General features: G+C 35.6%; 2 protein-coding genes and 1 long non-coding RNA gene across 22 annotated transcripts; 1 reads left to right on the top strand and 2 right to left on the bottom strand.

Moving 5' to 3' along the window:
* The first annotated feature begins 16490 nt into the window (after positions 1-16490).
* LOC109135004 (uncharacterized) lies at positions 16491-22299 on the top strand. Its single transcript, XR_007274441.2, has 3 exons — positions 16491-16787; positions 16944-17112; positions 21485-22299. It is a non-coding gene; the product is annotated as an uncharacterized LOC109135004 (long non-coding RNA).
* A 33404-nt stretch (positions 22300-55703) lies between these two features.
* LOC109134877 (uncharacterized) lies at positions 55704-58222 on the bottom strand. The gene is made up of 5 exons (XM_019249269.3): positions 58186-58222; positions 57809-57927; positions 56834-57209; positions 56506-56714; positions 55704-56409 (listed from the first exon to the last, which is right to left on the bottom strand). The coding sequence occupies exons 1-5, from the start codon at positions 58220-58222 to the stop codon at positions 55801-55803; spliced, it is 1350 nt and encodes a 449-aa protein (XP_019104814.3). The 3' UTR covers positions 55704-55800.
* Positions 58223-59259: 1037 nt separating this feature from the next.
* LOC104893064 (protein FIZZY-RELATED 3) lies at positions 59260-67505 on the bottom strand. 20 transcript variants are annotated; one of them, XR_007274443.2, is made up of 8 exons: positions 67192-67489; positions 66937-66969; positions 65702-65747; positions 64222-64278; positions 63927-64121; positions 62414-62506; positions 62085-62131; positions 59260-59452 (listed from the first exon to the last, which is right to left on the bottom strand). XR_007274443.2 is itself a non-coding variant. In XM_048644734.2 (7 exons), exons 1-6 carry the CDS (start codon positions 67197-67199, stop codon positions 62426-62428), a joined length of 420 nt encoding a protein of 139 aa, XP_048500691.1. In that variant the 5' UTR covers positions 67200-67488; the 3' UTR covers positions 59260-59452; positions 62414-62425. The 20 variants fall into 20 exon arrangements, 6 of the variants coding, with proteins under 6 accessions (XP_048500691.1, XP_048500694.1, XP_048500692.1 ...); XR_008969390.1 differs by having other exon boundaries at positions 60211-62506; XR_007274442.2 differs by having other exon boundaries at positions 62085-62506.
* Positions 67506-72089: the final 4584 nt, after the last annotated feature.

Genomic DNA, 72089 nt, shown 5'->3' with positions numbered 1-72089 from the left:
ATAATACAAGTTATCAGGGAATTTACAAGCAATTTGTAGAGATCATGACGAGTTTGCAGGTGGCTGCCGTAGAAACAGGAACCTTTTGATCCATCGGTAAGTGTTACCTTGTGAGCTTATCAATGTATCACCTACTATTTTCTATAATTATGCTTTCGTGTTGACTTGGTGATGCGCTTTTTGTGTCATTTAGAGATTTTAAACATTTCATTTAAATTTGTGAACATGAAAATCCACTTTGAAGATATGGTGACATTTAAATATTTGATTTAACTTTTCCAAGGTATCGCCGGTTAAAAGATCCTTTCGTTTTGACATCTCCTACTATATTAAAGAGGCTCTCAAAAGTATACAAGCATTTGGTTGGATACTTACTGGCAAAAATTCATGATTCACCTCCTCACCAGTCTGGTATCAATGGCTGAAAAGCATTTGGGCAGGTAGAAAACTTAAGGGATTGGAGAACTTAATATTTTTTTTTTCAAATCTTGATATGCAGTAATCAAAAGCCTCAATGGCTGATATGCGTTTCTAGGTCAATTATGTGTTTTTAGGTAGAATTGTAAGATACTCCACTGCCCTTGGTGCTCTGTGTAATACCCCATATTTTCATGTATTTATTTATTAATTAAAATATTTATTTTCTAAAATAAATATTTTAAGCAAAGGGTATTTTAGCAATTTCACTCGTTTTAAATTATTTTGGCGGAAGATGGCGCCAAAATTGGATTTGTTAAACTTTTGGTTTTAAATCCTAGTCAAAATTATTCAAAAAACCAAAAAAAAAAAAAATTTTTTTTTTAGGTCATTATTTTTGACGGGATTGTGAAGTAAATGGGGGAGTTTTGTTTTCCAAATTTATGATGAAGGTTACAAATCTTGGTATAATCTCCTAATTTATGGTGAAGGTTACAAACTCTTTAATTTTCAAAATTAAGTACTCTACCTATTCTACTCCTATAAATACCCCACACCTTTAACCATCTTTTCCACACAAAAACTTTGGAGAATCCATACTTCAAGGTTCTTCTTTCTCTTCTTATCTATTCTAGTTTTATATTTCTTATTCAAGTTCTAATTCTCTTTGGGTTAAGAAAAGAAAAAGATTTTCCATGTTTCTTACTCAAAAATATTATGCTCATGATAGGTTATTCATGTTTACATACATTCATGATTAAGTTCATGTGATAAGTTACTTATTAGATTTTATTATTGGTTTGTTAGGAGATCGTTCAAGATTAAGACTAAGTGGAGATACTAGTATACTTTTTGTGCAAGATCAAGGTACGTTATGTAGCTAGATCTTTTAAAATGTGGTTTATATGATAAAGTTGTTTATTGAATTTATTGGTTGGATTGGTTTAGAAATTTGGTTTAAAATGGTTACAATGTTTTATTATTCACTCTTGAAAGTGAAAAGAAGGAATGATATTATCAATCATTTTATATAGAAGTTTTGTTATCCTTTTTGGAAAATTAAATTATTTTTACAAGGAAAGGTTGATTGGTTTTTATGAACTTTGAATGTTCAAAAAGTTGTTTATGAGGAAAGGAGGTTTATTCATGACTTACAAGTCATATTATTATTATTTCCGCTTGATTAATATCAAGAGATTCAAAGTCCACTTGTTGGCAATTATAGTTACCCCTTGATATAGCTCCGTGATGGGATGACTAGCTTGGGGGGTGTGCACACTTAGCAAAATAGAAGGGGAGATAAGAAGAGGAATTGTTTTCAGGATTATTTTTAATCCAAGTTGTTTGGAAAGAGTTTATTCTTAAAAAGGTTATTCTTGAATTACTATTCAAGTGTTTGGAAATAGTTTGTTCTGATTGTTCTTGAATTATTATTCAAGTGTTTGGTAAGAGTTTGTTCTTAAAATGTTATTCTTGAATTATTATTAAGTGTTTGAAAATAGTTTATTCTTAAAGAGTTTTCTTGAATTTTGGTTATGGAGTTTTCGAAATGAAAAATTATGACGAACTAACAAATGTGTTACTTATCTAGTACATTTCGTACTCAGTTTTATACTGACGCGTATTTTCTTTTTCCTATTTGGCTTTGCCTGTTTACCTTTTTGGTAAGCAGATTTGCAGGTGAATTTTGGATGTGCATGGGAGCATACTAGGAAGGGGATCTTCACCTAGATTAGAATGTTTCATTTATTTTGAGTTTTGAGACAATATTTACTTTTATTAATAAAGAAGTATTATTATTTTTGGTTAAAGTCTTCCGCTGCAAGTTATTTTGGTTAGTTAGTAGTTGGTTGCCGAAAGCGTGGTAGTCACGTGGCGGTAATACTCCTAAATTACTCAAATATTTATTTATTAAATTATTTATTTAAAAGTGAGTAATTTGGGGGTGTTACAAAGTGGTATCAGTTTTTCAGGTCTTGAAAAGATAAAAGTTGAACATTAAAATTGATGGGTAGACATAAGATGGGCATATAGAGTTTCGCATTTGCATTCTAAATTGTTTTTGTTAAGTTTAGTTATTTTATTTTTGACGATTTGTATAGATGCATCTTGCTAGTGCCACAAAAGGTATATACATATTTATATTTATAATTTTATTTGGAAAGATGAAGGGTGTAGATATGTTGGGGTGACAAGCTCTGTCTAGGATTAGGAAGGCTCTCCCCGACGCTGTGGGTAACTTCCTTACCTGGGAGCTATAATCACCTTGGCAATTCTATATCTTGAAATCAAGTACACTTTTAAAAAAAAAATTATGATTTTTTTTTTAAATAAATATTTTAAGCCAAAGTGGCGCATCTAGTACAAATCTTGAACTATATTTAGTTATCATATATTAGTATTACTCTTATGATATTCTTGTAATATCTCAATTCTTTTTACTTTTATATGATTGTTCTTGGAAGTAGAGGAAAAAATTTATGTTATTCCCTATGTATGGGATAAACAAAGAGGTCATGCTGCATTGGCCAGCACATAGTAGTATTAATGTGTATTATATTTCTTTTAATGAGTAATTTTGTTAACAGATGATTAACCATATGAGGGACATGTATTACTCTGAAGAACTTCTTTTGGAAGGAAAAACGGTCCCTGATTTTATAGATGATATTGTTGAGGCCAGTGGTATTAATGCATTTGACTGGGGACCATGGGTCAGTGAGGAACCCTACCAAATTCTGTTAGCCTTAATTCACCTTCCTCAGACACCCAAATACCAAATCCTCCATGATAAGTACGCTAATGTAGTCCTGCCAACTGGGGAGTGGAACAGAGATAATCATGAGTTCCAGGGAGTTTGGTTAGCCACTATTCTTCGTTTTGGCACCGAGTTAATGTATATAGAAATAGATGGAGCCCAAAGGGGTGGGGATGCCATTGATATTGACCTACCTAGCCCAGTATCCACAATTTCTTCAGTTGATAGCATGGGATATGAAGGTTCATCTGAGCCTGATAGCCCAGAATATACCCCTCGAGAATACCCAGGCCAATATGATTATATGGCTATTGACGAGTTGGAGAATGTTATTGAGGCTGGCTACCCAGAGTTTGAAGTCTCCAGTAACCAGAGGAATATATAGTTTTGTTTCGGCCATGAAACGGCCTAGTTGTCTTAAGAATATTTTGATACACTCAAATGTTCTAGTAGTTGTTATGAATAAGGCCTCATATTTGGCCGTGATGTACGAAATATGTGATTGCTATATTTTGAAATAGTTATATTGACATGGTTATTTATTGAATTGTTTGGTAGATAGACAGTAATTCTCTGAATGTTTATATATGTATATTTACTCAAACACTTTTACTCCTAGCAGAATGGCAGAAAGAAGGAGAAGGAGTATGGGTTCTATGGTTAGAAGGCTAGCAAAGATCACTGAAAACATCACTCAAGTGATAGCTAATCAAGAAACCAAGCAGAGTGAGACTGATAGTTTTGGTGAGGTATTTAAGAGGGTAGCAGCTGTCAAACCTCCGACTTACCATGGGAAAGAGGACCCAGCACAACAAGAATGTCAACCTTTAGCGTCCGCAAAAATCAGACGCTAAAAAAGCGGAATCGGACGCTAAAAGAATTAGCGTCCGTCAACGGACGCTAAAAGTCGGATGCAAAACCCTTGGTCGCAAATACTTGGATTAGCGTCTGACAAGCGGACGCTAAAAATTTAGCGTCCGATTTTTCCATTTAGCGTCTGATTTTCAGACCCTAATTAGCGTCTGAAATGACGGATGCTAATTAGCGTCTGAAAATCAGACGCTAAATGGACAAAATCGGACGCTAAATGTCCAGTACAATCAGCGCTTAATGGCCAACACATCAATGCTAAACGCTAAATGTCCTTTTGAGTTACTAGTTTCATTTTCTCTTAATAATGTGAACACAAAATGAAAAGAAAAAACATTGAAATTGAAACATGAAATTGAAACATAAATGGAAGTACTTCTTATTAATTATTATGGTAAATGCAATATATTTTACATCCTTCAGTAATATCTAGAACAAAATTACTTGAACTAAAATGTTAAATAAAAAGATTACATCAACTAGAATATGAAACAAAACCAATCTCTTCTCATATGGAAGACAGTATTTCAAAAATACTTCTATTCACTTATTAAAAAAAAATACATCTATTCAACTAATATTTGGATTCAATCTCTTCAAATAATCCTTGAACACATCTGATCTGCAACCACCAAGATCTGCAACCATAGAATTAAAACAACAAAACATTAACACCAAAATTTAACCCAAGCATAATTAAATGAGATTAACCAAAATTAACCAAATTAACAAGAAAAATAACCAAAGATTAACTGAAAAATTAATAAAATCCGAACCCCATAACCCACAAACCCGAAACTCATAGTAAAAAATCAGAATGACAAAAAATAAGTACGAAAAATCAAAACAGAAAATATATTAAAAAAAAAAAAAGAAAACGAAATTAAAATTAAAAAACGAAATTAAAAAACGAAATTAAAAAACCACAAAACCGAATTTTTTTTTTTAAAAAAAACAAACTGAAATATATACAAATACTTTATAGCGGAAGATGGAATTTTTTTTTAGAAAAAAAAGGACAAAGATGTTCATAAAAAAACATAGATCTACCACAATACTAACCCCCGAAAAACAAAAAAAATATCGAAAAATATAAAAAAAAAACAATTTTAAATAAAAACCCAGAAACCCACCCACCCCACGAACCAAAAAACCAGAAAACCCACCGGATCTTCGATGCTGAGCAGAGTTCTTCGATGAACGCGACGAGCACTTTCGGCGGCGACAAATAGTTTCAATGACGCGACAAAAACGATGGATCGTGCGGAGTTGCTTGATGGTTTGTGGGCGGTTGAGGCTGTGTTCGCATGGTGGTTAGATCCGAAGAGGGGTTTTAGGGATTTAGGGTCGGAAGAGGAGAGAGAGGGGAGGGAGGGCCGCGTAAGTCAGAGAGAGAGAATGAGAGTTTGACAGGTGAAAGAGGAGGGAGTTAGGGTTTGAGGGAGTTAGGGTTTGAGCGGCTTATTATATGAGGAGAATGAAAGCAAAGGGCTGCCACCTACGTGTTTGAACGGGTATATGGTCGATTTTATTTTAATATGGATTATAATTAGCGTCCGCATTTTCAGACGCTAATTAATCAAACACGGACGCTAATTATCGTCCGGTTAAAAGTCGGACGCTAATTTTTGATAAACGGACGCTAATTTGCGTCCGCTCCATAGACGGACGCTAATTTTAGAAAAACAGACTCTAATTTGCGTCTGATTGTTATCCGACGGTAATGTTGAATTTGCCGTCCGCTTACGGTGCCGGACGGTAAATTCAGACGCTACAAGCGCGGATTCTTGTTGTGCAGCTAGCTTAGAAAACTGGATCCGAGAATTTGATAAGCTTTTTGATGCCATAGTGTGCCCTGAAAACCTTAGAGTTAATAATGCTGTTTATTATTTGAGAGATGAGGCAGACCTCTGGTGGAAACAACGAAAAGATGATCTTTTAGAGGATCCGAACTTTGGGTGGGACGAGTTTAAAGAAGCCCTGAGGAGTAAGTTTTATCCTGCGTACTTAAGGAAGCAAAAGGCTATGGAGTTCACCAATCTGAGATTGGGGACTATGTCTGTTAATGAGTATTATAGCAAATTTTTGGAGTTGATGAGGTTCGCACCTGAGATAGTACCATCTGAGACTTTAAAGGCCCAAAGGTTTGAGCAAGGGTTAACCTTAACTCTCCAAAGAAAGTTAGGAGGAGTAACTTTTGAGACTCTTGATGAAATTTATGGTAGAGCTGCTCACTTATATGGGATTAAAGGAAGAGAGATTGAAGGGACTTCCTCTGGGGAAAAGAGGAAGTATAACAACAATGGGAACCAACAAATTGGAGATAAGAAGCCTAAGCTCAATGGTGGATTTAACCAAACTGAGAAAGATAATAGGTACCTTAGTCGGAAGCCTAATGGGAACCAAGGGAATGGGAAGAAAGTTGAGAGAACCTTTTTCTGCAAAAGGTGTGATAAGAACCACCCTGGAAAAGACTGTCAAGCACTAGTAGAATAAATGCTATTTGCTGCGGTTAAAAAGTGCCCTATTGCTGCGTTTTTGGGCGCGCAGCAATTAAGGGCGTAGCAATATGTATTAATTATATTGCTGCGGTTTTAAACCGCAGCAATATTGACAAATATTGCTGCGGTTTTTATGCCAAACCGCAGCAATATATTTATTTTAAATCAGATTTAGAAAGCATATTGCTGCGGTTTTTAGGTAAAACCGCAGCAATATGCTATATTTAATAATAAAAAATAGACATATTGCTGCGGTTTTTTAAGTAAAACCGCAGCAACAGGGTCTGTACAGGTAAAAAAAAAAAATTTTTTTTTTTTGTATTTTGCCATCAAATTTGAAAGACTAAAAGGTTAAAAGCAAATAAAACAACACTTATTGAAACTAATAACAAAAAATTATTATACAAAATTCAAAGACATAAAAAATTCAAATTGAAATATATTATTACAGTATATTTAAGACAGAATATAAAAAACCAAAATTATAGTAACTAAAAAAACAGCAAAAATATTTAAGGCAAATTATAGAAAACCAAAATCATACAACTCATCAAAAGTAGTATTCTGATACACAAATAATTACTAAACTATTGCTGTAAAATAACAACACAAAACTAATCGAACCTAAACAGCTATATATTCAATAAAAATAATATTTTACAAACCCACCACATAAAAACAGCATTACAGAGTTAACAAAAAATTAAAAATTAAATATGAAAGAAAAAATGGAAAATATGAGGAGAGTGGCTTCTTATTCGCTCACAGAGAATTACAGAGAATGGAAAATGAAAAAACAGCATTACAGAGAATTAACACAAAACTAATCAATATTAGCTTGGCGGCTTCGTCGGCATCTCGCTTCGTTCACTTCGAAGATCTGGCGAACGAAAATCAACGCCGGTGGGAGATCTGGAGAACGAAACCAAAACCAAAACGAAAATCAAAAACATAAACGAAAAAATAGATCTGGATAACGAAAATCAAAAACAAAAAACGAATAAATAGATTTGAGATATGGAGAACGAAAATCAAGATCAAAAGCGAAAATAAAACACGAAAATAAAAAATGATAAAACAGATCTGAGAACGAAAATCAAAAAGGAAAACGAAAAATAAAAACTAAAAAAACGAAAAAATAGATTGGAGATCCGGAGAACGAAAATCAAAAAATAAAAACGAAAAAAAAGAAAATAAACAGATTTGGAGAACGACGGAAAAAACCTTGTTCCTCGTGGCGAAGATTGAGACCGACGAAAATGGACGGTGGAAAGAATTAACGAACGGTGGATAAATGGCGCTGGTGAGAGGTAAGAGGAGAGAGGGTGAGAGAGGAGAGAGGGTGAGAGAGGAGAGAGGAGAGAGGAGATGGATAAATGGCGTGTGAGAGAGTGGTGAGGAGAGAGAGTATATGGGATAAAAGTCTAAAGCGGCTCAGAGAGAGAGATAAGTAAAGGGTGAAAAAACCCTAAATGGCTGAAAAAGTGAGATGGGTAGGAGTGAGAGAAGCGGTTTATTTAATTTTAAAGGTATTGCTGCGGTTTTTTAAAAGAACCGCAGCAATATATTAAAATAATATTTTTTTAATATATTGCTGCGGTTTTTGCCGGAAACCGCAGCAATATATCCTGGTCAAAAAGTCAACATTTTTCATAAAATATTTGTTGATACCATATTGCTGCGGTTTTTGGCCGAAACCGCAGCAATATCTTTATTTTATATTTTTCTTTTTCTTTTTACGTGATATATTGCTGCGTATGGGCAAAATCGCAGCAATATCACCGCAGCAAATAGCATTTATTCTACTAGTGAAGGCAACTTGGTGACATGCCATTATTGTCAGAAATTGGGGCACCGTGAATATGAGTGCTTTAGAAAAGCTAGTAAAGAACCTGCAGTTAAACCTGACCCGAGTAGTAAGGCACCTCAGAATGATCAACAAAGTTAGCTTCTTCCAATGCTGGTGTTAAACCAGGGATGGGAAATCAGTCTAAAGGCAGAGTTTTCGTCATGAACCGCCGTGAGGCTCAGAATGTTTCTGAGGTAGTAGTTGGAACCTTTTTCATTAATTCCTTGTCTGTCAAAGTGTATTTGATTAGAGCATCTCATTCATTTATTTCTAGCACTTTAGTAGACAAGCTCCAGTTAAGCAGTCCAATGTCTATTTCATTAGAAATTGCATTGCCATCAGGGAAAATGTTTAATTGTACTAGGTTGCATAGTCAAGTACCTTTAGTGATAGTTGGGGTGAACCTTCCATCCGACTTAGTTGAGTTTGATTTGTCAGACCTCGATGTGGTTTTGGGGATGGATTGGTTGGGAAGATTCAAGGCTCATATTGATTGTGAGGCCCAGAAGGTGTCCTTAGTCGGTCCTAAGAAAGAAAGGGTGACTTATAGGAAGCTTGGGAAGGAGAAGGGAATGAAGATAGTGTCTGCGATGAGAATTCAATCTTAGTGAAAAGGGGTGTCCGTTATTCTTATGTGGAGTTTAGAGGATTAAAAAGGAAGATGAGAATAGGGAGGTTCTGGTTGTATCTGAGTTTCCTGAAGTGTTTCCTGAAAAGATACCGAGTATGCCACCGATTAGGGATCTTGAGTTCACGTAGACTTGATGCAGGAACCGGACCTATTTCAAAGGCTCCGTATAGAATGGCTCCAGCTGAGATGAAAGTTAAAAGTTCAGTTGGAGGAGTTTTGGAAAAAGGGTATATAAGACCAGTTCTTCTCCTTGGGGTGCACCTGTATTGTTCGTGAAAAAGAAGGATGGTAGTTTGAGGTTGTGCATTGATTATCGGGAGTTGAACAATGTGACGATCAAGAATAAGTATCCGCTTCCGAGAATTGATGATTTATTTGACCAGTTGAAAGGAGCGGGAATTTTCTCGAAGATAGATTTAAGGTCAGGTTATCACCAATTGAGGATTGCTGAGGGTGATATTCCTAAGACTGCGTTTAGGACGCGTTAAGGTCATTATGAGTTTACAGTGTGCCGTTTGGTCTGACCAATGCACCTGTAGTGTTCATGGATTTGATGCATAGGGTTTCAGGCCATACTTGGATAAATATGTGGTTGTGTTTATAGATGATATTTTGATATATTCAAAGGATAGGAGTTGTCATGAGCTGCATTTGAGGGAAGTTTTGTCCACCCTAAGAGAGCATAAGTTGTACGCCAAGCTCTCTAAGTGTGAGTTTTGGTTGGATGAGGTTGCATTTTTGGACATGTTATCTCAAAGGAAGGAGTTTCGGTGGATCCTACTAAGATTCAAGCGGTGCGCGAATGGCCAACACCGAAGACGGTGTCTGATATAAGGAGTTTCCTTGGGTTAGCTGGTTACTATCGAAGATTTGTAAAGGATTTCTCAAAGATATCGAGACCAATGACTAGCCTGATGAAGAAAGAATGTAAGTTTGTTTGGACTCCAGAGTGTGAGGAAGTGTTTTCGGCGTTGAAGGAATGGTTGACTACAACACCGTTTTGGCTCTACCTGATGAAAGCCAGCAGTATGATGTTTATAGTGATGCTTCGAAATTTGGGTTAGGGTGTGTATTGATGCAGAACCGGAAGGTCATCGCTTATGCTTCTAGGCAGTTAAAACCATATGAGGTGAATTATCCAACCCATGATCTGGAATTAGCTGCAATAGTGTTTGCTTTGAAGATATGGGACACTACTTGTATGGGGCAACGTGTAAGTTGTACACGGATCATAAGAGCTTAAAGTATATTTTCACTCAGAAGGAGTTGAACATGAGGCAGAGGAGGTGGTTGGAGTTGATCAAGGATTATGATCTAGGATCCAGTATCATGAAGGGAAAGCTAATGTTGTTCTGATGCATTGAGTCGAAAGTCGAGTCATTCAGTTAATGCAATGGTGCTGCCAAGTCAGTTATGTGTCGAGTTTCAGAAAATGTCATTGGAGGTACTAGAAGAAGGCGGTGTGAAGAATTATTGGGTTCTTTGTCGATTCAACCCTCAATCTATGATGAGATTAGGGAGGGTCAATCAAAGGATGAAAATTAGAAAAGATTCGAGAGAAGATCCAGGATGGTCAGGTGTCGGATTTCCAGATAGCCGATGATGGAAGTATTCGGTTCAAGGGGAGGTGGTGTATACCAAGTAATAGAGAAGAGTTGAAGCGGAAATTAATGGAAGAAGCTCATAGCTCACCTTATTCAGTACACCCAGGTGGTGATAAGTTGTATAAGGACATGAAGAAAATGTTCTGGTGGCCAAACATGAAGCGAGAGGTAGCAGAGTTCGTGGCTAAGTGTCTCACATGTCAAAAGGTCAAGTTTGAGCACAAGAGGCCGCAAGGGAAGGTTCAACTCTGGATATTCCGAGTTGGAAATGGGATTCTATATCAATGGATTTTGTGTCTGCATTACCAAGAACTAAGGCTGGAAATGATACAATTTGGGTAGTGGTAGATCGTCTAACTAAATCTGCAACTTTCATACCTATGAAGAATACTTGGTCGATGGATCAATTGGCTAAAGCATATGTGAAGTGGGTGGTGAAATATCATGGTGTGCCTAAGGACATTGTTTCCGATCGTGATTCACGATTCTTGTCCAACTTTTGGCAGAGTTTGCAGAAGGCTTTGGGTACTAATTTGTTAATGAGTACAAGCTTTTCATCCGGCTACAGATGGCAAACGAACGAACAATTCAGACTTTAGAAGATATGTTGCGATCTTGTGTTATGGAGTATCAGGGTTCGTGGGAAGATTTCCTCGATTTAATAGAATTTTTCTACAACAACAGTCATCATGCAAGTATTGGTATGGCTGAGGCTTTGTATGGTCGGAAGTGTAGAAGTCCAGTCTGCTGGAATGATATTAGTGAAACTGTGGTGCTTGGACCGAGTTCCTCGAAGAGACGGTGAAGCAGGTGAAAGTGATTCAAGAAAAGATCAAAGCAGCTCAAGATCGGCAGAGAGTTATGCTGATTTGAAGCGAAGGGATGAAGAGTTTCAGGTTGGGAGAAGGTATTGTTGAAAATATCTCCAATGAAAGGGGTGATGGTTTGGGAAGAAGGGAAAGTTAAGGCCAAAGTATATCGGGCCATATGAGGTGTTAAAGAAGATCGGGAAAGTGGCATATAAGTTGAATTTGCCAAATGATTTAAGTCGAGTCCATGATGTTTTCCATATATCTCAGTTAAGGAAGTATATTCCGGATGTGTCTCATGTGCTGCAACCTGAGACCATTGAATTAGATGATAGTTTGACTTACGAGGAAAGACCTGTAAGAATCCTTGATAGTAAAGTTAGAAGTACTCGACTAAGGATGTAAGATTAGTCAAAGTATTATGGTCAAACCATCAGATGAGGAAGCAACATGGGAAGCAGAAGCGGATATGCGCAAGAAATATCCGGCGTTGTTTTCCAGGTTAGTTGTCGAGTTACGGGGTCGTAACTCCTTTTAAGGGGGTAGAATGCGATAGAGTTTCGCGCTTTTACTATAGTTATTATTTTAGCATATTTTTGAGTCATATATGCATTTTAGACATGAGCATTTGAGTTAGAAACTACAATTTTAAATTTTAATCATTTTTGGAAAGTGATTATGACTTTTTGTCTTGAGTTTCGAGGTCGAAACTTCTTTTAAGGGGGTAGACTGTAATACCCCATATTTTCAGTATTTATTTATTAATTAAATATTTATTTTCTAAAATAAATATTTTAAGCAAAGGGTATTTTAGCAATTTCACTCGTTTTAAATTATTTTGGCGGAAGATGGCGCCAAAATTGGATTTGTTAAACTTTTGGTTTTAAATCCTAGTCAAAATTATTCAAAAAACCAAAAAAAAAAAAAAAAAAAAATTTTTTTTTAGGCCATTATTTTTGACGGGATTGTGAAGTAGGGGTTTTGTTTTCCAAATTTATGATGAAGGTTACAAATCTTGGTTTAATCTCCTAATTTATGGTGAAGGTTACAAACTCTTTAATTTTCAAATTTACCTATTCTACTCCTATAAATACCTCACACCTTTAGCCATCTTTTCCACACAAAAACTTTGGAGAATCCATACTTCAAGGTTCTTCTTTCTCTTCTTATCTATTCTAGTTTTATATTTCTTATTCAAGTTCTAATTCTCTTTGGGTTAAGAAAGAAAAAGATTTTCCATGTTTCTTACTCAAAAATATTATGCTCATGATAGGTTATTCATGTTTACATTCATGATTAAGTTCATGTGATAAGTTACTTATTAGATTTTTATTATTGGTTTGTTAGGAGATCGTTCAAGATTAAGACTAAGTGGAGATACTAGTATACTTTTGTGCAAGATCAAGGTACGTTATGTAGCTAGATCTTTTAAAATGTGGTTTATATGATAAAGTTGTTTATTGATTTTATTGGTTGGATTGGTTTAGAAATTTGGTTTAAAATGGTTACAATGTTTTATTATTCACTCTTGAAAGTGAAAAGAAGGAATGATATTATCAATCATTTTATATAGAAGTTTTGTTATCCTTTTTGGAAAATTAAATTATTTTTACAAGGAAAGGTTGATTGGTTTTTATGAACTTTGAATGTTCAAAAAGTTGTTTATGAGGAAAGGAGGTTTATTCATGACTTACAAGTCATATTATTTTATTTCCGCTTGATTAATATCAAGAGATTCAAAGTCCACTTGTTGGAATTATAGTTACCCCTTGATATAGCTCCGTGATGGGATGACTAGCTTGGGGGTGTGCACACTTAGCAAAATAGAAGGGAGATAAGAAGAGGACTGGTTTTCAGGATTATTTTTAATCAAAGTTGTTTGGAAAGAGTTTAGTTCTTAAAAAGGTTATTCTTGAATTACTATTAAGTGTTTGGAAAGAGTTTGTTCGGTTGTTCTTGAATTATTATTCAAGTGTTTGGTAAGAGTTTGTTCTTAAAATGTTATTCTTGAATTATTATTAAGTGTTTGAAAATAGTTTATTCTTAAAGAGTTATTCTTGAATTTTTGGTTATGGAGTTTTTGAAATGAAAAATTATGACGAACTAACAAATGTGTTACTTATCTAGTACATTTCGTACTCAGTTTTATACTGACGCATATTTTCTTTTTCCTATTTGGCTTGCCCTGTTTACCTTTTTGGTAAGCAGATTTGCAGGTGAATTTTGAATGTGCATGGGAGCATACTAGGAAGGGGATCTTCACCTAAATTAGAATGTTTCATTTATTTTAAGTTTTGAGACAATATTTACTTTTATTAATAAAGAAGTATTATTATTTTTGGTTAAAGTCTTCCGCTGCAAGTTATTTTGGTTAGTTAGTAGTTGGTTGCCGAAAGCGTGATAGTCACGTGGCGGTAATACTCCTAAATTACTCAAATATTTATTTATTAAATTATTTATTTAAAAGTGAGTAATTTGGGAGTGTTACACTCTGTCGGCAAAGGCATAATTTTGCAGTTGATTGCAACTTATGGAAGATTGAGACTTCAATTTCCACATCTACCAAGCACACAGATGTCTGTTTTCTTAGATATTAACAATAACTGTGCGGAAGTTTGTATTTTAGTCTGGACTGGTATCTGTTGGTTTTTATTGGTGCAACTTAACTTATATTTTATTTTCCTGCTGTAGTTGCATGAGGCCATTGCGAGAGAGGAGTTTGAGGAATTAAAGGAAGGCATTATATCTGAAGAATTCAGACGTGGTATTCTCCTTGGTGATCGCGCTTTTGAGACCAGCGATGGTTAAAGTTTCTTCTGGTCTTGGTAAGAAAGAATATGGTGTAGCTACTGAAATATCTTCAGACCAATCTACGGTTACAGAAGGATCTTCAGAGCAACCTGCTGCAACAGATGAATCCTCAGAGCGACCTGCTATAGCTGCTGCCATGGATGAGCATTGATACGGAATACATATCAAACATGAGGAAGTTTTACTTCTTTTTTAAGTGCTATACACAGTACTAATGATTAATGTTTCGATATTATTAATGCTTCTTGGCGTCCATTTTATTGGATTATGCTCCAAAATTAGTCAAATAGTTTTCCTAATAGTTAGAATTAGTTGCTAATAATTAGTTAGTGGGTTAACAAGTAGTGGTCTAGATAATGGTCTAGTTAGTGGGATAGCAAGTAGTGGGATAACAAGTAGTGGACTACATAGTGGACATGTGATTAATAGTGCTTTGTATGCCTATTTAAAGATTGTTTTGTTTATTCATTAAGTGTGTACATGAAAAATATATAAAAATGTAGTCTTTCTAATTCTCTCCAAGTTTCTCTTTTTTTTTTTTTTTTTTTTTTTTTTTTTTGGAAAGTATTAACTCAAGCAATATACTAATAATCTCCATTAAGAAGTTCGACATACACAATGCATTAAATAGCAAAAGAAATTAACCTAACTAATGGTCCTATAGTTTAGGAACACAACCCACTAACACTACTCCACTAACTCTTTGATACTTAACCACGTAATGATATATGCTCCAAGCTACTGACTTCCTAATTAATAGCAACTAACTTTGACTAAGTTAATCCACGTAATACATTATTTTGATTAAGGAACTAACTCTCTTTGAAGCACAACCAACACACCCCCTTGCTTCAAAGTCACAGAAACTGCTTAACTTCAACGATTAAATTGCAACAACCGTCCGACTTCGACTGGACCGAACACGCCTTGCTTTAATTCACGACACTAAAGGTACCAAACACCACGACTTTGATCACGTCACAACTGCAACACATACACGACTTTAGAAGAGCCTATCATCTTCTTCTTCTTCAACCTTTTGAGCAAAATTGGATTGCTCTTTCTCTTTCTCATCCCTTTGCTTATTCCAACACCTATCTTCCTTATGCCCATACCTCTTACAATATGTAGTCTTTCTAATTCTCTCCAAGTTTCTCTTTTTTCTCCTTTAAAAATTCTACATGGTATCAAGAGCTTCAGGTTAGATCCGAAAAAGGGAAAGAGATGACGCAAAAAAAAGAAAAAGAAGAGAGAGAGAGAGATAGAGAGAGAAAGAGAGTATTAAAAACAAAATTAAGTAAAAAGAAACAAGCAATGCAGCTTGATTTCATTGTTTGTAAGCAAAATTTTTGTTTGAGTGAAATTTTTTGTGTTTAACCATGAAAGTAATGGTTGGGTGTGGTGTGTTGTTGGGTTCCCTTTTAGCCCATGAAAATGGATTTTAATCCTGTGAAAAAGAGGGCATAAAAAATTGCTTGAGTTGAAGATTGAGTAATCTTTACGAGTGTGTGGAAGTCGCAGTCAACGCTGTAAAAGCATCTGATCAAAAAAGAAGCAAGAATTGAACAGCATGCTATAAAGTCGTATGAAAATGAAACAGCTACTCGCATAACTACATCCCTTGAAGTCAATCTCATAAGCCAACATAACGCAATCAATAAGTGATATAAGAGTTTGAGTGTCGTGTCCTATTTTAAAGGCCAAACAAACAAAGTTACAAGCTACAACATTTGCTTCAGTTCCCTCATTATATTAGTGAATTAAACCAATTTGTTCTTCTCTTACAAACGTCTTTGACTAGGATCCCAACTTCCACATTCATAAATGTTTGGGTGACTTGTACGGTTGAAAATCTTTAATATATATAGTAAATTGTCACATTCATAGCATGAACAGAGAGAAAGTTGTATAAATTTAATGATTTAATATATTATTGACCAATTAAGATTTGAGACAAAAGAATTCATAAGCTTTGATGGTCACCAAATCATTCCTCATTTATTAGTTAAACAACTGAAATTGACGAATTTTGAAAGTCAATAATATTTTGTATCTATAAAATCTATCGAAACTCCAATTTATATATGAATTTCAAATACGTTAAATGTAAGACGCTAAAGGCTATTTCGTCTAATTTTATTTTCTTTGATCTGATTTGGATAATTCTCATTTAATTTGATATGAGTATTTCTGATTTGACATGGGTTGTTACACTAAACGGACCCTTAGATGCTCCGTAGTCTTGAACTCTTGAATCAGGATCTGAAGTTCTGAACACTAAGTTTGTATTCAGTATAAAATAGTCCTTGTAACAATTACAATGCAAGAACTACAAGTACTAGAGTTTGATCACAGAAAACTCCAAATTGATCAATTATAAACTAGATTGAGTTTGAAACAGAAGGGAATCAAAAATCAAATCAAATCAAAATTGAAGTCAATGGAGTCTTCTTCTCTTTCGTCTTGGGATTACCTTCTACTCTTCCTCTTACGCCCTTTATGTGCCCTTCTTTTCGTCCTCTTCATCCTCCTTTTAGGTAAATCTTTTCTTCTTCAAACCTGAAATTATTTATGATTCAAATTTTCCAATTCATCATCTGGGTATAATCTCTTATACTTGTAAAGTTCCAAACTTTATCATCAAAATTTGACCTTTGATTGATTGATTGATTTGATGGGGTTGAATTTTGTAGGTTGGTTTTTAGCGTGGAAATTGGTATTAGTTCATGTTCCATTAGTGCAAGAAATCTTTGGTTTGCGCAAAAAACCTGCTAAAGCTGACCCTCCAAAGCGTCGTTTTTCTCAATTCTACAATTCTCTTGACGCTTCTACTAAACATGTTGCTTCTCCTAATTGATGATGGTAGTAATTCTTTCTTTGATTTTTTTATGTTCTTCTAAATTTGGTTGCTTTTTCCTTGCTCCATGAATATAACTTGTAATTAAACTTTTACTGTTTTTTTGTTTGGTGATTTATCAACTTGATCTTGTTTGGCAATTGTGTGAATTGCAAATTTTGGTTTGTTTGGAGTTTTGGATTAATGGAGGACATATATATTGCAATGAATATTGGAACCAAGAGAAAATTGAACACTATATTCTGAAACATTGTATTGGATCAATAGATATATTCTATTGCAATTATGCAACTATGTCTTTATGTTAGGGTGCGTTCTGTTCAACTTAAAAAATTAAGTTTCAGGTCCAATAAGTTCAGATAAGTTCAGATAAGTTGCAATAAGGTCTAATAAGTGCAATAAGTTCCAATAAGGTCTAATAAGGTCCAATAAGTTCCAATCAGGTGCAATAAGTTCCAATCAGGTGCAATAAGTTCCAATCAAGTGCAATAAGTTCCAATCAGGTCTAATAAGGTCCAATAAGTTCCAATCAGGTCTAATAAGGTCCAATAAGATCCAAATAGTCAATGTTTAATAAACATTTGTATTATTGTCCACTATTTTGTTATTCATAATTTCATATCACTATTAGCGGATTATGTTATTATTAGAATTTTAATTAAAGTACCACAATGATTATATAGTATTATACTTGTATTAGTGTATATTATTTTATTATTTATTTGTATTATGTCTATTATTTTATTATTTATTTGTATTATGTCTATTATTTTATTATTTATATTACTATTAGCTGATTATGTTATTATTAGAATTTTTTTTATTAAAGTACCACAATGTATAGTATTATACTTGTATTATTGTCTATTATTTGATTATTCATATTGCTATTGAATAATATTATAATCATGGTCAAATAGTATTATACTTGTATTATTGTCTATTATTTGATTATTCATATTGCTATTGAATAATATTATAATCATGGTCAAATAATTAAGGTTAACAATAATAATAATAATAATAATAATAATAATAATAATAATATTAGTCTGTATCTTTTCAGCCTTATTTTAGAATTTTGTGATTGAAGAGTGTGGAGGTTGGTTTAAGGGTTAGGCTTCGTTTTGTTTGATGTAAAACATTTTCAGTGTAAATTTTTTTCTTTCATGGAAGACATTATACAATGGAAACACACTTACAAAATTAGATTTTTGTCGTTTGGATTTGTGTAACATAAGTTTGAAAAAGAAAAATCGAAAATGGATGGGAAAGGAGAGGATGGATGGGATGAGAAAAAAAAATAAAAAAAGAGCTAAAGGAGGAGGGAGGAAAATTGGGTTTTCCGTTCGAAAGGAAAATGAGTTACACTCCTTGAGAAAGCTATTTTTAACTATTGGGAAAACTATTTCCACCCCTTCACAAACCAAACAAAGGATGATAAGGAGAAATGGAAAGTTAAGTTGCATGAAAAAACAATTTGCACCATCCAAAGACTCCCTATAGTTTAACAATTGTAATAATAAATTCTTGAATTTATATTAAGTAGACAAGCAAAATGGAAAGATTATTGTGCTGCTTTGTGTGTGTATGTGTCATGTAAACCTGTTGATTCATGAGCAATGGTTATGTAGATCCAGTCTCTTTTTTATTTGATCGAGGCTTGTAAACTGGATATTGTTCACATGAGATTTGCATGCTTGTTGTCTCTTTTGTTTTGTAATTCTGACATTGCCACTTGATTGATTTTCCTTATTGCAACATATTTGGTTTTACGGAGTTTTTTCAGGAACTTATAGAAATGTTTATATCAGCTGTCGCATCCCTTTTTTTTGAAGGTTAGGAGTGGTAGCTCCTCTAGGAGGTTTAAGGTCCCCTGTTTTATGTTATCTTTTCCAGGGTGAAGTTGGAGGAGAGGGGTGCATTTAGGTATATTGGCTTATTATGACATATCATACCTTCACGCTCCTTCAATCTATCTGGCATGTCCATATTTCATCTGCCACCTTTATTCTGGTAGACTGTGGTATTGAAAGTTTCAAATGATTTGCTGCTCATCTTCTTTTTCACAAATCGCTATTCTCCTCTCCCAATAACGACTTACCGTGTCGAGAAAACTCCAGCCGTTGCTCCAGATCTTTTTCATTCCCTTGGAATACTTTGTATATTGAACCTGGTAGGATTTTGGGTTTTAAATCTGCTTCTTTAGATTATTACTTAGATCAGGAATTTTTAAATCTGCACCAGCTATTTCAACTCTTCATCCCCCTCAAGAAATTGCGTCAGACAATTGGACATGGGTAGAATATGTAGGCTCTTCATTTTGAACCTAAGTATGCATTTCCCCCCTGTATATTAGCCGTGTTTGGCAATTGGATGTGTACCAGGTATAAAACTTTTAAATGATTTAGGAGATCTGATTTTAATCTGGAAGGGATTATGAAGTATGATCATGGTGGGCCTTATTGGTTTCTTGATCCAGCAATTTGGTCTTCCTTGAAAATTTTCTACAGAATACTTGATATTGAGGCTTCAGTCTAGTAAATATTTCATCTATTCGTGTGAAAACTTAGTGCTTTTAGACATGTATTAAAAACTAAAAGCTTCATGCATGCCAAACAAGTTGTAAATGGAGTTGTTTTAGCAAGTGCATTGTGCATGATCTATTAATTTTGCTTGAAATTGAAGGTGAAGTACTTTTCCCTATTGGTATAGTTTGGGCAGGTTTAGAAGCTTGTATGTTTAATGATTCAAGACGCCCTTATGGTTGGATCAATTGGTTGATTATCCTTTGTGTCATGATGACTATGATGAGAGTACTGCACTGGTCCAACAATCTTGCATGGATGTTTGATGTCTAATCTTTGTGAGTATATATCATGTGGATTATAAGAGATGAGGAGACGAATTAAATGAATTTATGTGAGAACTTCTACGACATACTTGATTAGAGTACAATATAATGTGTAAACTTTGTCAGTTTGATTATTCTTTTTACTAATTCAACTTGGAAGTTAAGTGCTGTACTGCACTGCTCTGCTTAAAAAGTTCTTTCAATTATGTACATTACCTCATTCATATATATAAGTCGTCTAAAGGAATCTCAAATATTTTGCCAATGTGGTCTATCAAAGAAGGTTAAAGGTAGTATTATAAATTTACATCTGCCAATGTCATGATATGAAATAATCTAAATTTTGTGTTTTTCTAACAAAAATGGAAATTGGAAAATTGTTTGATGTGGAGTTCAACGGGCTTTCTGATGCCTTGGGATAGTATAGTACCTCATTCACCTGGTTCTTTACTCAGAAAATTAAAATGAGTTATGATTTTGTAACTCATGTATCTACTTAAAATATTGTATGATGTTTTAAGATGTGGTCATGCTATTGTCTTATCTTCTGTTTTGCGTCTTTTCTGTTGTTGTTTCTTTTTAGGTGCCTCAGATATCTTACATTGTGGTTTTCTATGGCTATCAATCAAAAACTGAAAATTGCAAAAATGTGTTTCATGCTGATTGTAGCAGTTTCAAAGGGGGAAAAAAAAAAACTAATATTTAAGTGATCTCATCAAATACAGGAGAGGGTTAACTTAATGAGGTATTATTCAAGAGCAATAATTGGTGCAATGAAATTTGTACTGGACCAAATAAAACTGAGAGTGAGTTGCGTGAGATTACTAGATTAATGGAGATATTTAGGGATTATTTTGTTGTATACTGTTCACTTGTTCAAAAGTTTCAGTGTTTTTTTTCATTGTTAGACGTCACTAAACCTTTTGAGCATATGATTAGTATTATTCAGACATAGAACTAGATTTGAGGGAATGATAAGCTGTGTAAACTGGGCTGGAATCAACATTAAATTAGGATAGAAGAGGGATAGGAATATAGGAAGGAAAGGTAGAAGAGGGAAAGAGATAGTAGGGGAGAGAGAGTATTTTTCATCCATAATCTGAATCCTAGGTTTCTATCTAAATTACTGGATGATATATCTGAATTCTGAAGGACTTTCTTCTTGTTTGATCATTGAAAGATGCCCTTAAACATGGGTGATTTATCTATGTTTTGGTGACTAATACTGCATGTTTCTGGTCTAACAATTTTGTATAGATGTTTAGTGTCTAATGTCATATTTGATTTGGGTTGTTAAAGATAGGGGGATGAGCTGCTTAATTTTCTGATAACTTCTATATCCTAGATTAGTGTACAAAATAAATCTTGTCTAGTTCATTTGAGTCATTGGCTATTTATATAAAAGATTGACAGTGGTGTCTTTAACATGTTGTCAATGCTTCATCTCCAGCATTTATTTGGTGCTTTGCTGAGTAGATGAAGCATGATTGTGAGATTTTAATATCTTGTGTTGCTTATGTCAGGTCGAACCAAGGAGGCACAAAAAAAATTCCAGATCTATAGAAACACGGGAAAAGGGGGAAGAAACGGGAATGCTTCTACTTGGTGTTGGACTTGAACTGAGGGCAGAGCCCTTACTTCAGCGCGAAATCCAGTGCCTTTTTTCTGCAATTTTATTGCAGTGATCTGTGACGTTATGCAAAGTGTTTCACTACTATAAAGCAAATTGTTTATCTTCAATTTTGTTTTTCTTTTTGTATCTGTATATTTTTTTTTCCTGGTTTGGGGTGTCTAAAATGTTTTCTCTGGTGAAAGGATTATTGCAAGAGTGGAGTCTAAAGAGTTCGATGAAGGCAATAAATCATCTTTTGAGACCAGCTATGATGAACTTTTTCTGGTCTTGGTAGGGAAAGGAGATGCAACAGCTACTTATAATTCTATATTGCAGCCTGGCTCCTACTGCAAAGTATTTTTACAAGCCACAAATGATACTTCCCTATCCTCTGATTGATGCGGTTGGTGCTCAATTAGCTCGAGATAGTTTTCATGGATGGTTATAGAAATTTGTGTGTTGATGTGCAGGGTTGGGTGGGAGGGGTTCTGAAAGCTAGACGTTCGTGAAAACAGCATTACAATGTACGATGTTGATTGTATATATAACAAAGAAAGAAAAAGAGAAGAACAATGTATGATTTTGGTGAAAATCATTATTGTATACACTATAGAAATTCTATATGTAAGTCTATATGTAATCACATGTCAACAACTGTGCAAATATTGCAGGGTTTGTGTCGATTTCTTTTTAGTTTTGCCACACAGCTTTACATAAATTTCTATATGATTATGGTGTGAAAAAGTCTGCGGCTTTGAAGGATACGTTGGACAGACCAGTGTTAAGGATTGTCTCCCTTCTGTTTATCCTCATGTAAACTTTTCCTTTGGAGGAATCGCAATCAAGCCTACTGGGATAATACTATGAATATGCTAGAGCACACAGTACAGAAGATAAAATATAGTGTAAAGCATAGAAGTTTACAGGTTCTTAGCACTAAAGTTAGTGACAGAGATAGAAACTGGGTAGAAGGATTGTAAAAGTCTGGGCCTGTCCATACTGTGGTGTGGTCGCTTAGGCAATCTTAGGTTGTTTGTTTGTTGAGCTTTTAATATTACTTAACTTTCAAAAAAAAAAAAACAACAATGGCGGATCACTATTGGTGGTCAATCCTACCAAACCTTAATGTGAGTGACAACTTCATTTTCTACGCCTGTATGCTTCTTGCCGCCTTCATTTTCTCGAGCTATCTCTTTACCATTGTACTTTGGTACAATGGCAGATGACCATTGTGTAGAATTTTTAGAAGAGAAAAAAGAGAAGTTTGAGAGAATTAGAAAGACTACATTTTTATATATTTTTCATACTCACATAATGAATAAACAAAACAACCTTTAAATAGGCATACAAAGCACTACTAATAGCATGTCCACTATGTAGCCCACTACTTGCTATCCCACTAACTAGACCTTTATCTAGACCACTACTTGTTAACCCACTAACTAATTATTAGCAACTAATCCTAACTATTAGGAAAATTATTTGACTAATTTTGGAGCATAATCCAACACATTGACCGGTGGTGGTCGATTCTACCCAACTTCAATGTGAGTGATAATTTTCTCGCACTCTCTCGTTACGCTTGTCTTCTCTTCAGCTTCATTTTCTTGAGCTTTGTGTGTGTGTGTTTTTTTTTTTGACAACTGAAAATCGTACAAAGGATGAAACAACAGAGCATGAAAGAAAGAACTTAAGAAAAATAAAGTTAACCAAAAGGCCTACGTTGCTTCCTACACCATTGAGCCAGTTGATTTGCTGTCGTAACCTGTGTCCGTGAGACTTGTTGCACTTGAGCTTTGTGTTTGCACTTGTACTTTGGCACAATGTGGATATTTAAATTTAATATTATGTTACTCATACAATATGACACAGTAATTTGTAGTATATTTATTAAATTTGACTACAAATTTTTTTCTTGAGTCCCCTCTGAATCTATGGTTCTACCAAGTGCTTCATTACTCCTAATTCCTCTTACTAATTGTTACCGTTTACTGATTATTGTATAATAATTATACTAATAATAATTTAAACAATTTTTGTTTCTATTATTCTAATCACTGATTTTGAAGAAAATTTACCCAAGGACGAGATATTTTAACTCTGTTCAGGCCTACGTTGTAATATTATGAAATTTTAGCATTCTAACACAAGTATTATTAGTTTTACTAAAAAATTTCATAAAGTTCGATATTAATTATTTTATAAATACATGTATTTTGAAATGATTTGAAATTAGTATCTATAAATCTCTTTTTATTATATTTATGTATGCCTTACAAAAAAAATGAATGATATTCTTTATTTAGAGCTTTTGCTTTTTTGGTGCTTTGTTTTAATTATATCTTGAATATTGCCTAAGCCAGTTTTCTTTTGTGCATACAACATAATTAGCTTTAAGTAACACCCAAAATGTGTTACTTAAAGTGCTTAAAGTGTAACATTTGATAATAGGTAACACTTTTTGGGGTGTTACATCTGCCCATGTTACCTACACTATTAAGTAAAACTTTTGATCGCCTACAGTAACACTTAAATAAATGTTACTTTAGATTTGTTTATGTAACACATTTAATACCTATTGTAACACTTTTAATGTGTTACCCCAAATTTATTATGTAACACTTTTCATGTTATTAGTAACATATTGTATTGTTACCATAACCTATAGTAACACTTCATTAAACATTACGTATCACTTGTTACCGTTTTAAGTAGCATCTCTTGTGTTATTAGGTAACACTTTCTTGTCATATATATTCTATAGCACATTCTAGGTGATATAGTAACACTTTTCTTTATTAGGGAATATGTGTATACACATATATATAAATTAAAATTAATATATGAATTGATAATTATATTATAATAATTATAGAATTTTGTACACTCATTAATGCTACTTTCATAAATAATAAACTAATAAAATATAATATATGTTCAATCTAAAATCAAAATCATCCAACAAGAATGTATTCATATGGTAATCTAAAACTAGATCTAATAGTCATACATCTGATTTGTACTCCAATTGTTATCATCTCGCCATATGCATCCATTTTCCGAGCGGCCTCGATTTCATGTGTTACTACTCCAATTCATCATTTTGTTCTCTTCATCCTGTAGTAAAAAAAATATTCAAATGAAATCTTCAACAATAATATTATAGAGATGTTTTTTAATTATGTTTGAGAAGTAGAAAAGCCTACCAATTATCTTATCCTTCTCTTAATCAGTAGTGTCTTCATGAAGATGCTTTGTAATATCATGAATAGTGGACATAGTTTCAAGTGAATGAGACAAATCAGCAAACATCCCTGGTTCAAGTTGTTGCTCGAACGTTTTCATTACTTCTCTAAGAGTGTCCTTCACAATTTGGTCTTTATATGATTGCAAAAACTCATATGGCATGGAATGACTACAACACCCACATAATCTCCCTTACACTTTCCTTTGATAGAACATTTCTTCAGCTTTTCTGATTATTCATAACTTTATAATATGCAACATCTTCATTAATTTGACTTTCCTTTCGAAACTTAATACTACTTCCTCAGATCTTCATTAATTGCAACATATTACTACTTTAGGTAATTTCATATTAATTGCAACATATTACTACTTTAGGGAGTTTCATATTAATTGCAACAATTCCCTTTTTGGTAATAGAAACTAGTTAGATGGACTGAATTACCCCTTCCTAAATCTAACTAAAACATTCATCAATTACCTACCCACATGGGTATTTTTGTCCTTACCCACCATCTTTTTCATTTCATATTAATTGCTGCTAGACGTTTTGGATTGATGTCACGTTATACTTCTTAGAGTTAAGAGGTGATCTCACTGTTATTATTGTAGATTAGTTTTACCGATATCAGGATTTAGGCTTAGGCTTGATGTTGTTGTGATCTTAATTTCATGGGTATCTTATATTATTTTGGACGGAGTTGGGTAATTGAAATAATAAGATCAACTAACCTTCCATTACATTCCAAATCTATCGTGTAATGTTTCTGTTTCAGTTGCGAAACGATGGTGGGCCTAAGAGAAGTCTGTCAATAATCGAGGGTTGTCCGGGAATGATGAACTGCAAGAGAACAAAGGCAAGCTAACCTCGGGCGGGATGCGAGGAAACCCCCTCCGACGCTCAAGTCAGCAAATGTCTGATAAAGATTAGAAAGAGAAAGCTAGAGAGAGATAAGCTATTTTTAGTATGAGAGAATGTACCTGCAGAAATAGTATCATTGGGCTATTTATAGTAGTACTGTTCATCTGACAGGATGAGTAATCCTTTGACACGTGTATGACTGTGATAAGTCTACCTGGAGGGAAGATTCCCTTATTTTGTCCTTTTCGGTGGCCGCGAAGGCCATCTCCGTCCATTGCCAAGGAGGACTTGTTCCATTATGATAAGTTCACATCTTGAAGCGTTTCTTGTCGGACTACAACTAGCTCCCCTAGCATCCTTGGGGGTCGTGACCGTCATTGTTGTTGACTTTGAGGACGCGAATGAATTTTGCATGCTCTTTTGGGTAGTTCTTCCAATGTTGACACGTGTTGACGTGGGATGAATTATGGATTTCAAAAAGTGCACTCATTACTGCTTTTGGAATCCCGCTCGTTTTTTTCCCTTTTTATTTATTAGAGTGTGCTGCGGAGGTGATACTTGGCGTTGATCCAGGATAGCAGTTGATGTGTTTTTAAATCATCACCGTTTATTTTGGTATTTAAAAGCAAAATTTTCTTTTCATTATTTTTCATTCGACTCCTTCGTCTTTCTTCAACCTTTTTCTCTAGTTTTCTCATTTTTCTCAAGATTTTGAAGTTTCTTTTTTGTCACCAAGACAACATCTTTCTTGCTCAAATTTCTTAAAACGCCATTTTATCACATTTTTCGTTCACTGTTTTTGAGGAATTTCCCCAAATTTCGGTTCTTTTTCTAGGAATTGTTCAAGGGTTTGGTTTTTTCTGCTTCGACCTTTTCCCCGGCGAGTTCTTGGTTCTCCGGCGTCGTTGAGATGACATTTTTTTCCTGCTGCACCTTGAGAAACTTTTTTCGTACTTTGGAAGGCTTGCTTCATCTTCTCCGGTCGATTTTCCGTGTGATTTCCTTCGGTACCAATTTCAATACTCTTTTGGTTTTTCGCTATATTTTCGTTTCTTATAACTATATCGGACCATTTTAGATAGTCAAAAAACCTTAAGTAGTGAATTTATGTCCGAAAGTGAACCGTCTTCTCCTTCTTCCCCTGATGGCGGACAAAGTTTGTCAGTTTCTAGCCCCAGGGAAGGAAGGACTTGCCTTCTAGCTGACTTGTCCCTTACGACCGATATGGCGAAAGAGCTTAATTAGGTCTAAGTTTCTTAACGACCGCTCTCTCCTTGAACAAGAAAACCTGACTACTCAATTTAGGGAGTTGAGACATCAAATTTTAGCTCGTAGGACTGTTAGGAATCCCCCACCTTACGCTATTCCCGGTCTTGATGTTCAACCCTTGAGGGAACATGATTGGTTTGATAGCTTAGCGGATGTCGGTGTCACAACGGACACTAGCTTTTACGACTACCTTGCTCATGATGCCGGCTCAACTCATCCTCATGTTGTTGATTTAGGTTCAGACAACGATTCTATTGCCAGCATGAATGAGGTTGGTAGTGGTCCTTCTACCTCCGGTCGAGAGCCGACCGTTCGCCGCACCGAGTTCTCCATTGGAGAGAGTTCTAGCATGGCTCCCACTTCTCGTCTCGAGCCTATTCCTGATCGGTACAACGTTCTACATTCTTGGATTTAGCTGCCCCTAGACTATAGCGATGGTTCGAAGAGCGTGACCATTTGTAGGATTGGCGAGAGTACGCCTTGCAATTGAACTACTGCCGGGTTGCTGAAGAGATGTATGGTTTCCCGACCGACTACAAATTGGTAATCCTTGTCGAAGGATCAACTGTAATTGATTGTCTGGTAGGGCACGTGGCCATTTATGCCAGGCCACCATCTCGAATTTGGGTTGTGCTTTCCCCAGGACCTTGTTCTAGTCAAAATTTTGAATGCCTTCAACGTCTATCTCGCCCAACTGACACCCTTGGCCGTTAAGACTCTTTTGAGGTTATTTGCAAGCTTATGTTGCTTCTCCATCATGGATTCAGAGGCGAAGCAATTATGTTCATTGCTGCTAGACGTTTTGGATTGATGTCACATTATACTTCTTAGAGTTAAGAGGAGATCTCACTGTTACTATTGTAGATTGGTTTTACCGGTATTAGGATTTAGGCTTAAGCTTGATGTTGTTGTGATCTTAATTAATTTCATGTGTATCTTGTATTATTTTGGACGGAGCTGGGTAATTGAAACTATAAGATCAAATAATAACCTTCCATTACATTGCAAATCTATCGTGTAATGTTTCTATTCTTGTGATGGATTAGGTAAATGAAACTTATGATTGTTGGTATACCTCTCGGAGATGCAAAGTTGATATATTTCAAGACAGTTACTTTGGTTACCAAGCAAAGGATCCATCTTTGTTAGAGATGATAAGAAGATACTCTATATTTTGAGTCTATTCCTTGATATTTTGTTTAGCTTTATTTTTAGGGTTTTTGTTTAAGAAAGTACCTAATAAAACATAAGTTTTATAGGGAAGGGCTTAATAAACTTTTTTTTTGTCTAAAAAGACCTATTAAAATACTTTTGGTTGGGAATAACAACCATTTTATGAATTTTAAGCCAAAACATTATCTTCCGGTGTTCACTGTAGATGGCCTTAGAGCAATGAGAGAGAGGTAAGACAGGAAGAAAGAATTGAAAAAATCCATTGGAGTTAAAAAAAGTTAACGTCAGAATTTGGTATTCTGGCTTGAAATTCATAAAATGGTTATTATTGATAACGAGAAGTATTTTGATAGATCTTTTTAGACAAAAAAATTTTATTAGGTCCTTCCCTACAAAACTTGTGTTCTAATAGTTACTTTCTCACATAGGCTCCGTTTGGTAGGGCGTAAAACGTTTTCTCGGAAAACTGTTTTCCTCTATTTTCAGTTTTACATTGTTTGGTTGGCAAAAGAGCGTAAAACCATTTTCCCTTGGGATAAAAGTACTCTCCCAATGATGGAAAACCATTTTCCTTTCAAAATGAAGGGAAAACTATTTTCCTTGTCTCTCTTGTACACTCCTCTCACTACCTCCTTACTTTCCCTTTCATTTCATCATTTTTCTTACATCGAACCAAACAACGGAAAACAAATTTTGGAATTGTGTTTTCCATTGTAAATTGTTTTCCATGAAAATTATTTTACACTGAAAATATTTTACGCCCTACCAAACAGAGCTATAGTTCTCGTGAGTTATCCCCTGCTGGTAATATTATGAATTTTTCTCCCACAATGTTTATCCTTCAGATTTCACCAATGATCTAAATATCTGATAGTGATATGAGGTTATGCTCTTTGATATATAATCACTTGGTCAAGAGGAATTAACATGTTAATTGTTCTCAATTCTAAAGTTAGGATTTACTTCTATTTCTACATATGCTTATATTGCTACTGAACTACCAGTTCTTGAGAACATGTCCATCAGTCCATTGATCTCCAACAACATTCATAGACTTTTAGGTGACACTATTTACATGCAACACCTTTCTTTTCCGGGATTACAGTTAAAATTGTCAACGTGAAGGTTATACCAGACCTTGGATTCGAATGTCAAGAACTGAAAATCTTCCCACAATAATGCTAACATATAACTTAGTTGTTTGCTTCTTTAAAACCAACAATTACAGAGATCAATTTATTAGTAATCAAATAACCTTTTTCATAATTAGCTTCTGACAGTGAGATGGAAGGCTGCCAATCTAATTTGCAAGGAGTGCAGTTTCGAACTTCAAGAGCAACATTTGCTGTTTAATTTTTCTTAAAATTAGAGCAAGGTGGCAAAATATTACACCAAATTTGCATTATTGTCTTAAATTGATTTCTGGAACCTGTTTTTTGTGCGGATGACTGGCTCATCTGCTATGTTCTTGTTACTGTGCAGGTTCACAAAGTTGATCCAAAATTGGTTATTTGATAAGCTGAAATCTATGCGCATGGGATTGTTCGTGATACTTGGTGTCATTGTTAGTTTTCTCACCGCCATTATTTCCTTAATCATGCATGTTTATACTTTTTAGTAGATTGTTATGTTGGTTCCCTAGAGCTGCAGCAGCAATGTTAGCCTCGCTAATTCATCGGATGATTTATTCTCGTATATTTTTCCTTGTGACATACTTATCAATTGTGGGTTGGTTAGCAATACAGTATGGTAAAAGGCTTGGCCTCTGAACTCTTTAACGTGCTTGATCGTGTGCAAGCTCAGGACTGCGATGTTAGCACTTCGTGACAGATGTAGAAATCAAAATATTTGTTATTTTGCAGAATGACATTCAGACAAGAGCATTGCACAAGACATGTAGAAATTAGTGTATACTCAGACGAGCATTTCTGCAGAGTACTTACTAGCTTGTACTGTAATTTACAACCAGCCATCTGATTCGGTGCTGTTTTCCTGTCTTCTATGCACCAAGCAAGAGTATGTTGGAATGAGTTTTGGCGATGCTTACTGGAAACACATTTGCTTAGTCTAGGCTCTATATATACACAGGCTCTGTATGACATGTATATACTAGAGATTGTTTATGGCATATTTAGAAATTGTTTCTGTGAAGTTTCATGAGTACTGGATTTGTTGTACCAACACAAAATAAATTTGACATATTGATAATATAATAAACACAAGATTAATCAAATAAAGTTGTAATTATTATTAACAATTGAAAAATATACTACAAATTCATCATGTAAAAATAAAAAACTAACACGATAATTATGGCTTAACGATGGCGAAACCATACATAATATTACCATACAGTGGTGGCGAAACTCGAAAAGTCCAAACTTGTACGTCATCTTTCTCCTTAATATGATCAATATTATTCCGAACAAATTCATTCCATTGACCTTTCAAAACATATGACTTAGTACTAGCCCACTTAGTGAATTTAAGCTCTATTACGTCCAAGTCAATATTAGGCCCTATCACAATTACAGGAACATCATTACCCAAGTGATCAAGTACTCCTCTAACACACTTGCTTTCGGTCATAGTAAAACGGGATTGTCCGACGTCCAAGTCACTATTGGTTACGTTCCTTCGGATCACAAACTTCTCGTCATACCCACCCAATCCTCTAATCTTCTCAACCACTCGTAGTGGAAGTTGAGGAGGTGGCGTTGGTGGACGGTATGGAACAATGGCGAGGTTTTGAGACGAACGTTGGCGTTTCCTCGAGTCGCGTTGGTGGTTGTGGTGGACGGTTGTAGGATCATTATTCAAAAGATCAAGAAGAGGTTGTTCTTCTTGCATGGAGATAGCTTCAATGCTCATGCAAGAAGAAGTACTACATTGACCAACTTCATAAGTAACAACAATGGAGTTTGCCTTCTCTTCGTCGGAAGGTAAAACTGTTATGTTTAACCCGTCCACACGACATAAATTCTTGAACTTGCTGAAATCAACAGTTGTTTCTTGAATTAACATAATTTCAGTATTCATACATTCTTCTTGATCATGAGTAATAATGGCTTTTCCGTTTGCTTTCTCGGAAGTTAAAGCTTTTATGTTCAACCAATGCGCATCCCAGACATAATTATCATTGAACTTGCTCAAACTAACAAATTTTTCTTTTTTGCTTTGAGTTTCCATCGTCATCAGAGTATTATTATTTTCTGTCTCTGATTTCAGAAGTTGAAAATAAATGAGAGATGATGATATTTGGAGTTGTATTTATAGATAATAATAGAACAAATTCTGATTAGAATCGGTTTAGGAAAACTTTCAGAGTTGTTGTAGGAAAAGGCTTCTTCGCCGCCTTCATCTGTAAGGGAGAATTTTTATCAATGTTTGTCTATGTGATTTTAGCTTAATTTGATATAATCATGTGCATAATTAAATTTGATATGTTTGTGTCATAAGTTAATAGTGTGTACTAGTACTTAAAAGAGTTTTAATTGCTAGTGTATTGCTGAAATAATTTCGGATTAGTGAATTGAAGATCATATGATTAGGTTGACTAGTTGGATTATTTTAGGGCCTGTTGTCTTCGGCATAAAACAACTGAACTGAAATGAACTGAACTGAATTAAATTATAACTAATAGTAGTGATAATAATATAATATTATTTAATTACTAATCAATTCATAATAATGATATATTATTAATAATAAGTTATTAAATAAAATAATAATTAATCGATTATGAAAACTAATTATTAATGTTCGATAGTAGTATTATTTTTCCTAGTATTCTATACAAATATATTAAAAGGCGTGCGAAAGTTTGTCTATATGCCACGTGGCGCTCTCTCTAGGGAGTTCTAGTTCATGTAATCCATGTACATTAAAAAAATTTAGAAATTGCATAGTATTGGATTTGATCCCAAGACCTCAAGTACATATATACTAAAGTCTTAACCACTAAACTAAGTTGTATTTAGTGTTATTATCATAAAGTGTTATATTAATAAATAAAATTTTTTCTTACCCGGTGCATAGCGCGGGCCTAATAACTAGTTCAACTATCAAAACATGTTTTTTTTTTTCATTTCAACAATGAGAAGTATTATGGTTGTTATTATTAATAGTATCATTGTTGTCATCTATTAAAAAGTTTGTACTTTGAACAATGACAAATATTATTGCAATGTGTACTTCTTAGGCTTAAATTATCATTTCAATATAATTAGCCGAATCATATAGAAAAAAAAGTATTAGCAAAATAATAATTAGAAATATTAAAATAATAATAATAATAATAATAACAATAATATTAAAAGCAATATATAGTAATAGAAGTAACAATAACAATAATAATATAATAATAATTGTAATCATGATATTAATATTCATAATACTAATAGTAATAATAGTAGTAGTAGTAGTAGTAATAATAATAATAATAATAATAATAATAATAATAATAATAATAATAATAATAATAATAATAATAATAATAATAATAATAATAATAATAATAATAATAATAATAATAATAATAATAATAATAATAATAATCATTATTTTATTATCAGAGAATTAAATGAGTGAACTGAACTAGATTGAACTGAACTAAACTGAACTGAACTGATTGCAACCGAACTGAACTGAAAATAAGTTGGGGAGAACATGCCTTTTGTTGGTGCGGAGATTCTAAAGAAGGCCCTTTTTTTATAACTTTTATAAAGTGGTCGAACCTAAATTTAACTACATACTCCCTCCGTTTCATTTTAATCTACACACTCACACTTTTCACGCATGTCAATGCAAACGTTTGAGGACATATATCTTTAGTTTTGTATTTGTAAAAATTATAAAAAGTACATATTAATAAAATACATGTTATGATGAATCTAACAAGATCGCACATGACTATATTTTCGTCCGCATATAAATCACAAATGATGGTCAAAGTGAAATTTGTGAATAGTGTAAAATGCCAAAGTGTAGATTAGAATGAAACGGAGGGAGTATGTAATATGTTTTGATAAGCTTAGTTCAAAGCTAGTAAGTTTGGGGTGGTAAATTATAGTTGAGGGAAAATTTTCGAATTATATTGCAGAATTAAAATAATCTATAAATGCGAAAGAGACAAACACACAAGACTTTTACAAGGAAAATTTCCTAGGCCCAATAGGAAGAAAAACCTTGACCACGAGGGATTTTGACTCAAACTCTCTTTACTATAATAGGCCAAAAGACTATCTTTTACAACCTATTAACGAACCTTCTCTGTTCCTCTAGGAACTTGTTCCTAGTCACCCAATTCCCTCCTTAACTGATGACACTCTCTTTGACTTCACTCAAAGTCTTCACTTTTCTCTATTTCTTTTTCTCTCTTGATTACAAGGATATTCTCTAATTTTTCTCGCACCCAAACACTATGAATATTACAATAATAAGTATGTTGAATATGAGAGGAACTTATAAGAAAAACTTTCTAAATAAATCTAAATTTGTTGCTCAAGAAAGTTGTTATGTTCTCAAATAAGCTTTTTTTTATATAGTTGTTGCTCTTGTTCATCTTCTTCTGCGATTATAAAGCTCCACATCCTCCATGATGTGCACTTGTAATGGGGTGAAGATCATGGCTCTATTTTTGCTGCACTTGCTCCACGTTTTTGCAACGGGAACAACCTAAGACCACGATCCTTCAGTGAGCACATTTTCAGTGAGTGTAGCGAGTTTGTTGGAGAACTCTACACTGTTAGCTCCACATTTTATGCCACATCCCTTCAATAGTTTTTTCAAACAAAACAACAGCAACGACTATCTAATAACTTGGAGAATCTTTAGTTCAAAGATTCTAAGTTACTAGATTATTAAACATACCATATTGTTACGTAGTGCTTTTCTCGTAAATATACTGCTATCCACAACAGGTTCTTCAAATAATGACTTGTGCAAAAATATCCTAGTCAAAATCCCGAACCTCATCTTCGTTCCCGAACTTGCAAAAAGGAACCAGAGGTTTGGGTAGTGGTTACCCCTCCAAAGCCTAAGTCAGGTATCAAGAGTAATAAGGGAAGTTTTAGAGAGAGAAAGTAGAGAGAGAGAGAATTATAAAAGAGTAACAGTACACTGCCCTGAAAAACGTACCTTTCTCCTGATTTCAAGGACTATTTATAGATTTTAGAGCAATTATTGTACCTTGAGCTCACCCTAATTTGAGAGAACCTTATTGGATAAGCAATGGAAACATGACACATGACAAGCAATGATTGGAAGGTACACATCATCTAATCATATGCAGGTGTCCTTTTCGGGCTCTAGGCCTAAGTACATGCCAGGCCAAATAGATGCGTTGTTGGTACTTCCATGAATTGAGATTTGTACTTCAACTATCTCCTTTTTGGGTTGTACTCTTATTTGCATGCACAGGACACATGGACGCTCCAGATGAACCCACGTGTTCCACTAAGTGCCGCTGATTTTTAGGCTCCAATGTTTGCCCCTAAAAGAGGTTTTTTTATTGTTTTGGCGCCAAGACGGTTAAAATTCTCTTTTATCTTAAGACAATTGCCTAGCTTTTCAAAAAGTGCTAAGGGCGCCATTTTTGTCGGTCTCAACTAGAGATTGCAATGGGTAGGATCTGGACAGGGTCCTCTAGGATCCAGATCCAGATCCGTTTTTTAGGTAAGGATACATATCCTACCCGGATCCACTGGGTAATAAGAATGAGGATCCAGATCCGTATGGATCCTACGGATCCGGGTCCTAAACGGATCCAAAACGGATCCTTGCCTATTGTCTTTAAAGTACCCTAATTTGCACAATAATTAAAGATTTTAAATAATAAAGTCATCTAATATCAACCAAAAAATACATTTAATTTTTGAAAAATAACCATTGCAACTACTTACAATTATTCAATGATCAAACGATAGATTAGTTATCAACCCAATTTTCAAACTTAATTATCCGGTAAATTCGCACAAAAATCACATATTAATTATAAAAATAATCCGATATTCAAGCGAAAATTCGTTTTACATGTAATAACTAATATTATAATATTATCAAAATATAATATTAAACTATAATAATATTCTAAAAACGGGTAAACGGATCTGGATCCGGGTAATTATTTAGGACCCGTTCCAGATCCGTTTTTTTCAAGGAGGATCCAGATCCTACCCGGATCCATAGTTTGAGGATCCAGATCCGTCAAAAATGAATATGGATCCACGGATCCGGGTAGGGTCCATTACCCACTGCCATCTCTAGTCTCAACCGGTCAACTTCCAATGATTTTTGAGTACAACAGTCATATTTTACTGGAAGAGCAGGTCGTTTTTACCCCTCTATAAATATGATCTTTCGTCCTTTCTTAGATCATTTTACACCTTGAGAGAATTTTCTTAGAGAGAGAAACTCTGCCTATTTCTGAATTTCTAGAGAGAGATTGTACTCGTCCAGAATTCCTTACTTTCACCGATCGTCCGAGTAGCTCGTCAGGTATCCCCCTTCTTCTTCTTTGTTCTTAATTCTTTACTTTTCTTTTTGAAATTCAAAAAATGGATTCCTCATCATATATTCTTTTTTTTTTATATACATTCAATTTGTGACAACGAAGTTTACTTGACATTTCCAGGTACTATATTGCACCATCTGGTAAGAGACTTCGGTCGATGGTTGAGGTTCAGAAGTATGTTTCTTTAACCTCTCTATTCTTTAAATCTTCATTTGCAAGGCCTGTCCATACTGATTTCTTGTATGCAAAGTTTCCATTTGATGCAATATCTGTAAATCAAATATTTTGTCTTTGTGCAGATACTTGTTGGAACATCCGGGATTCGCTAGGCAAGGAGTGACACTCTCCTAGTTTTCATTTCGAACTCCAAAGCCCCTGAAAGAAAACTGTGTCAGAAAGCGCACTACTCGTTTACCTATGCGAAATGAGACTAATTTTTGGATGCCAGGATCCAGACCTCTCCAGACCATCGCATGTATATTTTAGTTTGAAATTTTGGATGCTTATAGCAACTTGATTTTAGTTTTTGTTGTCATCTTCATCAATATCATATTTTCCTATCACATGAACTGAAAATCTGACAAAGTGGATTGGCTATGTTGATCTTTCAACACATTTGCTTTAATGTTTTGAAAAAAAATTAGAAAAAGCAAAGGTATACATGGGGAGAATCTAATCTGATACTGATGAGATGCTTGTAAACATTGTAGTGCAACATAATGCTTCTCATGGACATATTCGTCCATGATTTCATTGATTTGAATATCAAAATGAACATTGTACTTTCGTAGTGCATCTGTCTCTTAGAAGATTCTATCTAACAAGCAATCTCATTTTCAACTATAAGCTAAAAGACGATGCTCATATGTTAGGAAAATGTGAAGACTCTAAAATCTAAATGATAGAACTTCGGCAAGTTGGGATGTATTGCTTGTTATATGGCCTGGATAATTGATTTATGTACTGCATTGTGGAATTGTGAACTAGAAACTTTTAACATTTGCGCCTCCCTCCTCATTAAAGGATTATAAGTTATGGTTGTGTACACTAGGTTCTGATGAAAACTTAGTTTCTTGTGTCTAGCTTTCTTTGCTTCTGCAGATGCTCTGTGAGAGCACCGTATATGTATGATTAAAGCAAATTAAACCAATGTTAATGACTATTCCTAATTAAATCAGCACGAAAATTTTTTGCCTGTTGATGTTGTGAGATGTCTACCTTGTCTTTCAACTACTTTGTTATAAATAAGCTTTTATAGTTTAATGGGAAAATTTCTTATCAGGATTGTGTAAGTTTTGTCTTAATGGATTCAAGAGGCTAATTTGGAAATGAACCTAAAATGTATTGTGAAATACCCACATGGATACTAAAAGATTTGGCTCTTGTGCTATATTTACTGTATTTGTTTGAGTTACATCTTCATGCCTCTCTCATGCACACGTAGTGAACACTTCAGATGGACATGAATACCTAGATGTATTATGTAAAAAACTACTTTATCAACTTAGAGAAGCTTAACATATCTATGACCCACTCTTTAAACAATCAAACATATTAAGCTTAAGTAGAACAAGGTGCAGGTGATCTTGTCTTGTTTTTGTAGGATGTGTAACAAGGTCATGCATACTGAAAAGGAATGATGTGGAACTCTGATGCATCATAGATTCTGCAACTCTCTGTTTGAGTTGATGGATACTTTATTTCACTTATTGTGCATACTTCTCTTTGCGCCATGGTAATATTTACTGCTGAGGGATCAGTACTTATCTCAATAATGAAAAAGACTCCTTATTTAGAATGTGTATACACATTTTTGTATCTTAAACAAGGTAGCAAGCAATATGATTTTGTAGTTGCTTTATATTCTTCAAACATGAAAGGGAGTAGGTTTTACAGACATGTTATGCTAGAATTTGTTTCCTATAATCTACAACAAAATCAAAGTTTAGTTCAAGAGATATTTTTGCTATATTTACTGTTCTGTTTCATCATATACTATTTCTCATGTGCTTTATGATCTGCATGATAGAGGTCATAAATCATAATTTGGTAATCAACATTAACGAGCTGCTTCATGATATGCATGATATGTACTACACAAATGATGTGTTCCTTGTTGTTTTGCAGCGAGTCCTCTGTCATGGGCTGCCCCAGTTGACCCCACGCCCTTGTAGCTTAGTCTAGCTGGCAGTTCTGTTGATGTTACTCTGCCAGCAAAAAGAAGGGTCAACAATCCACCAAGCACACACACAACCATTCCCATTGCACACTACTTATATCGTTTGAATCGAGTTAGATGATGTCTAACTGATATTCTAATTTTCAGGATATTTCAAGCCATGCTCTCGCACACGATCTTCCGTCAACACGCAATTTCATTCTGGGTTGTGAGTTAATTTGAAGCAACAAGTTAATTTGAAGCAAGTTAATTTGAAGCAAGTTAGTTAAATTTGAAGCAGCAAGTTATTTTGAAGCAAGTTAATTTGAAGCAGCAAGTTAATTTGAAGCAAGTTAGTTAAATATTTCTAACTGATATAGGTTTATTAGTCTACTTAATTTTTTTCCCTGACTCAGAGATTGTTTTTTCTATTTAAGATTGATGTATAATGATGGTGATTAAACCATTTTTTATATTTTCTTGTATGGTACATCTCCTTGTATAGGAAAAACAAGAATGAAATGGTTACATGAGCTGTAAAGGGCCTTCCCCTACTAGTTGAATGACAGCCAACTAGTTTTTTTTTTCTAATTTCAAATTGATAGTAGCTGATCTGGTTTATCAAGGAAACTGGATCAATTTGCTGGCCATTTTTAAAAAAAATTAGATTTTCACTTCAACTGATCTGGTTTCGAAGGAAAACCAGATCAATTAATATAATTAACTAATCTGGTTTTCCTTCGAAACCGAATCAGTAAATAATTTACTGATCCAATTTTGGACCTTATTAGTAACTATTTTGGATATGATGCGATCCCACCCGATACGAATCATAATCAGATCAGTAACCTCGATTTTGACTGCATCGGATGGGCTTTTTTTCACTAGTGTAAGGAACCAGCCAATTGCTCTACATTAAATGTAGTGAAGTCTTTACTCTCCAATAAGGCTGTAACTTTAGCCATCCACTTCTCATCCTGGGGAAGACTCCTTAGAACTTTTTGAACTTGTTCCTCCGGAGTAATGATTGTTCCAAGAGACTCAAGTTCATTTATGATGTTCAAACACGAGTGAGCATGTCTAGAACAGGCTCGTTTTGTTTCATTTGAAACAATTATTCATACTTATGAATACGCATGTCTATCTTTGATCTTTTCACTTCGCTTGTTCCTTCATGAGTGACTTGAAGGAGTTCCCACATCCGTTTTGTGGTTTTGCATCCCATGACTCTGTTTTATTGATGAGGACCAAGACCACAGTGGAATAGCTTTCTAGCCAAATTGTTTACCTCCATTTTATCAAAATCATCTTTATCAAATTCTTCAAGGGGTTTTGGAATCAGCTCCCCTTTATCATTTTTCTTTATAATTTCGAAGTCGCCAAGCTCAATTACTCCCCATACTTGGTAGTTTTCTACTTTGATAAAAACGTCCCCTTAGTTCTTCTAGTATGGATAATGCTTCCCATTGAACATGTGCGGACGTTGAGTAGAATATCTTTCATCAAGTTTTTCTCCCGTAGTATTCATGGTGCTAGGTACTAGCTCCTCAGGGTTAACTGATTTTTGGAGGTACTAGGCTCTGATACCAATTGTTATTCTAGTATGAACATTATACCAACTACAAGAGGGGGGTGGATTATAGTTGAGGGGAAATTTTCGAATTATATTGCGGAATTAAAATAATCTATAAATGCGAAAGAGACAAATTAAACACACAAGATTTTTACAAGGAAAACTTCCTAGGCCCAATAGGAACAAAAAAAACTTGACCACAAGGAATTTTGACTCAAATTCTCTTTACTATAATAGGCCAAAAGACTCTATCTTTTACAACATATTAACAAACCTTCTCTGTTCCTCTAGGAACTTGTTCCCAATCACCGAGTTCCCCCTGAACCGACGACACTCTCTTTGACTTCACTCGAAGTCTTCTCTTTTCTCTCTTTCTTTCTCTCTCTTGATTACAAGGATATTCTCTATATTTTATCTCACTCAAACACTATGAATATTACAATAATAAGTATGTTGAATATGAGAGGAAATTATAATAAAAAATTTCTAAATAAATCTCAATTTGTCATTCAAGAAAGTTGTTATGTTTTCTCAAATAAACTTCCCCTTATATAGCTATTGCTCTTCTTCTTCTTCTTCTTCTCCTTCTTCTTCTGCGATTATAAAGCTCCACGACCTCCATGATGTGCGCTTTTAATGGAGTGAAGATCATGGCTCTATATTCGCTGTAGTTGCTCCACGATCTGATAGTGAGCACATTTTCAGTGAGTGTAGCGAGTTTGTAGGAGAACTCTACGCTGTTAGTTCTACGTTTTATGACACATCCCTTCAATTGTTTTTTCAAAAAAAACAACATCAACAACTATCTAATAACTTGGTGAATCTTTAGTTGTCAGATTCTAAGTTACTAGATTATTAAACATACCATATGATAAACATTCATAGTGCATAATAAATAATATCTTGACTTAGATTAAATAATCTTTCTCCACAAGATATATATAATAAATAAACATTACATTATTTTTTGGATTTTTATATTTTTTAAAAAAATAAAAACTATATTACTACCTAAGTATTTGATATCATCGAAACATGGAATACAACACAGACTACAAGACTTTTTTGGTCTCTATGGTTCAAGTGTTCTTGTACAGTACCTAGGAACAAGCTTGGTCTCATGGAGTTTAAAGAAGCAAAATATAGTTGCTTTGTCCACTGAGTATGTGGCACCTGTTGCATGTTGTTCCCAGGTCCTCTGGATCAAGCAACATGTAAGAGACTTTGGTATTAAGTTTAAGTGTGTTCCTATCTACTGTGATAATACAAGTGTCATTTGCATTTTCAAGGATCCAGTTCATCATTCAAGAGTCAAGCAAGTACACATTAGGCATCATTTTCTTAAGGACAATGTAGAAAAGGGTCTTGTGAAAGTTGAAATTTGTCCTACTGAAAATCAAATAGCTCAAATATCGACTAAACCACTTCCTAGAGAAACGTTTGAGAAAATTCGCTTAGAGCTATGAATGATTAGAATTCATCAAGTGTGCTAATTCAAATAAAACCCTTAGTAACAAAAATTACAATAAGTGGCCAGCAACATGTTGTGAATTTATTCATACATTACGCAGTCATGGTAAATGACTCGCATCTCGTCTTCATAATACTTCCCTTATTGTCCATGCATATACTTGAGCAAAAAATAGTAAGCGCTATGTATCTACAGCTTAAATTTGTAACATGCATGAGCTCACACCTTCCTAGGCTTTTTTATATACATATTCTTTCTAGTTTTTTTCTTTTTATTTTTATTCCATTCTCTTTGTCAATACATTTATTATCCTTCCTTATTCACCCCCGACAAATAATTTTTTGTACAACGCTTCACTAGCGTTCACATACAGACCTAAAAATAAAAATTCAACGGATTAAAAGAAGGAAAGGGAAAACCCGCATTTAATTTCTTTTTCTATCTCACAAAAATCTATCCAAATAAAACCCCATTACATCAAATCACATTTGCACGGTAAATTCACCTCTTTTACCACAAAACCATTAAATCTGCAAAACCACTTTTTTTTCTCTCTCCTCAAAACCTCTTAACTTCATCTTCTTCACCAAAACTCACAAATGGCTCCCAAAAGAAACACCTTCGATGATACCCAGAATTTTCCATCCGAAAAATCTTCACCCTTGGTGGATTATAATGGAAGTGAGACTAAATCTTCCAATTCAAATCCAAATTCTTTGAGCTCTCAAGACAATTCGGCAAAACATGAAGAAATTTCACCAAAGAAGGAAGATGGTTTGGATGAAGCCGACACAGAGCACGAAAAGGGAGTCTTGATTCCCACAAAACGGGGTAAGAAATCAAAGTCTTCAAAGTACATTATAGGGTTCTGTGTTGATTTTTTGTGGTGCAAGAAAGTTAAATGGAGTCAATTTCTTGATCTTGTCAAATTTCAAAAATGGGTTAAAGTGTTAAGTTTTGATGAGGGTCTTTTATGAGAGCGAAATGAGCGAGTTTGTTTTGAGTTTTGAAAACAATGAGGGCTTGTGCATCAGTGTTATGAATGGAAATTTAGTTAAATTCACCGAAAAATTATTGGGTGAGTGGTTGAGGTACCAACTGAAGGTTACAAAGACTATGTTAAGGGTAGGGCAAAATTGAATGTTAATGGTACTGAAGGACCTAGGTCAGTTAGAAAAACCCAAAGGATTGCTGATACTCATTATTATTACTATTATTATTAGGAGGAACATAGTTTTGGTCAAAGTACAAATAAACCCACTTTTTTTAGCCCATAAACCAATCAAATCGCGTTAAGACGGTCTATGATGTAATTTTCGCGGTCCAACCCAATCAATATTTTTATTACTAAATATTTATATATTATTAAATCTAATTATTAAAATAGTAATATTTATTTACTTCTTAGATATTATTGTTATTATATATCATCATCAAGTATTAATATATTAATACAAATAATACAAAATAATTATTATTAATTATCATTATTATCATTAATTATTATTATTATTATTATTATTATTATTATTATTATTATTAATTTATGATTATTAATATTATTTATTTATAACTATCATTTAAAAATTTCCAAAATACAATTATTATTATTGTTATTCATTATTATTACTTATCATTATATTTATTATTTAATATTCATATTATTATTGTTTAAAATATTATTTATATATTTATTACATTCAGTTTAATTCAATTTAATTTAATTCAATTCAATTCAGTTCAATTCAGTTCAGTTCAGTTCAGTTTAGTTCAGCTCCAATAAGTTAAGTTCAGTTCAGTTCGCTCTAATAAGTTCAGTTCAGTTCAGCTGTTGTATGCCGAAGAGAACAGACCCTAAGTGATCTCATCAAATACAGGAGAGGGTTAACTTAATGAGGTATTATTCAAGAGCAATAATTGGTGCAATGAAATTTGTACTAGACCAAATAAAACTGAGAGTGAGTTGCATGAGATTACTAGATTAATGGAGATATTTAGGGATTATTTTGTTGTATACTGTTCACTTGTTCAGAAGTTTCAGTGTTTTTTTTTAATTATTAGACGTCACTGAACCTTTTGAGCATATGAGTAGTATTATTCAGACATAGAACTAGATTTGAGGGAATGTAAGTTGTGTAAACTGGGCTGGAATCAACATTAAAATAGGATAGAAGAAGGATAGGAATATAGGAAGGAAAGGTAGAAGAGGGAAAGAGATAGTAGGGGAGAGAGAGTATTTTTAATCCATAATCTGAATCCTAGGTTTCTATCTAAATTGCTGGATGATATATCTGAATTCTGAAGGACTTTCTTCTTGTTTGATCATTGAAAGATGCCCTTAAGCATGGGTGATTTATCTATGTTTCGGTGACAATACTCTGCATGTTTCTGGTCTAACAATTTTGTATAGATATTTAGTGTCTAATGTCATATTTGATTTGGGTTGTTAAAGATAGGGGGATGAGCTGCTTAATTTTCTGATAACTTCTATATCCTAGATTAGTGTACAACATAAACTTTGTCTAGTTCATTTGAGTCATTGGCTATCTATGTAAAAGATTGACAGTGGTGTCTTTAACATGTTGTCAATGCTTCAATGATTCCCTACGAATCCCTATTTGTGCCATGGTTGATTTCAATGCGTATGGGATCGAGATTATGAAATCCTTTGAGGTTGGTTCATCTTATTTAGCATATGAAAGTTACAAATTAACTGTTCCAAGCTTGGAGTTTGTTGGACTCTCCGGCCATGACATACAAGAATGCAATATTTACATTAGTAAACTCACAGACATGTCTAGATTGAAAAATCAAACATTCAAAAAACATAGACCTAATTAGGGGCCACGATATGTAGGTTCGCCCTTGAGCCTCCAAAATATCAGAAACGGAGTTGTTCATGGCAATACACTTGTGACAGATTGCTCTGGATGCTCCTATATCGGTTACATTTGGATCATATCCACAATGTTATAGCTGCGAAGTCTTCCTCTGCTAATTTCATACTTAGGGTGTGTTATGTTCAACTTAAAAAATTAAGTGTCAGGTCCAATAAGTTCAGATAAGTTCAGATAAGTTACAATAAGGTCTAATAAGGGCAATAAGTTCCAATAAGGTCTAGTAAGGTCCAATAAGTTCCAATCAGGTCTAATAAGGTCCAATAAGGTCCAAATAGTCAATGTTTAATAAACATTTGTATTATTGTCCATTATTTTGTTATTCATAATTTCATATCACTATTATTGTTAGCTGATTATGCTATTATTAGAATTTTAATTAAAGTACAATGATTATATAGTATTATATTTGTATTAGTGTCTATTATTTTATTATTTATTTGTATTATGTCTATTATTTTATTATTTATTTGTATTATGTCTATTATTTTATTATTCATATTACTATTAGTTAATTATGTTATTATTAGAATTTTTATTAAAGTACCACAATGTATAGTATTATACCTGTATTATTGTCTATTATTTGATTATTCATATTACTATTAGGTGATTATATTATTATTAAATAATATTATAATCATGGTCAAATAATTAAGGTTAACAATAATAATAATAATTATAATTACAATATTTTGCAACTCGTCTTTAAATAACTAGAGATAACATGTTTTCGTTACTAATAACAATGAAAGAACTGAAGGACGAAGAATGGCTTTGTGTTATGCAGTGAAGAAGAACGACGAAGAAGTAAAAACGTGAAGAATGCCTTCATGTTATGCAGCGAGCCATAGAACGAAGAACAATAAAGACCAGTCGTGTTTGTGTCTCTAATGGAGCATTGGAGAAAAACAAAAAAAAACAAAAGGAAGAAAGGAGAAGAAATGAGAAGAAATCCGAAAGGTGTTGAAGCTACGGTGATTTTGAGCTTTTTTTCTCTTTCTTCTAGTACATCCACATAAATGAAAGGAGAAGAAAGGTGAAGAAATGAAGGAATTAGTTAATGCTATCTACTTACCTTCACATTAATGAAAGTGAAGTGAGAATTTTTTATATGTGCCATTTTAAACTTGTTAGCAATAATGTTAATCAATTTTTGATTTTCTACTAGTGTTTTATAAAATTAAAACAAGACTATTAGATATATTAGTGATGAAAGTTATGTATAGGCAAATATATAAATAGTAAAATTTTTTGTTAAATTAATTATCATAAGAGATACTTAATAATTATTATTTTTTAAAAGACGAATCATAATACTCTATAAAAAATTTTGAGGGGTAGAATTTACGTTAGTGGTAATATTTATGTTATTCATGGTCAATGTTTTTGTCTAATAAGGTCAAATAAGTTTCAATTAGGTCCAATAAGGTCTAATAGTTCATAATGTTCATCAGGTCCAATAAGTTTCAATCAGGACCAATAAGGTCTAATAAGTTTCAATAAGGTCAATAAGATCCAATAAGTTCCAATCAGGTCCAATAAGTTAAATAAGGTCCAATCAGGTTTAATAAGTTCAATAAGTTCAGTTCAGGTTCAATAAGTTCAGTTTAGATAAGGTCCAATAAGCTCAGGGCCAATAAGTTGAATAGAACACACTCTTATTGTTGAAAACCTGGCTGTTCTTGAAACTTTGATAGAAGAGAAGTTCTATCTAAACCATCCTTGTGTTTTTGTAATCCCCTATATTTTTAAGATATTTATTTAAATAGTTTTAATCATTTTTAATTATTAAAGCTATTAAATTTCAATATTTGATAGCAAAAGGGTATTTTGGTCATTTTACCAAAATAGTATTTGAGTATTTCCAAAGAAATATTTTATTATTTTCAAGAAAGTATTTTATTAATACTAGTAGGAAGATTATTTTGGAAATTGATCATCAAATGTATTTTGGCAATTTGATTGCCCAAAAATACTACCACTATAAAAAGGGAAACCCTAGTTTTCCCATCATTCTCCATCACTCTTCTAGCCACTTTCTTCAAAAGGAGTAAGGATGGGTTTCTTTTCTCTCTCAAACTCTAGTTTCCTTCAAGAAATTTCTTCAAAGTTCAAGCTTCTAATCTAGTCTTTGTTTTTGAAAATTGTAGGAAGATCTTGCAAATATCAAAGTGAAGTAAAAAGGTAATTATTTTTCTGAAATTTTTGGGGTTTTCTTCCCTTAGTTTCTCTCTCCTTCTCGCCCTCTTTGCTTGCGATTTCCGGCCACCACGGTGGTGGTTCGCCGGCGAGCTTCAACGGAAGTGCTGGCCACTGCCCGCCAGCAGTAGGTGGCAACCGACTGGGCACGAGCGTCACCCTGCCACCGTCGCGCCAGTGGTGGTGCAGGTGATGCTCGTGGTGGCGCCGGTTGGGTTAGTTTTTGAGATATGTGGTTTTCGAACTACTTGTAAAAAAAAAATTGTTATTATTATTATTAAATAATTTACAGCAGTAATTTAGTTAGTAATTTAATAATTTTTATGAAGTTTAAGTAGTAGTGTATAGTGGGTTTTGCCTACTAGTAAAGGTTTTCAAGATTTTGACCCAAAATTGATTTTAAAGCCTTTTCAAACAAAAAAAATCAACTTTGTTAGTATTTTTAAAGATGCTGATTTTTATTTACTAGTAGCCTTGAATTGTTGTTTGAAAGTACTAATTGATGGTACTTTATTGTTGGTAGGTTTCAAGCATAATAAAAGCCAGTCAAACTTTTGACTGTTGATTTTTGTACTATCAAGATACATACACTTGACTTTGACCTTTGACTATAGTATATTAAAGGTTATTTATTGAGCATGAGGATTTTTGAAGCTAGGGCTTGCCTAAGAATATTTTATTGAGCATGGTCTCATTTGAGGTTATATATTTTATTAAGCATGGTCTCATTTGAGGTTATATATTTTATTGAGCATGGTCTCATGTGAGGTTATATATTTTTATTGAGCAAGGTCTCATATAAGTTATTATTTTATTGAGCAAGGTTCATTATAAGTTAATATTTTATTGAGCTGGTCTCATTGAATTATTATTTATTGAGCAAGGTCTCATGAGAAGTTATATTTTTGTTGGGCAAGGTCTCACAAGTTTTCAAGTTATTGAGCAAAGTCTCACAAGTTAAAGTTATTGAGCAAGGTCTCACAAGTAGTTGAATCATTGAGCAAGGACTCAATTGATTGGATCATGGATCCTTAAGAAAGTAAGAAAAGGACTCATGGAGTCATTAAAGTAATAAGATGAGCAAGGTCTCAAAGAATTTAGAATTGAGTTAATTATGGTGTTTGTTGCATTCACTTGTTAAAGAAAGATAAGAAATTATTTATTTGCTAGATGTATTATTGTGATTGTCGTCACATAATGGGCTTTGGCAATAAAACTCTTGGGATGGATCCCCATGAGTATTGAACATAAGGGGGAGTTAGTGTGAAACTATACTCCTGCATATAGCTTAGCATGACGATGCTAATGCTTTTATTTTATCAAGCAAGTTTATGGAATTCCAATTATCAAGATCTTTGAGTGGACTAGACGTCACTCGTATTTTTATCTCTGAGATGTTGAGTCTAGAGGCTCACTCTCACCCTCTTCATTACTAACAAGCTTAAAATTCTCGAGTCAAGTTATTTAAAGTTCATGGAACTTTAGTAAGAGGTGTGGGATCTCTTACACAAAGAATAGTAGCCCGTATGACTCCAAAAGGAGGACGGTGCCCGTTCATTGCCAAATAATAATAAAAGAAAGTATTTAGTAAGTACAGTTATGTGCTTGTCGCATGTAGAGTCATAAAAAGAGCAAGCCGAAGTTGAGGATTGCATGCATTATTAATTGCATCAGTTAGTTGTACTCAGCATTGCTGATGTATGTGCTTCTTGTTTTTTTTTTTTGTTGTTGTTTTTCCTCAACGACCCTGTGATGACCATTTGGCGAGCAGAGTTTAGTGAAGAAGTTGCAGGTACAAGTTCTTGATGTGCATGGAAATCATAAGCATTCGGATGGGAGTTTTAGTATACAAGTACTTTATTATTTAAGTTATCTTGAATTTTATGTTTGATTTTACTTGACCAATGGGGTCAAGGTTTGACTTTTAAAGATGGGACTAGTATGGGATAGTCTCTGAGATTGTAACTCATTTACATACTTTCTTATTTCAGTTGTATTAAAATATTTCCAGTTTATTTTAAAAGACTTCCGCTGTATTCTCTGATTAGTTTATAAAAGGAGGACTCGTGGGGGTGTTACAGTTTTGGTTACTGGGTGTGGCCAACCTGACGTCCAATGTCGGATTTTTGTGAATATGTTACATGATTCTTTGCGAATCCCTATTTGTGCCATGGTTGATTTCAATGCGTACGGGATCGAGATTATGAAATCCTTCAAGGTTGGTTCATCTTACTTAGCATATGAAAGTTACAAATTAACTGTTCCTAGCTTGAAGTTTGTTGGACTCTCTAGCCATGACATACAAGAATGCAATATTCACATCAGTAAACTCACAGACATGTCTCTTACAGAGATACAAAAAGCAAAAAAATTAAAAGATGAGAAGTGGGTGAAAGATACAAATGGTGTTAACGATTCACTTTAGTGTAATATTGAATGGAAGAAGAGAGCTGACCTTGAGATTTTGGATATCGAAAAACGATTTTCTTTTTCTTGCTAAAGAATATCTTTCTAAGAAGCGTTGAAGTTGGAGTCACTGTTGTTGTAGCCTAAAAATCAACGGCTATTACGCTGACACGTGGCCTCATCAGAGCCTTACATGTGGCATATATGCAGGGGAGTAAAGTACAAAGGGCCTGAAGGTGACAGGCCTAAAAGTACGTTTCTCTGAAGAAAGCGTACTAAAGGTCCTTCTCCTGGCCCCAAACATTGTACTTAGGCCCAGTAAAAATGATCTACACCTTTATATGAAGGTGAGGTGTGCTGACCAATTAATTGCTGCCACTTGTCCCACTACTTTGATTAGCCAATCAGATGCTCCCAAATTAGGGTAACATCAAGGCACAGCAGTCATTTCAAACAGTATAAATAGTCCTTGATTTCAGGGTGAAAGTTACGTTTTTCAGAGCATAGTACTGTTACTCTGCCATAAATTCCTCTCTCTCTCTAAGAGTTCCTTTACCTCCCTGACATCTGACTTAAGCATCGGAGGGGGAAATACCACCCAAACCTCCAGGGTGGGTCCCTTTTTTGCAGGTTGCTGGTCAGGAGTCAGCATCGGGATTCGAACCAATCATTGTTGCACAAGTCTCTAGTTTTAAGAACCTTTCTTTGGGAGTGTGATATAAGTTTGCTAGTTTTACGCTACATAACATTTGGCGCCGTCTGTGGGGAGACACAGCAATGACGGATTGTCATTCATCGAATGTCGCGAGGAACAGGAGTTTTAGAGTTCAGGTTGATGATACCGTTGATGATGAGAGACCACCTCGTGGACGGGATCAGGGCCATGCTGCCGTTCATCTAGAGGGTAGGACTGTAACTCCAGTCATCCAAGAGAATCTTGACCGTCCAGTGACAGCTGGTCATTTGGAAAATGTGTTGAATGACTTCCAGGCAAGAATGGCCGCTGTTATGGAAAGAGCAGATTAAGAACAATATGTTGTTCTTTCAGATGAGTCCGGGAGGAGAGGCAGCTCACCGCTCAAAGGGCGATCCCAGGAGGGTCGTCCAGGACTAGTCGGCCCCTCGGCCGGCCAGAGTTGACTAGGCCGCCTTCCAAAGGAAAGCAGCCAGCTTTGTTAGTATTCTAGGAGGAAGATGGACTGGAAAACTGGTAGTCCGTCCAGCCGATAATATCCCTCCTACTGGTCACATGATGGAGGACTGATGCTAGGGAGTACTTGGAGGCAAGAGGGCGGCAGCCAGCAGCGTTCGCCTCTGGCTCCACCCATATATGAAGGATCCGTCCTTAAGGCTCCCGTCCAGAACAGTGGCGAAGCCGTGGCCATCAGCTCTTTCAGCCAAGGCAGAGAAAGACAGTTTTGCAGCCTATGGTGTACAGGCGTCAAGCCTTAGCTAACACCTCATCTAATCCGGTTTGAAAGAGTACCGTCAGGAGCACATACCCATTGAGGGCAGGTGGCGGCACTCCAGATCAATTGGCCACTCCTTTCTCGGTCAGGATCATGGAGTCCCCTCCTTTCCCAAAGGTTAAGCTCCCACCATTGAACCTTTTGACGGAACTACTGATCCGGACGATCACCTATCAGCTTACAAGCATCAGATGTATGTCCAAGGGTGGACGATGCTACTTGGTGTAAGAATTTCCCAGCTACTTTGAAGGAGTAGCGCAAAAATGGTTTAACAACTTGCCGCCTAACTCAGTGAATAACTTTACTGAACTTAGCATTCTATTCACCAGTCACTTTGTGGCTAATCGTCAGGAACAGAAAACAAGCATGCACCTGGGAAAGGCATCCAAGGTCCTAAGGAGGCCTTGAGAGGTTATGTGAAGAGATTAATCTAGAGCATTGCAGATCCAAGATCTGAATGCAGGTGTGGCGTTTGACGCCTTCATCAGAGGCTAAGACCAGGAAGTTTTAAGTTTGATTTGGTGAAGAAGAAAATCACTACTTTGACGGAAGCATTGAGGGAGGCTGAAGCATTCATTCATGCCACAGAGGTTGTGCTGAAGCAAAACAGCCAGAAGTGAAGAAAGTGAAGAAGCTGTTCAGCCAAAAAAGAATCCGCCCAAGAAGGCTGAGACTTGGGCATGACTTCTATGACCACCTCGTCCAAGAGAAGTAGGCGGTCAGAGCCGGCGGCCTCAGCTGAACCAATAGAGTTCAACAAAGATCAATATTCCATTTTGATGGAAATAAAAGATCAGCATGAGCTAAAGGCGCCGGCCGAAATGAAGACGCCTTATCGTAACAGGAACAAGAGCAAGTATTGTCATTTCACAAAGATTGTGGGCATGAAACCAATGAATGCAAGCATTTGAAGCGAGCTAGAAGAGTTGGCTCGAAAAGAAAGATGAACAATTACCTACCCTCGACAGGAAGGAAGTTTCAGAAAAGGGATAACCGTCAAGGAAGAAAGATGGACGGAGATAGCACGGATGATGATGTAGTATGGTCATCTCAGGAGGATTTGCAGCTGGAGGTCCAACAAATCGGCCACAAAAACTATTTGAGGGAACTCAGCCAGGTTATGCTCACCAACCAGGCCGAGTCTGATCCTTTTCCAAAAATAGTGGTCAGCGAGCTGGACCGGGGAATATAGGACGCCCATGATGATCCGCTGGTTGTGGAAATGAAGATTGCCAACCTAGGGTTAGGCGAATTTTGATTGATACTGGAAGCTCCACTGATATAATCAGTGCTGATTGTTTGTCCGTTAAATTTGACAAAAACGATTTGATGCCAGTAATCATCCTATAATTGGTTTTGGCGGAGGGGTCATCACCCTATGGGAACCGTCACATTGCCCGTCAGGGTTGGAGAAAAAGATGCGGCCAGGACGTTTTTGTGAAATTTTTGGTAGTACGAGACTTGACAGCTTATAATATCATTCTCGGACGACCTACCTTAAATCACATCAAGGCCGTCATTAATATGATGGAGGGAAGATTGGATCCCTTTATGGAGATCAGCAAGCTGCCAGAGAATGCTATCTCACCACACTCAAACCATATCTTGGGAAAGAAGGCAGAGTGTCCAAAGGTCAAGAAGATGATTCGGCCAAGAAGGTTAAAGGCCAGATTGTGAGCTCAGGCAAGAAGCTGAGAAGGTTCAAGAGGTGCCTCCTCCTGAGAGCAATCCGTCCATGCTTTTGCCTAGCAAGAAGAGAAAGTGTTTGGCAATTAAAGAAGAAAAACATTCATCTGAGATAATGGCTATAATGAGTCTGGGACTAGAACGTCCAGAACCGATGGAAAGTCCAGTAGAGATATGCTTAAACCCAGAGCGTCCGGAAAGGACATTAAAAATTGGATAAGTCTTGAGATCAGAGATTCAGGACGCCTTAGTTGCGTTGTTGCGAGAATTCGAAGATGTGTTTGCTTATGCTGTAGAAGAGATGCCTGGGATAGACCCTGAAGTGGCCGTCCATAAGCTCAACATTGAGCCAGGGCAAAAACCTATTCGGCAGAAGAAGAGGCACCTAGGGCCGGCCAGAAATAAGGCCGTTGATGAAGAAGTCTAAAAGCTGCTCAAGTCTAAGTTCATCCGGGAAACATATTACCCAGATTAGGTAGCAAATGTTGTGATGGTTCCAAAGCCGAATGGCACTTGGAGAATGTGTGTTGATTATACGGATCTGAACAAGGCTTGTCCTAAGGACAGCTTCCCGTTGCCTAAAATTGATCGTCTGGTGGATTCCACGGCCGGCATGCCCTGCTGAGTTTTATGGACGCCTATTCTGGCTTCCACCAGATTCCTATGTGGCCGGATGATCAAGATAAGACTTACTTCATTACTGAGAAAGGATTGTATGGATGGTGCCCTTCGGCCTAAGAAATGCGCCAGCCACATTTCAGAGGCTCATTAATACGGTATTTCAGCCACAGCTTGGGCGAAATATGGAAGCCTATATTGACGACATGATCGTCAAGAGTAAAGAAGAGAAAGATCATCTGGACGATCTGAGGGAAACCTTCCTCACTTTGAGGAAATTTAAGTTGAAGCTCAATCCACAGAAATGTGTGTTCGGTGTAGTTGCTGGGAAATTTCTGGGATTCTTGTGATCAGAGAGGGATTGAAGCAAATCCCGATAAAATTCAAGCTATTATGAATATGTCTTCGCCGTCCAAGGTCAAAGAAGTTCAGCGGTTGACGGGCTGTTTGGCTGCTCTTGGACGGTTTCTCTCAAAATCAGGAGACAAATGTCACCATTTCTTTGCTACTATCAAGAAGAATGCCAAGTTTGAGTGGTCGGAAGAAGTTGAGGTGGCGCTTCAGCAAGTAAAAGATCATCTTCGGCAGCTGCCCAGGTTGATCAGTCTGGCCGAAGGTGAAAAGTTGTATGTATACCTGGCTGTATCACCTTTCGCAGTAAGTGCAGTCCTCTTGGCTGAAAGAGACGCGGTACAGATACCCGTCTATTTTGTGAGCCATGTGCTGAAAGATGCAGAGAACAGATATTCGTCCATTGAAAAATTCGGCTTGGCTTTGTTGATGGCTAGCCGGAAGTTAAGGCCTTACTTCTTAGCCCAGAGCATTCTCGTATATACTGATCAGCCGCTGAGGCAAGTATTGCATAAAATGGATGCATCTGGCCGGATGTTAAAATGGGTTGTTGAGCTTAATATGTTTGATTTAACATTTGAGCCTAGAAAGGCAATCAAAGGCCAAGCTTTGGCTGATTTCATTGTAGAGCTTACTCGGCCTACAGTAGAAAGCGTCCAAGACCCGGCGAGGAAAGCGTCATTGGACCCTTATGGTGGATGGATCCTCAACTGCTAACGGATGTGGGGCAGGAATCATTTTTCAATCTCCAGAAGGGGACAAGTTTGAATATGCTATGAAGTTCAAATTACAATTCCAGGCGTCCAATAATGAAGCAGAGTATGAAGCTCTCTTGGCCGGCATAAAAATGTGCAAAGCGCTGGAGCCTTGGAAATTGAAGCTAAAACTGATCTCTGCTGGTCGTCAGCCAAGTCAATGGTGAGTTTGAATGCAAGGAAGCGTCCATGAGCAAGTATATGAATCTGGTAAAGAGATCAAGTCTTTAAAGAGTTCGTCCTAGATCAGGTGCCCGATCAGACAGAACCATCAGGCTGCTCTCTAAACTGGCCAGCTCGACTGAAGGAGACGTTCCTATAACAGTCTTCTGGGAAGTAAAGGCGGCCAAGAGCATTGAGGCCGGAGAAGTGCTGTTTCTCAGCCGCGAAGATGAGTGGATGACTCCAATCATTGAATTCAAAAAACTGGCCGTCTGCCTCTTGACCCAACTGAAGCCAAGTATGTGAAAGCAAGGGACAAGTGGTTTGAGTTGTGGAATGAGACTCTATACAAGAAATCCTACAATCGGCCTCTTCTCAAATGTATCAGCCGAAAGGAAGGTCTGGACGTTTTAAAGGAATTGCATGAGGGAGCTTGTGCTTCCCACATTGGAGGAAGAGCTTTGGTAGAGAAGGCTCTCAGGACGGGCTACTTTTGGTCGTCCTTAAAAGAAGACGCGTTGCTATACGCTAAGAAATGTGATAGTTGCCAAAGGCATGGTAATATCTATCAAAAACCGTCCAATTACTTGACTCCCATTCTCTTTCCTCTTCCCTTTGCTAAATGGGGGATGGACATCCTTGGGCCTTTTCCAATTGATGCCGGCCAGAAGAAATTTGTAATAGTAGCTGTGGACTACTTTACAAAATGGGTTGAAGCTGAGGCATTAAGGGGAATCACCACTAATGACGTCAAGGGGTTCATCTGGAGGAACTTGATTACAAGGTTTGGGATGCCCCAGTCGATCGTCTTTGATAATGGGCCACAATTTGAGACACCAAAGCTCCGTCAATGGTTGGCTGATCAAGGAATCAAGGCTCACTTTGCCGCAGTAGCTCATCCGCAGGCTAATGGGCAAGTTGAGGCTTTCAACAAGATTCTTTGGCCGGGATAAAAAAGAAGTTGGACAATGCAAAGGGGCTTTGGGTAGAAGAATTGCAGCTGGTCTTATGGTCAATAAGGACAACGGCCAAGAATTCCACAGGAGAGACTCCTTTTATGATGGTATATGGCTCTGAGGTCGTCCTTCCTATTGAGGTTGAGGAACCCACTTTAAGAGTAATGATGTACTCAGAAGACGCTAACTGGGCAGCTCTTAGGACGGCTCTGGACTTAGTTCCTGAAGTCAGGGGCAATGCTTTGCTGAGAATGCAACTATACAAGTTGAGAATGGCAAGAGACTTCAACAAAAGAGTTGCAAGGCGTCCGTTAAAGCTGGGAGACCTCGTCCTAAGAAAAATGGAAGCGGTCGGCTGAGCCAAAGAGTTAGGCAAGCTTTCTCCTAACTGGGAAGGACCCTACAAGATAATCGAAGTAGTTCAGAATGGCACCTTTCGTCTAGAAGGTTTGGACGGACGTCCCATTCCTAGGACGTGGAATTCTGACACTTTGAAGAAATACTTTGTTTAGGGCATCCTGCTAAATTGTAATCTTTTATTAAAATATTACAAAGAAAAAGTAGAATGTATACATGTATCTTGACTATTCGTCAAGCAAACTTCATATAATACAGCTCTACTTCTCTATGACTTTGTTTGATTTATTTGTTTAAAGTTATATACAATCGTCCAAAGTCACTTAATTTAACATATTATCGTCCTTAAATGGATAAATATGTAAGATTTGGCCGGTTGTTTACTTAAAGAGTTGAACATCTCCTGAACAAGGTCGGCTGGAAATAGGACGCCTTAGTAAAGGTATCCTACTTTCCGTCTAAAAGCCACAAAATTTCGAAATAACAACCTTAGTAAAGGAACAAGTTATTTCATAATTTAACAAAGATGGACGAGTTACAATCATTCTTAGCAAAACGTCCAAGTTACTTAAAAAATTATCCTCTTAACTCCTTCTTGAACAGGGAAAAGTTATAAAAACTCTTCGTCCAAGAAGGGGGGCATATAGGGGCATAATTTATAAATTAACTAAGTCTTTGTCCAATGACGAATGATACCCAGGTTCTGGCCGGACAAACTATTGACTTGGTAGTTTTTGAAACTCAAAAATTAAACTAAGTCTTTGCTTGAGCATCTGGTGATGAGCATCCAGAAAAGAACTATTGGGTCAGATGAAAAATGGTTGACGAATTACTTTCATACTTAGATATTAATGAAGGTTGTAAATATAATCAGCCAAAAGAGTTGATTAGATCGGCCAAATATTATGACGAGTTGCTTTTGTACTTTGTATAAATATGGGGTTGTAATGTAAGACGTCAAAAACAGTAAAGCATAGAGCAAGAGAGATTGAAAAAGATAGCTTTTCATAAATGTAAAAAAGATGATTACAACCTAATTCATCTAAGTACAAGAAAGAAAGAAAAAAGGTACAAGTGGCCCACGGCCAAGATACAACAAAAGACTAGGCGGCAGGAGGATCATTGTCCTCTTCGTCCTGAGCCTCCATATCGTCTTCTCCTTCTTCGTCCTCAGAAGATTCTTCAAAGACGGGAAGGTCTGCTCCAGATATGGTGGCCTTGTGCAAGGCTTCTTGGAACTCCAGCCGACGAGCATATCTGGGGATATCCTCCTCCTCGGCCAGCATACCAAAGGCCTGCACCGCCCATTCTTTTGAGGTATCTATGACGGTGTTCATAGCCTCCTTAGCAGCAGCAACGGTGTCCGCAACCTCAGCGCGAAGGGCTTGGTTCTTTACCTTCAGGACGAGGTTCTCCTTGTAAAAATCTGCAGCCATGGTCATGATTGAGTTCCTCTCGTCCGTCAGGGCACGTTCCAAAGATGCCCATTCGTCTAGCATCTCCGTCAGCCGAAGGAGATAGACTTTGATCTGAGATTCCAGCTCGGCCGATCGTTTTTCCAAAGCAATCTTGGTTTGCTGATGCAACACCTCTTGCTCGGAAATAACAAACTGAGCATGGTCAGCGGCCGCCGTCACATCTTGGACGAGCTTTTTGTTTTCTTTTCTGAGCTCCTTCGCCCAATCTTCCGTTATCATGCTGCGAGCAAAGAGCTGAAAGAGGAAGGAGGATAGAAAAGTCAGGACGAATGTTAGAAAAATTAATATATATCTCAAGTATGGAATCGGAGCGTCCAAAGAGAAGCTTACCTCTGCAGCCAGCTGAGACATGTAGCCAACATGCCCTGAAGAGGCTCCCCTTAAACCCTTTATGTAAGGCTCAGGGAAGCATTTGAAGAGCTCCAGCTTGAGCTTCTCCCTTTTGGCCGGGCTCATCCTCGTAAAGGCGGCCGAAGCTTCGTCATCAGAGAGGACGGGAGAGCCGGCTAGAGCCTGCTCAGCTTTGCCCTTTCCCTTATCTGAAAGAGTTGACTTGTCAGTATATTTGATGGGTATTACACCGCTCTGACGGTTGGAGGACTCATTGGCCGTCCACCAACGCGCAAGGTCCTAACAAAGTTTGAGTAATATGACTCACCAGAAGAAAGGGAAGCCGTCTTATAAGCTTCCGGCATTTGTTTTACCAACTTGGCAACCGGCTCGGAAAAAGTTGACCCGTCCACAGAAGTGTCCGGTTTCAGCTCGAAAACTTCCAGTTGAGCAAGGGCCTCTGGTTGCTCAGTCTGCTCGGCTGCAGAGTAGGGGATCAGGCTCCTCTCCTCAGTGGCCTCAGCGGCCGGAGAAGCATCCTCGGCCGGGATATTGATCACCACCTTTGGTGGAGGCCGGGCAGGTTTCTTCTTCTTGGCTGTGAAGCCTTTTGATTTTTTAGGAGGAGGTACCTCGCCAATTGGGGCCGACCTCTTCTTTGAGGTCGCCTTTTCCGCCAACGCTTTGGACGTTGGGGCGTTTTTCTGGAAAAAAGATGCAAGTTAGAACTCGTTCTGAGGTTATATTTTTATACACAGATTAAGAGTGCAAGGCATTCAGATATTGTTTTTGACGACTTGCTCATGGAAGGGGCAAAGCGTCCAAAGCACCCAAGACGGTTTCCTCTTTGAATAAGCAACGCGTGAATGAGGGATTTCAGACGACTTACCCTTTGCTGAAGCAAGGCGTCCAAAGCATCCAAGACGGTCTCCTCTTTGAAGAGGCAACGCGTCAAAGAGGGATTTCAGACGACTTACCCTTTGCTGAAGCAAGGCGTCCAAAATCAGTCAAGACGGTTTCCTCCTCGAAGAGGCAAAACGTCAAAGATGAATTTTGGACGGCTTGCTCTTTCCAAAGGCAAAGCGTCCAAAAACATCCAAGACGATTTGCTCTTCGAAGAGGCAAAGCGTCAAAGATAAGTTTCGGACGACTTGCTCTTTCCAAAGACAAAGCGTCCAAAAACATCCAAGACGATTTGCTCTTCTAAAAGGCAAAACGTCTTAAATCAGTAAGGACGGTTTACCCTCCATGAAAGTAGGACGTCCAAAAAAAAAAACATACATATATATATGTAATTATGTACCAGGGTGTCCGCTCTCTTTTCAGCGCCGGACTTGCTGAACTCCTTCCATAAGGAGTCTGTAAACTTGGACGCGCTCATGTCGCCTTTCCAAGATTTTCGTAACTTTGCCTTGGCTGAATCTGCATAAGAAGAGAAAATATCAATTTTCTGAACACAGGACGAGGAAGTTTTTCCCTTAGAACTTTTGAAGGATACTAGTGGTTGGCCCGCGCGCTACGCGCGTGCATGGCTTGGAGTAGCTAGATTGACATCAATGTTAGTCAACTTACCTACTATAATTTCTTGTTATTATAAAAATCGAATATATGTCACGAGAAGCACATTTTTTTTCTTCGGGGAACTTCCTTTTCTTTATCTATTGATATAGATATTGCTACTTTCAGTTTCAGCCAAGAAAATTTCATATCCCCTCATATTTTTCATTCCATATAGTCATATCCCCCCATGTCATTTCTCTATTTTGCTAGTGAATCTTCTTTAGACTATCAAGGTGAAAAAATATTGTATTTAGAATCCCTTTATATACAATACCAAATTTTAACAAATTTGCTTTTCATATGGGATAAGCCAAAAAATCCCCATGTAATTACACATATTATACAAAAATGCTTTGATAAACCTAAATTTTTATGTTTGAACATTTCAATTTAATACTCAGAAACATAATTATATAGGAAGATCGCATTACCACAAAATGTTGTATTGGTTACAATACAAGCCAAAGTTTACTCTTGCTAATGTCGCGAGATTTATGTGTTCTATAACAGTAAGGATTTTAAGGATTTTTTTTCAAGTCCAGCATATCGATTCCTTTTACTTGTGGATACTTTACCACTAGTAGCCCCCAGATCATTGCTATATGTGTGTACGTTTGCATACAAGTAATTGTAACTCTACATTTTTTTTCTTAATAGTTTGCGTCTTCCTTATCTCCAGCTTTGCAAAGTTTAAACTTTAGGTACTGACTTTGTTGTAGTCTAGGATTTAGGTTAAACTTCCCAATTCTACGATTGAAAAAAGGTTTGTGCATAAACATTCTTATCATCATTTAGCTTTAAGTGGTGATAACCTCTAATATCTTGTAATAGAAAAGGAAAAAGATTTTTATATTATCGCTTTTTGTATTTGCGAATAGAAAAATATTGTTCATAACATCCAAGAAAAATATGTCAGAACTTACAAGTATTAAGAAGGTGGATTTCGAATTTATATGATTATTGATTTACTGATTTTTCCTAACATAATCTAGTGTTTGTTTTATTGACATTAAAAACGAAAATAGCTATAAGATATCTAACAAAGTGGATTTATTTGATGTCCGATTAGAAAAATGTAGACATCGACACTTTCTAAAGTAGAATTATTTGATTTCACCCTAGTTAATATAACTTTCCATGAGACGTCTTTTTTTAATCAGTGAAATAAGCAAGATCATGAAAAAGAATTTGACATAAAAAGAAAAATAGCAAATTATTGATGATATATATGCTCATAAAATATCACTAAATTATACAAAGAGTTAGTATGTGCTACGAGTGGTATTGTTTATGAACCAAAAAAGAGCAAATTACTAAAAGAAACTTGGTGAAGTCACGGCCGCCTCCCAACTCGTTGCCAATTTAGACGCTGAGTTGCTTGTAATTCCTAAAATTATATATACTTGTGTTAGACAACAAAATCAACTATAAAACTTATATATACTTGTTTTAGACACCAATTCCTACAAAAATCTACCACATTTTTTAAAAAAAAAGAGTGAGTTTGAGCATACGATTAAGTAAAAAAAGTTTACATAACCATTAAATAATAATTGAACACATGAAATAAAACTTTACACAGATGAAATAAAACTCTAGGCATTACGAATAGAGGGCATGAAAGAAGTTTTGAAACATCTGATTCAAAGTAGTAGTACTACATGCAATAACTATATACATATATATAGCCACTTTATATTTGAAGGGGAAATATAATGAACAAATAAGGCCCCTCCAACATCCAACAATATCCCACAGAAACCATCTTCTTTCCTCTTAATATTTCCAATCTTATAGTATTGTAATTTTTCAAAATTGTTCCTTTTTTCTCTCCAATTCTTAGTTCTAATGTTTTGGTAGAGAATATATTTCAACCATGAAACCCTTTCCAGCTCTATTTTCCTCTAAAAAAAATCCTAGAAGCAAACATCCATCCAGGTCCAGATATGTTCTTGTAACTCTCTAGATAAATTGTCGTTGTAACTCTCAATATTAATTGGTGGTTTTCTGCTTAAACCACTAATTAATGGGTTATGCAGCTCATAATGATTGAGGAAACTACAAAGGTAAGTTTTTACCTGAGCATAGAGATAAAAATCAATTGACATAAAATGAAGAATTGCAAAGATGCTAAAGATTTCATACTTGTTGGTTGATGGCTAAATAGGTTGCTAAATCATTTGAAACAACATATAAGTGTCCTCTAGCATGCCGAAAAATACTTGTATTCCTCTCCACTACATCTTCAATGTTCATATTCCTAATATACCACACCCCTAGTCATATAAAGGATACATGTTAAGAGCTATGTATCACTGATTCTTAAGAGTATATCTAAAAGAAAGATGAAGACTTAGTTTACTTTATAGTTTATAGCAAAGACCAAGCTAGTATCTTCCTAGTGTTGTAGCAATTGTAGTTTATAAAATATGATCTAAATCAAGTGCTTCTCCTCCTCTAGGCCTAGTGATCGAACTCTCATCCTATAAAACCTTATACTCGCTATCTTCCAAGTAACAAATATGTGAAATACCAGCGCCATGCATTAAAGCTATATATGAAGTATATGATATACAAAGTAGATGATATACGAAAGATCAAAAGCAAAGATATAATCTTCAAGACTAAGCTAATAAAACGAAGGCATTGCGTTTACAGACAAAGGTCAGAGAGTCATTTTCTGCAGTAATTAAGCTTATTGAAATGCTTCAAAGTAACATCAAATAAAGTAGGATGAGACAGCAACTCATACGGATTGCATCCCTCTATCCCCGCTAAAAAATTCATGTTCTGGGTCTTTGTTAGTGTGAGATCCTATGTAAATTCATCTAAAACGAAGCGATACGAAAGAGATGTAATCAGAAAGTCGTTGAAAATAAAGGGTAACAAAGCATAATTAATTATTAAGAAAATAAAGTGATACCTCTATTTGATTTAAGACATTCTAAGTAAATACCCTTAACTCATTTTACCATCCATCAACCATAACCAACACACATTATGTCTGTGAGACTGTAACATTAGAAGTCTTCATCATATACTCTATATATTCAAATAATTGTTTTCTCCACATGATGATTACCGATTTGAGTGTCAGGCATAGGTAAGTATCCAAGATTCTTACATGGAAAACTCATAGGATACAATGCTAAGGTCACAAATGTCAAAAGTTATGAAGTGGACATGGGGGCAAGGATGATTTCATTTGTTATTCAAGAATATACAAGTATGAGATTATTTTAAAAAGCCTAATTTTGCCAAAATAAAAAATGTGTGCCTTAAGTGTCCATACCCATTTGGAGAGTCGGATTTACCACTTATATTGCGCAAGAATGAAGAGTACTCAACCCCAATAAAGTACACACTAACTCAAGGCACAATTCAACCCATAGAACTATTTAGTCTAGTAAACACTATACTTTCTTATATACTTCAAATACATTGATTTTTACGCACCTATTAATATGATGGCTTCAGCCTTGAACTACACAATTTCCTAACGAAGTAGCCTACACCCACCTAAGCCATAAATCATAACCAAATACTTATATCAGCTTACATCTCAAATCTCAGACTCCATCCAACCAAAAGTTGGTCATACTCTTAGTATATCGTAATTAGGGAGTTTCACATGTTTCCAAACCCTTTGTACAATTTGTATCCCTCGCTCCCACCATCTTTACCTCAATCAAACAAAGCGATGATATCACAAAACTCTACTCGAGATTTACTACTACATACTCTACTTGACTTCACAATATACATATTCATACCAAATGTGCTATGTTACTAATATCTTTGGACAATAGTGTAATAGTCAGCTACATGTTCATATTCTAAAACAATCACTCAACATAAATCTCCTCACTCTAGTCCATAAATTCTTAGAAAGCGTAAACTATCAAATCAAAACAAAATTGTGAGTTATAAATTATATCGTTCAATAGAGAAACTTGTGAATTGTAGAGAAAAGCTCATTGAAAGAAATTATCAATTTGAAATACTATTAGAAGACTCACAAGCTCAAGTCACCCACCCTACTCTTTGCTGAGTTAAGTTGAATCAACTGAAAACATGATTGAAAAATGAAGCAAATTCATAATGCAGAAAGAATGAATCAAATGCACCCTTTTCATAGACTTCCTCCGTTCTTATTTACATGCAACACTCACTATTTTGGATTGTTTTAATTTACTTGCGACACTACCTTTTTTTGGATATTCTTTCTCTCTGCAGCTCATCATCACATAAGTCACCTTTTTTTCTCTCTTTCTCTCTCATCACCTAAATTATTGTGCCTCCCCCTTTCGTTGAAAGTAAACAAGAACGAAGGAGATAATTAGTATACCTATAAGACGCGCTATAGGATTATTAAGAGTTGAATTCCAAGCTTGTGCAGCAATGGAAAGAGGTGAGTGATGCTGCTATTATCTTCCCAGGTTTGGACAAAATTTGCAAAAGAGGATTCAGTTGTAAAGAAATACATATTATATTGATCCAAATTACATGTTACTAAAATAATTATAGGACAAAGAAAGGCATAACCCTCAACAAGAACTAAAACATGTTACAAAGGAAAAAAGACAAGGGAGAATAATCACATCACTCCATTTCGTCAAAATGCCAACTTTGAAAATTTCTTCCCAATTCCCACATACAACGAATCACAATTACTTGCCCAGATATGGTATAAACAACATATCAATTTTAAATCCAATTTCTTATGATTATGCAAGTGAATCCTTTGTGACTGGTCTAAGAAGAATAAACTCAACTTCCAACGCGATGCAGATAAATGAAACTTGTTTCTTTTTATAATGATGTTACACTTATGACAGACCTTCGAGCACCCGAGCAAAATCTCTCTTATTTCGACTTTTGTTTTGTTTCCTCGTTTTCAAGCAATTAGTTTTATTATTAAGCATCAAAAGTTCTAATATCAGGTAAATTATCCTCTAAAGTTTTACAAGATCAGTAGAGGAACATATAAAGGACCATTTGTTTAATGGGACAGAGGAAGCATGTATGTTAACAGCGAAAACCAGCAGTCAATTTCATTAAAACGTAGCCTAAGTGGGTAGTCCAATCCTCTAGCGGCAACCATATATAGGTTTCATAACAGGAACACCCAACAAGAATGTCCCAACTAAGGTCTGCATCTCAAGAACCAATGAACCATCATGCAATATCTTGTTCATGATGCAGTTATAATCAAATTAAACCACATGCCGCACTTAACTCAGTAACCTAGCAAAAGCCAAATGATTACTGAATATGCCTTTTGCTCCCTCATTTAAAAAGTTCAGAAAAAATGCATAGCAAGCTATTAAAAGCAACTTGATTCCTTGTCTATAGCTGATACAAGGACATGAACTCAACGAAAATGAGAAAAGTCGTTCAACTCACAAACATCACAAACCAAAACTCATGGAATATAATATTGCCTCCAAACTCAAAGCACGCATAATATAAAACAATAATAATCAATATCATTCATTGCAGTCATAATAAATTCATCTATTTTTTCTTTAACTTACTAATTAACTAAGAACATACTACATCTGGAATCTGGATTCCCACGAGTTCTATCATTAATTTCCTTTCTCAAACAAATTAGCCAAAAAAAAGCGTAGAAGAAAATCCTAACCCAAAAATTGCAAAAAAATTTCAGATTCCTATCTTTGCAAGTGAAGGTTACTTCCACACATTATATGATTATGAGAATATCCACGAGTGCTAACTATTTCGTTTACATTCTTACTCCATGCAAGATTGCATACCTTCAGAACAAATTTCTGCAAAATTTTAGCTCATCATAGTATACTGTGACAGCTATTATCAGATATTAGAAATTTACATACCTGACTTCCTGTATTAATACTATTTATCTGATTCCCATTTGTGGTATTCCAAAATAGAGTAGAACGATCTGCGGTACCACCTCCGCAAGTAAGAAGACCACTCTGGTGGGGTGACCAAGCTATGGCTTTCATAGCAGTTGTGTGCTCAGTTAGTTTCAGAATTGGCTGCTCACACTGCTGGTTCCAAACCGAGAGCTGAGATTTTCATGAAATATGTAGTCAAAATCAGTTTCAAGAACATCCTGCACTGTGGAAATTAGTTAGAACTTCTAAAGTTTGAACTCTACCAAATTACCTGATTGCCTCCTGATGTAAGTTCCCTATCATCCTGAGACCATTTTAACCCACACACCTAAAGAATTACATTACTGATGATATTGTTAATGATTACAAGCAAAGCAAACCTATTAAGGGAAAAGGGATCTGAATGAGTTTTTCTGTTCTATTTTTTCTAATTGCCTTAACAAAATCACTATTTTTCTTTGGGATATTCCATTTGGTACCATTGAATTTTTGGCTTTTCCATTTGGTACCACTATTATTTTAAAATTCCACATGATACCACTCTAGTTTAATATTAATCTTTATCATACCATTTTTTTTAAGTAAAATGTTAGTTAATGGTTAAACAAGAATACAAATTTTGTTTGTGTTTGCATGTTTCTATTTGCAATTGCAAAAATTTAATAAATTAAGATTTTAGGGTATCGTTTTAACCCTTAAAGCTCTATTTTTCAGTCAAAATTTTCATAAAAGTAATCATAATATTCTATGTCTTTTTATTGTCAAATATGACCTCAACTTTGACCTTAACGACTAAAATGATTACTAAAACCTTAACGCAAATTAAAACATGTACATCGAAGTAAAACTCTAGCCTATTCTAACTTAAATTAACACTTTACTTAGTTAAATGCTATAATAGAGAATAAAATCAAATTATAGTGGTACCATGTGGAATATCTGAAAAATAGTGGTACCAAATGGAAAAGCCAGAAGTATAATGGTACCAAATGGAATATCCCTTTTTCTTTTTGTTAATCAAGCTGAAATCAAATTAGTCAGCATCTAATTGCCTTAACAAAATCACTATATACATGAATACATCATAGCCCCCATACATCACCCCATGTTACTCACACTCTTCATATTACCTACTGTTTACTTGTGTCAAGTTATCGACATTTTAGGCCTAAACACATACATTAACAAAAATGCCAAAGAATTTGCCTGACAAAGCTGGTGTAGGTTCTGATTTCGAATAAAGCAAGCTATGGCGACTAACACCTCCTATACTAAAGATTCCAAAAACTTGATGGGTTTTCAAGCAGTCGCTCTTGTTAAAAGCATTATAGAGTCATTAACTAACAGGTGAACTATAGCAAACAAATAAAAAATGGAGACCATGCAGACAAGAATATTATTACAGTGAAATATGGTCACCATGCTCTTGAATCAACTGCAACTAAGTGAGAGAGACATCAAAACCATATTTGGGAAGGCTTAAAAGCTCCCTAAGATCCTGAAAAAATATGGTGTATTAAGACCTTCACAAATATAGATCTTCAAAGCAACATATATAGTAACCTAGAAAGTAAAAACTAACAAACCTATTGGCTGAAGTAACGGGTTTGTTCTTTGTTCTCTGTGGCTATTTTGAACAGGCCACCCTTAAATATCTAATGTACAATTAAGATGTCAGCCAATTATCATACAGTATATCTACTTCATAATAAATAAGGCAGAGATAAAAATAGGTCAAAAGAATTGCTAACCTGCATCCTGTATATTTTTTCATCAATTGTACCAAATGTCATCAATCTGTAAACCAAAGCATCTTTCTGAACAGCGAAACTTACTATTATGCAACAAAACATTAAGCCATTAACTGATTAATATAATGAAATAGTACATGGTTCTACTTTATTCCTAAATATTGTTTTTCTAGGTACTTCTTTATTCATAAAGATTCAAAGAGTTCCAAATTTTGTTTTTAACAGTGTTGTTCGAGTTAAAAGAACTGAAAGAACATACGCGGAGACCATTAATTCACATTTAGTTTTAATTCATGCAACAATTATGAAGATAAAGAAAGAGACTTTGGTAGTAAAGGTCTAGTTTTACTTTCTCAAATCGACAGAATTCTACATAGCACACGAAATAAATCAAAAAATATATAGATGGTTTGAGATCAAACCATAAACACACACCACGTCCATATATATAGAAGTCAATAGGCAGAGGATTGGAAGAACTGAGTCAGAGCGTCAGGCGTAACTAAACTCAACAGGAGATTGCATCCAAGCAATTTTTTCAAGTGATAACAATTCGATTTCTTTCACCATGCAGCAGCAATGGTGAAAACTAAACCGACATAGCAACGCTACACTGACCAAAAATGAAATAAGCTGGTGATTTCCAACATGTTAGCTAAATTAGACTTTTGTTTAGTTAAAAAAATCAATTTGATTAACCCATTCAATTAGATAATTCATGTGAGAATTGAATTTTTAAATGCATAAAACATGCTCTAACTTTCAGAAAGTTCAGATTTGCAAATAAAGAAAAAGCGAGAGTTTGCAAAACCTGGACTAACTCTTGAAAATCTAAACAAGCTTAAAGTTTCTATACAAATAACCCCTTTTATTTAAAAATGTTGAATGAACTCATATGATCAATTGGTTAGGGTTAGACGGTTAGTGTCTCGAAACAGTTTGATATCATTTAGTTAGGTTGGTGTCAAAAGGTCATCAACTACATTATCCTTGGTAGAAACATAAACCCTGCACAGCTCAACCTATCAATTCTTCAAGCAGAGAGCATACTCTACACCCACAATCAAAGTATGTACCATTTCTAATCTACTCATATAGGCTAGGATGATCCCTCACCCACATTTCCATATCTTAACAATTAACAATTAATATTTCCACATTTCCATATATATATAATTTTTTTAAAAAACACCGTAGATCTAAAAGATGGAATGAAAGTGGAGATGAATTATTACCGTAATTTTGATCTTAACCGTATCTTGCAAAATCTGAAACAAGGAAAGAATTGAAAGTCGAATTAGGTTGCGATTCTCAATCAAAAATTAAGCAGCAAAAAAAGATAAATAGAAGGAAAGAGAAAGATGAATGTTGATGAAGAAACATTAAGAAAAGATTGAAGATAATTAAATTTTTACAGAGTTCATACATTATTTATGATAATAATACCTAGAAAATATCAACAAAATCAAAGAAAGATAACAAAAAAGTACCTCGCCATCGTTGGGCAGAAAGTAGATGAAGAGATAGTAACCAGAAAAATTCTCCTAAAATCCAGATTGGAAGTAACACTTTTCGAATCAATTCAATTTTCTTGCTTTTATGAGGAAGAAGATGATATTTTGTTCAATTAAATCTCCATAGCGAGGAGAGAGGAGAGAGGAGAGAGGAGAGAGGAGAGAGTTGAGGGATACATCGAAAGTAAAAGAGAGAGAGAAAGGGATAGGTTAGGAAGGTCCGATCAACGGCTGAGATGATGGGGTTTAGATGGATGGCTGAAAATGTCCCAATTTCTTATGAACAGTGAATTTCAAGGTTTTGTGACCCAGAACACTATTCATTTGAATAGTGTTGAACTTCCAACTTTTTAAGGGTGTAAGATACCTCTATCAGCGGCCGGCCTCAGTCCAGCCGCGATCAAGAAGTCGTCATTGTAGAACATCTCCTTGAAAGGGATCCAGTTGGACGGACCTCTAAAGGAGACGTCATTGATGGAATACTCTGAGGTTTTAAAGTATTCAACCAGGTGTTCAGCCGAGCTGTCCTCCAGCTCCAGAAAGGACGCAGTTCGTCCAGTATTGGTGGCACCCCGGCTGGTATCGCGGTAGCGTCTGGCCACAGCTTCGTTTGGAGCTTGGACGAATAAGAACTCGGCTTTCCAAGCATGCATTTTGGACGTCTTGTCCCAAGACGTCATAAAGCCTTGCCTATTGCAAACGCTCACCCAATCCCCATTAACAGTTTTGGGAACTTTGGAGACATAGTGTATTTGGGAGAAGGCCGCCATGGATGGCTGGACGCCCTTAAGCTCACAGACGGCTATGAAGGTTAGAATGTTTTGCCATGAATTTGGGGCAAGTTGGTTGAGTCCTATGTTATAATAATAAAGGATTCTTATAATAAAGGAATGAAGAGGAAAGCGTAGTCCGGCATCTAAAGCTAGACGGTAAACAGCAAAATGGCCAGCAGGAGCACTAAGTACAGTGTCTTCCCGGCCAGGAAGAACAAACCGATACCCCGGCATGGGTATGGCTGAAGAAAGGTGGTCTAGATGGCGACCTACTCGTCCTAGCCAACCAGATTCGGCCAGAATGTATCTAGGGTCAGACAAGGGGCCCAGGCGCCTCCTTATCTCAGAAGATGTGGTTGATGGATCGTCTGAGCCACTGCCAGCAGCAGAAGAGCTCTCGGCCTCATTTGATTCATCAGAGGCCGTTCTTGGGTTTGACGGGTTAGGCTCTGGGGAGCCAAGTCTTTCAGGCTCCTCCTGGACGAGTTCAGGAGAAGGAGTTTGGTTAGCAGGACGAGCACTTTGGGTCTCTCGTTCTCCTTCGGCAGGAATTCGGCCAGTTGATTCCTCTCTTTCTGAGCTAGAGGCCGGCATGGTAACCCTTCTTCTGATACGAGCCGTCTGCTTGACGCGCGCCAGATTACCCTGCACAGGTAAAGACTGGGTCGTCTGACTTTGCCGTCCATGGCTAAAGAAAAAGAATGCATGTCCGGCCGAGATAGGACCAACTCTAGAAGATGCCGGGAAGTTAGGCCCTCTGTTCTAGGGTTAGCACCAACCCTTGAGCGGCCGGAATTGTTCGAGGAAGAGGACGAATCCATTTTCTTAAAATATGCTTGAAAATAAAAAAGGATGAGGGAGGGAATACCTTTAGAGAAAAGTTCGGACGAACGTCAAAGATGACTTGAAACCTCGGACGAGCAAAGCAACAATTGTAAGAGCTTGGACGGGAGTAGTTCTTCTCTCTAAAAGTTCAGTAAAAATTCGCAGTCTCTCTCTCTAGAAAATCTCTCAGCAATGTTAAAATGATTCCAGGAGCGACTAAGGAACATATTTATAGAGGGGTGAAAATGACCCCCTCATCCGGTAAAAGTAACCGTTATTCATAAGGGTTGACCTGTGGAGACCGGCAAAATGGTGCCCTTTTTTGAAAAGAGAAGGGCAGTTCCAGTTGGTTAAAAGAGGAAGATTAACCGTCTTGGCGCCTAGAAGACAATAACTCCCTCTTTTAAGGGGCAAATGTTGTAGCCTAAAAATCAACGGCTATTGCGCTGACACGTGGCCTCATCAGAGCCTTACATGTGGCATATATGCAGGGGAGTAAAGTACAAAGGGCCTGAAGGTGACAGGCCTAAAAGTACGTTTCTCTGAAGAAAGCGTACTAAAGGTCCTTCTCCTTGCCCCAAACATTGTACTTAGGCCCAGTAAAATGATCTACACCTTTATATGAAGGTGAGGTGTGCTGACCAATTAATTGCTGCCACGTGTCCCACTACTTTGATTAGCCAATCAGATGCTCCCAAATTAGGGTAACATCAAGGCACAACAGTCATTTCAAACAGTATAAATAGTCCTTGATTTAAGGGTGAAAGGTACGTTTTTCAGAGCATAGTACTGTTACTCTGCCATAAATTCTTCTCTCTCTCTACTTTCTCTCTCTAAGAGTTCATTTACCTCCCTGACATCTGACTCAAGCATCGGAGGGGGAAATACCACCCAAACCTCCAGGGTGGGTCCCTTTTTTGCAGGTTGCTGGTCAGGAGTTAACATCGGGATTCGAACCAATCATTGTTGCACAAGTCTCCAGTTTTAAGAACCTTTCTTTGGGAGTGTGATATAAGTTTGCTAGTTTTACGCTACATAACAACTGTATATGACAAAATCTATAGAAGTTATGTAAAAGCCAACAAAAAAAAATTATTTGCGGTCCGGATCGAAAATCAAAGATTCAAAAAATTGGGACCAAACAACTAATTATTTTTTCGGTCTGGACCGAAAAATCAAACATTCAAAAAACTTGGACCTAATTAGGCGCCACGATATGTAGGTTCGCCCTTGAGCCTCCAAAATATAAGAAATGGGGTTGTTCATGATAATACACTTGTGACAGATTGCTCTGGGATGCTCCGATCGTAACGGTTACATTTGGATCATATCCACAATGTTATAGCTGGGAAGTGTTCCCCTGCTAATTTCATACTTATTGTTGAAAACCTGGCTGTTCTTGAAACTTTGATAGAAGAGAAGTTCTGTCTAAAACATCCTTGTGTTTGGTTACTGAGTTAAGTGCGGATGTTTGTGAAGATGTTACATGATTCCCTGCGAATCCCTATTTGTGCCATGGTTGATTTCAATGCGTACGACATCGAGATTATGAAATCTTTTAAGGTTTGTTCATCTTATTTAGCATATGAAAATTACAAATTAACTGTTCCAAGCTTGAAGTTTGTTGGACTCTCCGGCCATGACATACAAGAATGCAATATTTACATTAGTAAACTCACAGACATGTCTCGTACAGAGATACAAAATGCAAAAAAATTAAAAGATGAGAAGTGGGTGAAAAATACAAATGGTGTTTCTGATTCATTTTCGTGTAATATTGAATGGAAGAAGAGAGTTGACATTGAGATTTTGGGTCATTCACCATTGGACATCGGCTATTGCCTATCGGGTTATTCACTTATTCTTATTTGTGATTGCATAAGTATTCAAGTAACAACTAACAACCATAAGGGTTAAGCACTTAAGTTGTTAAGGGCTTAAGGCATAAGTTCATACTCCATAGTCCATACCGATTATTGATTATAGACTTAGAGTGTTAGAGTTAATAAACTATTAAACTTAAACATTTTGTTAGTTAGTGACTTACTCACTCTCAAGTATGACTGGTTCACTATATAGCAACAAAAAGAGTTATAATTAAAGAATTATGTTGACATTAAATCATTAATGAAAAGCATCGTAATTTGTAATTAATTGTTCGACTTTCATCGTTCATGGAATAACTCAACAAGTAACAATGATCAACGTTAATCACTTAATCTAATATGTCATATGAAGATGATACATAATCATACACTATATTACTAGAGGATGAACATGAAACATTGAAACTATGAAAGTATATCATATTTAATACGAAATAATCATTTCATTGTATCACTGAACTAGTAGATGATGAAACATTGATCGGATTTCGTTAAGTTAAGGTTGACAATCTTGACATAAATCAAATTATCATAAGATTGATTAAATTCGACAGTAATCAAAAGTAAAAACCATCAAATGATCATAAGATTGATCATCGATGTTATTACACGGTTTTAACAATAAACGAAGCATCATTAGAAATTTAAAATAGATTGATCGACTTTCATCGTTGATGTTTCAGTTTTGGATCTTAAAAGATAGTAAGATACTAAGTTGCTATACGTATCGTCGTATAACCACTTAATTATACGTATCGTTGTGGATCTTAATCAAAAGTCATACTAGGAGTCCGTCTATTTCATTACTTAAATAATCATACTTAACATAACAATAGTTTATATAAATGAGTAATGTTACTAAATTAATGGCTAAGGGCTTATTGCATCTACTAATTCTAATATATAACAATAGTTTATATATGTGAACATTCGGTTATAAGTTTATCGTAATAAATCCCAACTTCTTCGATTCTTTGTAAAATTCTAACTTGTTAAAAATCAAGATCAAGAACTTATCTATTAACAAGGTTAATCGACCATAAGCCAATAAGTTAATAAGTACTTACTTCATAAAAAAAGTTGTTACTATATAAGATTAATGAATGTATCAATATAGGTTATAAGCTAATTGAAGATAATAATACACTATTTTACCCAATAGTCTTCATGTGAAATGCATTTCGAAACTATTAACATGTATTTGTATTGAAACAAGTTGTTATCTGACGAGATCAATGAATAAATCATTGTAAGTCGATAATCTAAGTCAATATAACACTACAAATATGTTCACTTAAATAAATATTTAATTGAGTTATAAACTGATAGTTGTATAAGTAATGCTATGAGATCTAATTAAATTTAGAAATTCAATTCATAACTCTAATTA

This window comes from Beta vulgaris, chromosome 5, assembly GCF_026745355.1.
Source record: "Beta vulgaris subsp. vulgaris cultivar EL10 chromosome 5, EL10.2, whole genome shotgun sequence".
Lineage (NCBI taxonomy): Eukaryota > Viridiplantae > Streptophyta > Magnoliopsida > Caryophyllales > Amaranthaceae > Beta > Beta vulgaris.
The sequence above is the reverse complement of the archived record's forward strand: the minus strand, read 5'-3'. Positions and strand labels throughout refer to the sequence as shown.

Bases quoted from the DNA above. Each gene is read 5' to 3' on its own strand.
- LOC109134877 (XM_019249269.3), bottom strand. From the start codon at position 58,222: ATGAGGGGATATGAAATTTTCTTGGCTGAAACTGAAA. The intron at 56,715-56,833 runs GTGAGTCATATT...CAACTCTTTCAG, and splicing joins GACGGCTTCCCTTTCTTCTG to ATAAGGGAAAGGGCAAAGCT. The intron at 56,410-56,505 runs GTAAGCTTCTCT...TTCCTCTTTCAG, and splicing joins TGTCTCAGCTGGCTGCAGAG to CTCTTTGCTCGCAGCATGAT.
- LOC104893064 (XM_048644735.2), bottom strand. The intron at 65,748-66,936 runs GTAATAATTCAT...TTTGGTTTACAG, and splicing joins CGGTTAAGATCAAAATTACG to ATTGATGACATTTGGTACAA. The intron at 64,279-65,701 runs GTTAGCAATTCT...GTAATTCTTTAG, and splicing joins AAAAAATATACAGGATGCAG to GTGTGTGGGTTAAAATGGTC.